The sequence below is a fragment of the Mytilus edulis genome, chromosome 4 (genome assembly GCF_963676685.1).
Source record: "Mytilus edulis chromosome 4, xbMytEdul2.2, whole genome shotgun sequence".
Lineage (NCBI taxonomy): Eukaryota > Metazoa > Mollusca > Bivalvia > Mytilida > Mytilidae > Mytilus > Mytilus edulis.
Window position 1 is genome coordinate 10,693,614 of NC_092347.1, and position 72,089 is coordinate 10,765,702.

General features: G+C 34.4%; 4 protein-coding genes across 4 annotated transcripts; all 4 read right to left on the minus strand.

Annotated features, from left to right (window-relative positions):
* Positions 1–5,196: 5,196 nt before the first annotated feature.
* LOC139518928 (uncharacterized) lies at positions 5,197–11,722 on the minus strand. The gene is made up of 2 exons (XM_071310620.1): positions 10,304–11,722; positions 5,197–5,690 (listed from the first exon to the last, which is right to left on the minus strand). The coding sequence occupies exons 1-2, from the start codon at positions 10,912–10,914 to the stop codon at positions 5,303–5,305; spliced, it is 999 nt and encodes a 332-aa protein (XP_071166721.1). The 5' UTR covers positions 10,915–11,722; the 3' UTR covers positions 5,197–5,302.
* Positions 11,723–24,376: 12,654 nt separating this feature from the next.
* On the minus strand, positions 24,377–28,848 carry LOC139518930 (uncharacterized). The gene is made up of 3 exons (XM_071310623.1): positions 27,523–28,848; positions 25,696–25,896; positions 24,377–25,315 (listed from the first exon to the last, which is right to left on the minus strand). Exons 1-3 carry the CDS (start codon positions 28,101–28,103, stop codon positions 24,604–24,606), a joined length of 1,494 nt encoding a protein of 497 aa, XP_071166724.1. The 5' UTR covers positions 28,104–28,848; the 3' UTR covers positions 24,377–24,603.
* Positions 28,849–46,573: 17,725 nt separating this feature from the next.
* On the minus strand, positions 46,574–48,998 carry LOC139518665 (uncharacterized). The gene is made up of 2 exons (XM_071310137.1): positions 47,568–48,998; positions 46,574–46,631 (listed from the first exon to the last, which is right to left on the minus strand). The coding sequence occupies exons 1-2, from the start codon at positions 48,869–48,871 to the stop codon at positions 46,574–46,576; spliced, it is 1,362 nt and encodes a 453-aa protein (XP_071166238.1). The 5' UTR covers positions 48,872–48,998.
* A 10,099-nt stretch (positions 48,999–59,097) lies between these two features.
* LOC139518931 (uncharacterized) lies at positions 59,098–61,542 on the minus strand. The gene is made up of 2 exons (XM_071310624.1): positions 60,250–61,542; positions 59,098–59,573 (listed from the first exon to the last, which is right to left on the minus strand). The coding sequence occupies exons 1-2, from the start codon at positions 61,476–61,478 to the stop codon at positions 59,165–59,167; spliced, it is 1,638 nt and encodes a 545-aa protein (XP_071166725.1). The 5' UTR covers positions 61,479–61,542; the 3' UTR covers positions 59,098–59,164.
* Between the last annotated feature and the right edge of the window lie 10,547 nt (positions 61,543–72,089).

Genomic DNA, 72,089 nt, shown 5'->3' on the forward strand with positions numbered 1-72,089 from the left:
GGATTACAAGCGTGACTATGACGTGACAGATTCTGCTGTATCGGATCAAAATCCTAACATTGTTCTGTGTTTTTCTGGATGGTGTTCTGTGGAACGGGAATGATCTGGAGAAATTTTTCATTGCTGTTTTTCTACCGATTGAGTCCAGATTGTATCCAGATCTTGTCGATTGCGAATTGTTCCGGAACAGTCCCGTTATTAATACGAAATTCGTCAATGATACCCACGTCAGAGTCCCGACAATCACAGAATACAATACGACTGAGACCAGACAAAGCCGTTTGCAATGCGATAGAGCAGACCGTGATAGGATTACGTTCCGACAGTACCTCATCATCACGAGTATGTCGACAGTTTTTGAACGGATAACTTCCGTCAGCGTCGGTTCACTGTCTGGTCACTGTCTGATCTCTGTCGGATTACATTCGGTAGAATCGGAACGCAGTCGTGACAGAATCGGTCGAATTTAACCATGCGAAAGATACAAATCGGATAGGAAACGGATTGAGAACGGGATTATCGGGACAAATTCGCTTGGAAACGGTTGTCGTGATTAATTTACAAATTTTAATTAAAGTTTGAATTTCAATCAACGATTTACAGGATCTTGATCAGACTTTTGACAAATTTTAATCGGGAATGGTCCTGTCAAGGACGGCAGTAAAAATCGTGAATGTGTGACCCCAGCTTAAACCACGTTATCACCAATCTTTTTCTACGATAATCATGATCCTAATACGCTCATCACGTTCTCCCTACGACCATACCATTAGTTATCCGATTGCAACACGATCTTACCAAGCTTCTACTGCGATTATAGCACGTTCTTACTACGAATATACAACGTTCAGACCGCGATCTCACTACGTTCTTAGCAATAAAGGCAACATCGTGTTCCGTATAAATACTGTTCCATTCCTTATTTTTCTGATTAATACGTAGATTTCTCGGAAACAACACAGTAATGCAACCAAAATCTACAAGAACACTTGGGCGTGGTGGTAGGGGTAGATGTTGAGGCTGAGGGAGCTCTGATAGTAACGAATCCTGATCCAGCAGATATGTCGGACCGACCAATCCAACCTGATTCACAACCTATTGCTGGTCCATCAAGCTAAAATGACGATTTTTTAGTAAACGATAACAGGGATGACACATATGTGCCAAGCATGGTTGTGGCGCCGTTAGAGAAAAAGGACAAGATGTCCAAATTACAAACAAACAAACTAAACCTTGAGAGCTTTCATATATTTTATGTGAAAATGACAATATGCATGATGGTCGTAGTATGAACGTAGTCAGGTCGTAGCCAGAGCGTAATAAGGACGGCATGGGCGTCCTAGAATCGTACTATGGTCTTGAACGACGTGGTGTAAACGTGATAAAGTCGTAGTGGAAGCGTAGTTGGATCGCGGTGAGAACGTGATTGTCGTAGTGAGGTCGTAATTACGTCGCTGTGAGATCGTAGCGTAGTCTCTGCGAATATAATCACGCTTTTTCTACGCTCTCGCTACGATGGTATTGCGACCCTTGCGATCTTACCACGACCTTCCTGCGCTCTAACTACGCGTATACTACTACCTGATTTCGCCACGACCACACCACCATTGTTTTGAACATGTTCAAAGTTAGCCAAGCTCAACACGATCTTGAAGACCTCATCACGACCGTGATACGACCTTACTGCGATCTGCACGATCGCACTACGATCGTCAAAATTTTCATTTGTTGTTCACAGGTCGTAGTGCGATCGTTGCCTAGTGGGACTGCGGTAGTAGCGAAGTTTCCGCGACTAGAATCGCGCTGTAGCTACGATGGTACTTCGACCTATGCGATCTTACCACGATCTAACTGCGCTCTCACTACGCTTCTACTACGACCTGATTTTGCCGCAAACGAACTACGATTGTTTTGAACATGTTCAAAGTTGATCCACGATCATGAAAGACCTCACCACGACCTAACTGCGATATACACGATCAGACTACGCTTTTCAAAATTTGCATTTTTTTCAGAGATCGTAGTGCGATACTAGTGTGACGGAGGTACTTTATTGACATAAACAAATATTTTAAAAATGAATGTTTTTCTGACAAAAACGCAGTTTTATATATATACTATATATATGTAATAAAATATGTGGTGTGATTGCCAATGAAACAACTCTTCACAATAGACAAAATGACCCAGCAACATCCATCGTACGGCCTTCAACAACGAGCAAGGCCTATACCGCATAGTCAGCTTAAAAATGCACCGAAATGACAAATGTAAAACAATTCAAACAAGAATGTATATATAAAAAGAAGATATGGTATGATTGCCAATGAGACAACTGTCCACAATAAGAGACCAAAATGACACAGACATTAACAACTATAGGTCACCATACGGCCTTCAACAATGAACAAAGCCCATACCGCATAGTCAGCTATAAAAGGCCCCAATATGACAATGTAAAACAATTCAAACGGGAAAACTAACGGCCTTATTTGTATAAAAAAATTAACGAAGAACAAATATGTAACACAAAAACAAACGACAACCACTGAATTACAGGCTCCTGACTTGGGAAAGGCACATACATAAATAATGTGGCGGGGTTAAACATGTTAGCGGGATCCCAACCCTCCCTCTAACATGGGACAGTGGTATAACCGTACAACATAAGAACGAACTATAAAAATCAGTTGAAAAAGGCTTAACTCATCAGATGGACAAAAATACAAGTAGACGTGGCCGAGTACTTGTACATCCTGACAACAAAAAGACACTAGGAACAGATCTGAGAGTACTCGCAGTTATCTGACAGCTAGTTCAAAGCCACTAACAACTAATAAAAAAAAGCATGCATCTAAGACTAAACTATCAACCTGTACACATCCAACAACCAATGGATTTAGTGTAAAGACGTCATAAACAGTCAGAGAAAAATATGACCTTGTGCAATGCCAATTTACAGGTATCGACAGATTGTAGATCCATGAATGTGTATATGTATATAGCATACCAGTAATATTTAGTTAGTTTTTAATTTACTGATAACAAAATCAATATTTATACTAATAAAAACAATATTCAATGATCTTATTACAGTGTTGAATTGGTAACCTTTTAGAATAAGTTTATTTAAAGGAGCGATAAGTTTACAAGGATCATTTCTAAATTTCCGGGCACGGTTAACAACATTTCCGTAATAATGAGGATGTGCTATCCAGTTTGAAATAAGTTTTATGTTTTACTACCCTTATGTGTCTTTGAACCCAGCACAACCCCACTGTTTTCAGTTGAGTCCCAACGAATTCCTGATGTAACAGAAGACATATAAGCGTCATTTTTAGTCCTCAATGCTCGTCAACTTCGTGCCTGACTTAGCCCTTCTAAAAGTAAAATAATTTCGAGCTTTTCTGATGAGACGTTTGTAGAAAACACGCACGTCCTAGGTACACAATTGATATGATGAGTTTCATATCTTATTGATTCATCTAGACTTCACAGATAATAACTATACCACTTTCAAAAGTCAAATGTTATCAGTGTCAGTGTTATACAAATTGTCAATATTTACATTGTAAAACTGCATGTTTATGAATTGGACTGAAAGCACATTTTAAATAGATTAACTATAGCCTGAACTCATATTGTCTCTTATAATATATATATATACATGAACTAGGTAAAATTATAGCACCTCACTGAGTAGATGAGTATCTCTGAACTATAAAAATTAACGACAATCGTCTCCTAACAAAGTAAAATTGATTTGTGTTGATATACGAATTGTACACCGAATGTCAATTTCCCTGTTCTTGATGTCGTTGTTTCATTGGTTTCTTTTTAATGATTGTGCTTTTCTCAGACGGTTTGATATTTTCGTGAGTGCAGCGATTTCTTGGGTTTCGTCACCGATGATGCTTTTGTAAACGAAACGAAGTCTAATGCTCACAATCTAAATCCTTGTATTTATGATGAGTTTGTGCGGGGGGAAATATTAACTCATTCATCGAACACCAATGTAAATTAAAAAAAAAGTCTATTAAATTGACAAAATCTTACATTAGATCTTATTAACCAACGTAAGATGGAAAACAAATGTAATATTTCCGTGTTTTCATATACATAATTAATGTGAGTTTGATAAAGCTTAAACAGGGTTAAGTCAGAGATATGGAAGTGTGGTTTAAAAATGGGATACTGGTGTGCTGTCATAAATTCATAGGAAATGTCCGTTGTGATTCTGCAGTTTACATGTTGTAATATAGTATTATATTATTTATTTATGTATTTCTCTGTGCTGAGTTTTGTTGATTGTACTGTATTCCTATGACGCATTGTTGTTATTTTATCGGTATTTGTAACATTAGCATATAAGTGGGAGGTTTGGGAAGCCATTAAACACTGTTAAACCCATTATTTTTCTTAAAATGTACTGTACCAAGTTAGTAATATGGCAGTTTCTACGTATGTATGCGTTTGCTTTGTTCCGTTGTTTTTCTTTTATAGTTGGTGTGCTTTCTTCGGGTTAAGTATGTTTCCCGGATTTGTTTGCTTCATCGAATAATGACCATTGAACAGCACTGTACTACTGTTGCCTTTATATACAAACTGCAAGACTTGGATAAAAGTTCTGTTTTCATCAAGAATTTTACAATGATACTGTTTATAAAGATGCACTTTTCTTTTGCTCGATAGACGTATTTATAATAATGATGACTAAATTGTTGTTCCTGTGTCTGGTATCTAAAAGAATAAACATGGATGTGTTTATTAACAATTTTGTTAAAACCTGCCTCATATTCATATGCATATCTCTAGTCAGGAACAATATCCGTAGTTATATTCTTATGTTATACTGGGATAACATCTGTATAATGCTGTCCTTTTCATTATACCCCAAGTATCGTTTTGTGACGTTTGTTTGATGAATTTGCATCTGAGGTTATATATAATTAAAAAATGTAGTTCTGTTTAACAAAAGACTCAATATCAGGGCAAATGCTTATACAGAAAGGTGAGTATGGTTTTCTTGTGTCCAATCTATTTCACTTTGAGTAAATAAAATATGTTTAAACTAAACAGAAAGATGATACGTAATTTAATAATTTACTTATGTTCAAAGTTTTAACTACCTTGTTTATTTCTGAAAAGTTTTCAAATATACAAATTTCTACTTTTAAAAGATAAACATATGCTATATTCTGATTATAATAGGGAATTAATACAGTGTACTGTTTTGTCAGTTATCACATATTTACAAATACTGACGCCATAAACATCTTTAGTTTTTCGCCACATATTTTCATTAAAATAGTGTGGTGGCCACGGTGGACACGGCGGACAGTATCACACTGATAATATTTTCAATGATTGGATAATCAAACTCAAGACAAAACATGCTGCATATGTTCCCGAAATACACGAACACATACAGAACATTAAAAACTGTAGCAAGGGAAGTGTTAAATACAAGTGGTTCATAATCAAAAAGATCAGAACAGTTACAACACTCGCTTGTCACATCGCAACATTTTTGAGCTCCCATTGGTTTTTCAGGGTCCACAAGTGGACAGTAGTGAAAAGTACAAATTCCACAAAAAACCTTACAAAACCACGGTTCAGTATAGCATTGACACATATCGCAGATGCATTTCTTTCCACAAATCCAACAGCCACACATAAGGCATTCGTATCTACAAAAAAGAATATTTGTTAACACAAATCCAACAGCTAAACATAAGGCATTCGTATCTACAAAAAAGAATATTTGTTAACACAAATCCAACAGCTAAACATAAGGCATTCGTATCTACAAAAAAGAATATTTGTTAACACAAATCCAACAGCTAAACATAAGGCATTCGTATCTACAAAAAAGAATATTTGTTTACACAAATCCAACAGCTATAAAACATAAGGCATTCGTATCTACAAAAAAGATCATTTGTTTACACAAATCCAACAGCCACACATAAGGCATTCGTATCTACAAAAAGAACATTTGTTTACACAAATCCAACAGCTAAACATAAGGCATTCGTATCTACAAAAAAGAATATTTGTTAACACAAATCCAACAGCCACACATAAGGCATTCGTATCTACAAAAAAGAATATTTGTTAACACAAATCCAACAGCTAAACATAAGGCATTCGTATCTACAAAAAAGAATATTTGTTAACACAAATCCAACAGCCACACATAAGGCATTCGTATCTACAAAAAAGAATATTTGTTAACACAAATCCAACAGCTAAACATAAGGCATTCGTATTTACAAAAAAGTACACTTGTTTACCCAAATCTTATACATTGTACTGTTAATAGAAGGTCATACTATTATCAGGCACCAACATTAAGCTATTGTGGTTGTATGGTATTGATAAAGTAATGTTACTACCTATTTTCATTTAAACTTTTCTTTTGAATTAAACAATTGAAATGAATTTTTAACTATTACTTAAATTTTTCGAAGCTGCAATTTCTTGCGAAGTATATTCAACTACAAGGCAGAAGGTTAAAAATATAAAGTCGCGACGACTGTTATATGGTTTGATTTTAAGAACGTAGAAATCAAACACGTCAACTAAAAACGTTTACCTTCTCTCGAAAAATGTGCAATATCTTTTATATAATCATTTGACAGAGGTAAATACGTTAATAAAATGAAAGCATATTCAATTTTTAAATAACTTCAATAGACAGGAAACGGATGTTTGTTTTATTTTGTTTTATTTTGTTCAACTGACATTCCTGATGGCGAGGTACATTGCAACAAACATATCATTTATTTTATGATTTGGTGCGTACGGCGCGATTTTTTAATGTTGTACGCGTAAGATAAAAACAAACAAAAAAGAAAAAAAAAGATATGTCAGGGATGTATAAACACTTCAAAAGATATATTAGAGCTTTCTTACAAATTGACGGAAGGTACGAACGAACGTAAAGGGAGCACGTATTTCATTTCCACAGTAACAATTTAGAGTCTTTGTTTTATCCGCTTTTCTAGATCAAATTTATCTTTTAAAAATAACCATATCGTTAAAAATACACGCTTTTAATATAAGAAAACAAAGAAAAATAGTGTCAAATACACTTACGTCCGATACGTTACTTACGTAAACCACAAGTACACACATTTCCGCGGGAATAGTTTAAGCACGAGTTTCACGATTAAAATGTTAATGGCATTATTGAAGTACATTAATCAAAAAAATTAACGACAAGATTCACATTTGTTATTATTTTTTAAAGTACACTATCAGCAAATTGTCAACGTGGAATATCGAGATTTTCAAAACAATGCTGTTGCATTGTTTTGAAAAAGTAATGTGAAATAAATCTAGAAAAAAACAGATTTTGTGATCATTTTTTTTCTATTAATGTTATGTTAAATGTTAAAAAGGGTAATGTAACTCTTGTGATCGCAGGTGACAAATGTGAAACTCTAACTTTAATTGCAACTTCTGTTTAATATGAACGTTACAAAGTTCACACTGTTAAACAAGTATTAAATGGGGGGGGGGGGGGGGGGGGGGGGGGAAAGAATAAAAACAAACAAGTTATGGGGAGCAACCATTGAACTTCAAAAGAGAAGGGGTTATGTTTTTTTTCTTTTCTTAGTTTTTCGACGTTATCAATCAAATCTTTTTTTCAAAATTTTTACACTATAGGGTAAAGGTAAAATCTGGATTCAGAATTTTTTGTTTGTAATCCGCAAGACCGTAAAACCACATTATTTTTTTTGGGGAAAGGGAATCAAAATATTTTTTAAAGGAAAAATCATCCCTCTTCGGAAGTGAATTGTTCCCTTACACTCAAATCAAAAAAGAGAAACTTGGTTGTTTAGGAAATTAAACCGTCTCTCTATCTGACTTAATTGTATATAATAAATTTAGAAAAAAATTAATTAGAATTGTAGGCTTGGAATGTGTCTGTTGAGTAGAGGTACTTTTGTGCGAATCCCCCCTAAATCTGCCCTTGAGTTTTGGTTCATTTACATACACATTTAAACACCTAAATATATATCAATAAAATAAATCTACAAATTTGCATCATTTATGTTGTGGATTTTATAATGACGATTTAACAGTACACATGCTTGGAAGATAGACTCGAAGATATCACTCAACGTCCAGTGGCATATATTTCATGAAGGTTCAGTACTGTAGGCAAAACGCAATTACACGCTAAAAAACGGTTCCATAGGAGAGAGCCTAACTCCGGTGTATCATATAGCAGCATACGGTATAGTATGAATATCATCTTTTTTCTTCATTTTATTATTTTGGCGTTGCAAATATTGAATCAAGGAAGTATTTGGTTTTTTTTATTTTCTTATTTTTCTGTATAAAGAGAAGAAGACAATGTATTTCCTTTGATATTTATTTCTTAAGTTAAACAATGTAATATTGTAATTTTGAAGAGCGGGGAGGGGGTTTCTGACTACCCTATATTTAAAATATTTTGTATAGTTATCTCCTTCCACCTGGTGGTTTTATATTTTAATCTATCGTACCTTCCGAAATCCTATATCTAAAAAAACAAATCTAATTAAATAACTGTCGTTACATGTAGGGTAATGGTCCGAGGTTCCATGACTATATATATATTATTTAAATATGTCCGGCCTGGCAAATTTGGTCAGTCAGATTATTTATTTCAGAAAAAAAATTTCAACTGCTACATGCAAGATTATTTATTACACATGTATCATTTCACTGTATAATAGAATTCAATTTGTAGGCCAGGTTTTTTTTTAGGTGGAAGCCATCACATTTACTACTATTTTATTCCTGGCCAATAAATTTATTTACAAAATCTGCCAGCTCCGATCCTAGAGTCAAAGGGTGTCCTCTAACCCCAATTTAGTATGCGGTATTGCTGTTATTATTATAGTACGCAGAAAAAAATGGAACTAAATACGCTGGAATTATAAAATTATATTATTATATCTTTATTAGTTTTCTGTTAAAGTATTCGGTACAAGGAATTCCCCCCCCCCCTTTTTTTTTGTTATTTAGCTCATTGTACATTAAATAATGATCCGGATTAATACAAATGTTCATGTCTTGGAAGCCGCCCTTTTCAAGACAGCCCATGCAACTTGTTTCGAACGAAAAAGATGACAAGCAATTCTTATATACATAAATAACAAACTTTATGATGGTCAATTATGGACCATTGGCTTATTTGGAAAAGGGGCTATGATTTTCATGCGGGCCACAATTTTTTTAGCCCGCTATATGTTCTATTCTGCTTTTTTTTTTAAATGGGTGCTGCCTTTTTTTTTCTTAGGCGCTTAGCGTCGATTTAAAAAAATAGGTAACACACAGTCACCGGCAGCTTGAGCCTAGGTGGTCGAGTGGTCTAGATCGTCGGACATCTAACATTGTTGTGCTGTTATTTAAAGTAGTTATGTATATAATATGTGTTTTCAGCCATGTATCGCCTTCACTGGTGATCCAATGTATCGATCTATCCTAGAGGGTTGTCACTTGTTCAGATGTATAATATATATATATATATATATATATATATATTAAAAATTAAATACACAAAAAGAGTTTTAAAAGCAGCATTGTCTAGCGCTTTCATCCATCTTGGGACTTATATATATATATAATCAAGTCTAAATTGAAAACTACGTTCAAATCTATGATTGCGTTGGATAGAAACCGCAATTTTTATACGTGTGCAGTTAAAACAAATCGTTGAAGAAGGATCTAAATACAGCACAAACAGCATATTCCAAAAGACCAAAAAAGTGAAAAAGTATACTTTAGCAAAACGCATTTGACGAACAACTGATGTTCTTAACCCTTGGTGACTGCCATGAGCGATTGCCAAATAAATTGATCACCATATGTTACAAAATGGATCTTAATATTAATTTAATTTTAAACAGAAAAAATCAATCAATAAAAAATGCACTTGTAATCAAAGCGAGATAAACATGAACACTTATGCATCCTGCTTCGTGTCATAGGTGATACGTTCGTGATTCGTGATCTCACCAGTTACCTCTAATAGAACAATAAACCGCTTTTTTGCATTTAACTTCATCCGAAACGCTTAAAACAATAAAATAAAAGCCATGGAAGTGAAAATACTAGCGGAGCTCGATTATCACGAGAAAGTTAGACTCAAATCAAGTGTTAACCATTTTTTAATTCAAATCAAATGTTAACCTTTTTTTTTTTTAACTCAAATTAATTGTTAACCATTTTTGAACTCAAATCAATTGTTAACCATTTTTTTCCAATACTCTTTTACTTGCTAAATGTAAAACAATTAACATACCGATGGAAGCAGCATAAACAGGGACAAAGGCATTTGAAGAGACATCTTATACAGCCAACACACTTTCCTCCACCACCGCTGCAACAACCGGGTTTGTCATCTTCCTCATTTTCTTCTTCGCACATTAGAGAGCATGTAAGATAACGAAAAGCATTGTTCAAAAGTGCAATACCTCCATTAGCGGCAGACCAAATACGTCTAGACAGATGTTTACCCTTTAAATCCTTGCCACAAAGAGATACACACGCATCTTGGTAACGGAGGAGAAGAAGTCCTTGTGGAATTTCTATGAATAAAACAGAATAAAGAGTTTCTGTCCTACCATCCAGTAATTTTTTAGGATATTTCAAAATCATATCCCTCATTTTCTTCTGAGTGCTATCATTGCCTTCAACCGCTTGCTTTTTCTCCCTCATGAACTTAACTTCACTGTAAATCTGAAATATGATATTAGCCAGTTGGATTACTGACAGAACTGTTCCCGCAATGGTAAAATACTTATACTTCTCTGCGATATCCTCTATACTTGTACATTCTTTTTTCGGTTGTCGTTCAACACCAGAAAGATCTGAGATAATGTCTGAGGGTGTTGTCATATCATTAGACTGCATCCAGTCAAAGACACAGTCTGTGATAACCAATATAGCTGAGCAAACCCTGGTAAGGATAACACGAATTGAATCTCGTCTTGTCTTTCGATGCTTATTATTTTTCCCCTCTCGTCAACCGTCCATTGTAGGAGATGAAGGTGGCATAACAATTATTCCATGATTGCATGGGTTAGCCATTCCTGGTTGTTCCATTGCTTGGGAGCTGTTATAGTGATAAGAATGGTCCATTCTGTTAGTAGGATATTGTTCAATGGATTGGATTGATGGTGGTCTATGCATACATATATCCTTCATTTACATAAGCCCTTTCCATCATTTCACTGGATGTTGTTTGCACTTGGGTTTCGTCCATTGAGGAAGATGACGGTGACTCGACAAACGGTCCTCCAGTAGATGGGTTACCCATACCTGGTAGTTCTATTGCCTGGGTGTTGTCACGGTTATAAGAATGGTCCAATCTGTCATTGGGATATTGGTCGATTGATTGGATTGATGGTGGATTGTGCCTATATCCCCCATTTACAAAAGATGTTTCCCTCATTTCTGTGGACATTCCATACTGTGCTGAACCGCCATAACCATGTCCTGTTGCAGAATACTGGGCTGGAGCATGTCCCCTATAAACAACAGAACGTTGTTCACTTCTGGTGTGTGCTTCAAACGATGAATTAGGATAACTATGCATATTACAATTAATTTGAACAAGACACAAAACTATCCTGTGCTTTCTGTGTGAACTGTCGGTATTTGCTTTATCTGAACGTCTTTATTATCTACCTTGTGCTTTCTGTGTGTACGGAGTTAGTCTCATCGAAACGTCTTTGTTATTTGCGTTTAAGGTATTGAACTTTAGTTATGAGAATATTATGTAATCATGTCAAGTTGTGTAATTTTTTATCTTTTTATTTGTACTTGCTTAGGTACATGAGTGTAAAATTTGTATTGGTTTTAAGATATTGTAAAGAGAGCTGAGCAAACTATTTATTTCAACAAACTTTATAATTTAAAAAGAATAATGTTTGGTAAAATCCAGATCTTGTGATGTATGCTTTACCACAACGCTTTGACCTCACGATACGAGAGCGATTTGATTGAAAATTGGTATTATGAAACTAAAAGTAAGAAGTGTAATGTTAAAGATTATAAAACAGTAAAATTAGTTTGTTATTTCGATAGTACCCTTTTAGATATACTTTTTTTTATGTTTATACACGTACTTTTAAAGAATAATGTGGGGGAAAATTATAAATGAGAAGAACATCGACTTTGTCATATCTGTACACTGCAGCAAACTGTAGTTCACATTTGTATCCGCTTCTGCACCTCATTCACTATTCATACTGTCTATTTAACTTTTCTGAATCTTCAACATAAACTGTTTGTTTTATGATTTTTTTTAGGAATGGGGGTGGGGGTGTTCGGGGGTCATATAGAAAAAAAATCAGGAACCAGGTATTTTTGTGTGAGTTTTTCTTGCAGTACTTCTATTTTATAATAACTTCTAAGGAAACATTTTTATATTTTTTGTATCTGTTGTTGTGACGAATACTGTATACATAAGAAAGTATTCTTCATATATGAATACCTTCTTTCTGAACAAGTTACATCATATTATCAAATTTGAAACTGACCACAGGAATATTGTAACAGAAAGTTAAGTTTTCTAGTCTAGTACATGCATTAAAATTTTCTAAATAGAAATATCAAAATTTGCTTTACTTCTAGAATGTAATAATTTTACAGGAACATAAGATAAAACAAATAAAAAATCAACTCTTTGGATGCAGAATTATTAGTTTTATAAAATTTCTATGATATATTTCAAATGTTTTTAAAATCATAAAGAGCATTCAGTTATCTGTCGCTTTTCCCTCAAACAGACATTTTCGAAACACACGTATGTAAGTTAATGAAGCTTAACAGTATGTAGAATTTTATTCAATATACCTTGTACATTCAATGATTAAGTGGTAAACATTTAGTGTGTCTTTAGTTAGTTTGATATCACTAAATTACAATTACAATACAATCACTTCAGTAGGTAACACTGAATACGTAATTGTTATGATTAACAGTATCAGGACTTGAAAACAAAGGAGTAGGTCCGGTAAGGACCGATTTTGGCCTCAAATTCAGGTTGATCAGACGAAAGATTTTGACCACTTTTTTAACACTTAAGTGTCTATTTCATTTGAATCAATTAGTTTATGTGAAAGATATTAACTGATTTAGACATTAAAAACGACCCGATTCAAGCTCAAATATGAAAAATCTACAAAATATGCCGAAAAATGTCACTTTTCAGATGGTTTTTGTCTAATATGAAAGTGGCCGCATTCGTGTTCATCCTCAACCTTTATATAGGTTATGTATTATCATAAATACAACTTACATTTCAATATTAAGGATGAACACGAATGCGGCCACTTTCGTTTTACACGAACACTGTCTAAAATTTAACTAAAATGCTAGAATTGTGAAGATTTCAGTAATTTAGCATGACTTAATGGTGCTAGTACCCTATATATGTGCATTGTATTGTCAAAAACAGTGCATATTTATGTAGCAGAAGCATTCTACTGTCCGATAAATAACTAAAAGTTTACATTTTAACAATTTGTAAAACTGTTTTATTTTGGGGCCAAAAAGGGGTCTTATTGGACCTACTCCTTTAAATATCACAAGAAGCGTTGGTATTGCTACCATCAGACAAAGTATCATAAATATGTATGGTCATTGTTCTACATAAAAATGATATTGCTATACTGAAAAGTGAGTTTAAATAATTTAAAACCATCGATCCTATTGATACAAAAGTGTATATGAACTTATTTAACAACGACTGAACTCGAAACTGCTACCGAACATCACAAGATCCAAACTCTGTTCGTCTGTCTGAATTACTCAGGAAACTTTGGAAATATTTTATATCCGCATTTTGTGAATATTCACAATTTTGCGTTGCTGACTAGTGTTCTCGTATATAAGCACGTAAAAATTCAACTCAAAGAATTTCTGAAGAACCTTATATGATCTATGAGTTTGAATGTCCCTATAGTATCTTTCGCCCCTCTTTCATGATAATAGCGGTCAAGAATTGTCCAGATTTCTTATGTAAGTTGAAACAATTAGGTGAGCTGTGAGCTGCAGCTTACTTATGATACCCCACCTTTAAAAAAAATTGAAAAAAATAACTTAAAGTGCGACAAAAAACATGAAGTATGATACGAATTAAATCGGGAAACTCTGATTAGAAATTCAAAAGAAAAACACAATTTAAATTTCATACTTGATATGTGTTCAAAAATTGAAGAATTCAGTAAACAATAAGTTGATTGATGATGAATCTAAATATATATTGCACGTTAAAGCATGTCCACACGAAGCATAATAAAATAATTTAATTCAAGAACTCAATCTAACCATAAGGGAACTTTTGTCACCAGAGATTACACATGTTTCTTATATACATTAAGAACATTGCACATTACCTTCTCCCAAGGAAAAAAAGAACAGATTGAAAGGTAAATACTTAACTATGCGCGACAGGAGAAAAGCGGACACAGTGGTGATACAGCAAAATTTATTGTAAGGTTGTACGGTAGTATTTTAATTCGGAATTGAGGTTTTTCATTTTTGTACCCTTAAGTCTTTGTGTCTAAACAATGCAACTAAAAAGAAAAAAAAACACCAATATTTTCAAAACTTAAGAAGAATCAAGTGTAGAAATATATGAAATAATTTACAAACAGGTGAAATTTTTTTTTAAAGATTTTTCAAAATTTTGCATTCAATGAATGATAAAAGACATACAACACCAGTTGCCTTAGCTTTAAAAAGATATCTTTACATAGAAAAATGATATTTAACAATATAGTATGGCATGGTATTGGTTGCAAAAATTTGATATTTTTTTATTTAAATACAATATTTCAAATTTAGTATAATTCTTCATTTTTAAAAATGCAATATTTTTTATTTGAATAGTATATTTTTTAATTTCAATGCAATATTTTTTATTCCAGTGGTATAATTTGTCTTTTAAATGCAATTCTTTTTTTATTGAAATTGGATATATTTTTTTATTTAAATGCAATATTTGGTATAATTTGTCATTTTTTGGGGTCATGTTTAGGAAGAAAGGGGCGAAATCCAAACAATTACCGACCAATCACAAACGTTGTTGCAAATTTGACCTTTTGACGACAAAGAATTTCCCATAGTGCAATTATTATATATATGTCGTGTACAAGTTGCGATTTTGTACAGGTTATAACATGTACAAAAATATTGTACATGTTATAACTTGTATAATGCAAAAATACAAGTTATAACATGTACAAAAGTACCTCATACATGTTATAACCTGTACAAAATATTGATTAAAAATGGTTTTAACTTGTACAAAATCGAAAAATTAGGATATTTTTCTATTATCGCAACAGATTATATTGACCTCAATAACATTTTCATAACTTTTGTATTATTCCTTCGTGTTAGTGTGTTTTGTCCTTTTTTGATACAGTTAATGTCTAGGGGTATTACGAAGCATTCCTAAGACTTGTCATAAGATATATCTTAGGACATGTCGTATGATACTCTTATGACTATCTATGGACATATCTTTATTTGATGAATTATAATTGTGAGTGTCCACTTTGAAGGCAATAGTAAAATACTTTCTTTCTAGTTGACACTAAAAGACATAAGAGGATAGCCAGGATAGATGTGTCTACAAATAAAATTGGGAATAGAAATGGGGTGTGTGTCTAAAAGACAACAACCAGCCCATGGAGCAGACAACATCCAAAGGCCACAAATACATGCTTTCAAAGTAGAGGATATATATTTAAAACATCAAAATGACATTCGCCTCATGCATTGATCTTAATAGTTTATAAACAAAAATTGAGTTATAAATTTACATAAGTCGTGTTGAAGGCCAAAAATGTTGAAGAGTAGATCCAAAGATATTGATAATGAAGCGTGGTCCAATGAAAACTGTTTCAGCTCTCTCTTGCTTTTACAGAGTAAGCATATAAGATATTGTTTTAGTCTTTGCATGCTATAAAAACGAGAGGGAGGAGTATTACCCAAAATTATTAGGAATCGTTCTTAAATGTTTTGGAAGAATTTAGCTACTAGTATCTAATGTAATTGTCATTGAGGAATGCAAGCTTTTAGTAAATAGTTTCACACTTAGTTAAGCCATGATGGACTGCATAAAACATACAATTACATGAAAACACATTTTGCCAACATAAGTCATGAAACATATATTTCTGAAACTTTGTGATCATTGTCCTCTACAGAAAAAGACACGTTCTGGCCTATTTATTGTTGTTCTTGATGCATTGGTGAATTTAAATGTATATTTTACTTCATTAAGATTTATTTTAAATTTTGTACAAGTTAAAACCATTTTTTAAGCAATATTTTGTACAGGTTATAACATGTATGAGGTACTTTTGTACATGTTATAACTTGTATTTTTGCATTATACAAGTTATAACATGTACAATACTTTTGTACATGTTATAACCTGTACAAAATCGCAACTTGTACACGACATATACATATACTACTATACCAATTGAATGAAAAATATTGTATTTGAATGACAAAGTATACCATTTGATTAAAAAATAATGCATTTAAATGAAAAAATATACAATTCAAATAAAAAATATTGCATTTGAATAAAAATGTTGCATTTAAATGAAAAAATATACCATTCAAATAAAAAAAAATATTGCATTTAAATGAAGAAATATGCCAATAAAATTTAAATTATTGCATTTAAATGAAGAAATATACCAATTAAATTAAAATCATTGCATATAAATGAAAAATATCAAATTTTTGCAACCAATACCATGCCATAATAGGGTCCAAAATCCCTTCATTTGCAGTAATTTGATATCAAATATGTTAATAGTAAATGTAAGTATTTTAAAATTTGTTCTTTCTCAGAACATGAAGAATAATTTAAACTACCGGATTTATTTCCACAAAATCTTCCTATGCACTTATTTCCACTTCCTTAAACAGATAGAGGAATGTTTAATTATGATTATATAAAAAGATTATTACAGCGAATTGTTGATAAGTGTAATCTCAAAATGTTTATTTATTTGTTGAGATGATTGTCTTTCGCCGAAATGATGATCATATTCTAAGTATTGCATCTATCAGGTATATTTGTATCTAGTCTTATGTGTACTTTCGGTCATAATGTATGCATGTTACTAGTACCTAATACGATATATATATGGGTTAAGTAAATTCTACATAGGATAAACTCATCATAGATACGCCAGACGCACGTTTCGTCTATAAAAGACTCATCAGTGACGCTCGAATTGTTAAAAAGGCCAAATAAAGTACGAAGTTGAAGAGCAATGAGGACCCAAAATTCCTAAAAGTTTTGCCAAATACAGCTAAGGTAATCTATGAAAGTTCAAATATGAATTTACTGATCCCATGTTTATCGTATTAGGTCATTAGTGCACTGTGTAACGTATTTATTACATTCCAGCTCCTTTGTTCTAACATGGGTGATCTGAGCCGGATCACCCCTACCAGATAACCCCAGTTTGAGTTTCTTTGTTATTCATGCTTTCCTTTGTTCTGTAACATTTTGGCGGGAATGTCAAATCCACTATAAAACTTATAGTTAAATATACAATTATACGGAAAAGACTATCTATCAAAATTCACGTAGAAAAAATCCAGTGTATATGCTGGGATTCGAGCTCAAGACCTTTAGCATATCAAGCCACGACACAACCACTACACTAGGATGACTGGATACAAACTATCAGTAATTTAACATACCTAAAGGAAGCAAGATATTTTTATAAGTGGGGAGAGTTGACAGACCTTTATGCAGTGGGGTTTAAACCCTTTTCGTTAATAAGTAAGTTGTCAGTGATTTTTCAGTTTGATTTTACGCTTTTTCAAAAGTGGGGCGAGTCGGTAAACAAGAGTGGGGCGATTTTGTTTCATAAAGTGGCGATATAGGTTGGGCCGATTGGCCAGTGGGGCGAGTTTACATTGTTTGATATCTACTCATCGTGTTTGGGGTCAAAAAGGGTATAAATCATATAGTAATGTATAAAAGAGGGACGAAAGATACCAAAGGGACAGTCAAACTCATAAATCTAAAACAAACTGACAACGCCATGGCTAAAAATGAAAAAGACAAACAGAAAAACAATAGTACACATGACACAACATAGAAAACTAAAGAATAAACAACACGAACCCCACCAAAAACTAGGGGTGATATCAGATGCTCCGGAATGGTAAGCAGATCCTGCTCCACATGTGGCACCCGTCGTGTTGCTTATGTGATTACAAATCCGGTAAATAGTCTAATTCGGTAGGTCACATTCATGAAAGGGAAGGGTATTGTAGTTACGACGTAAAGAACATATCCGATATCATTAAGTATATTATAATGGTTGTGTGGCGTTCTAAACTAGATTTTATGAATTGTAAATGGTTTTTCGTCTAATCTAAAACAGCTGGTATGTAAAATAGTTATCCCACTCGGACTTAGTGTGTCAGTATTTGATCACCCTCTGGCCTCCGGCCATCGGGGTGATCTTATACAGACACACCGAGTCATCGTGGGATAACTATTAATTACCGACTATTTTAACATCTGACATTAAGATAAGTGGCATATCAAATTGACAAAATCTTCAGTATACAGAACCTACTCCTATAAGTCTTTACAAAAACAAATGCCAACAATGTTTTCTGCATTTATTTCAATCGTTCTTTTTTCAAATGTTTCCTCAACTACCACTACCAACCATGTATTAGAATAAGCCACGCCTACTTACCCCTTACAAAATATAAACGTCTCCACGCGGTCGCTTTTAACCAATTATATTCAAATATGTTTAGGGTAATATTGATATGTTGTACTAACATGGTTGCATGTCGTATACTTGCCGGTAGTCTGGGACAAATTTTTGTTCTCCATGTCAATCTCGATATTTTGAATTTAGATGCCATTTTGAGTAGCCGAATTTAACTTCCTTCTACCTTTTCATTCAAAAACACCAAAAAATAAAATGTGATGAATTATTGATCATAACGTGGCATTTTGTATATACGCCCTGTTATTCGCAATTGGTCTCTCCTGGCTTGATATGGGAAATTGGGGCTGATAACAGGGTCAATATTGAAAATGACATGTAATAATCTACAGTTAATGTATGAATGCTTAATAAACAGTTATAACAATACCATATAAATGGTATTAACAGACCTGATTTCGCCACGACCGCACCTCGATTGTTTTGAATATGTTCAAAGTTGGCCACGCTCTCCACGATCTTGAAGACCTCACCACGACCGTTATACGACCTTACTGCGATCTACATGTTCGTACTACGATCATGAAAATTTGCATTTTTTTCACAGATCGTAGTGCGATCGTGGCCTAGTGGGACTGCGGTATTAGGTTGAAGGAACAGCGTGAAGAGGACGAGTTGGGTGTGCATAAATCGTACTATGGTCTTTAACAGCGTGGTATAAACGTGGTATAGTTGTAGAAGCGTGGTTTGGTCGCGGTAAGAACGTGATGGTCGCAATGATGTCGTTGTAAAGTCGCTGTGACATTTCAAGCCCCAGTCCAACTAGATCACTTAGTCTATCGCACCACGCTCATCACATTCTTAAATTTATTGAGATCGTGGTGAAGTCGCGGTATCAGCTGCATGAAATAACGTCGTTTTCACGATGATACTTCGTCCTTATTACGCTTCTAAAACGATCCCGCTACGATTAAACCACGTTATCACCAATCTTTTTCTACGATAATCATGATCCTACTACGCTCATCACGTTCTCCCTATGACCATACCAAGAGTTATCCGATTGCAACACGATCTTACCACGCTTCTAAGCAAATTCGCCAACATCGAAACCCAGTTCGTCAACATAGTCACAAAGAAAAAATACAACATATTTATAACATCAAATTGCAAAACGCAAACTTGCATTTATGTTCTAACGTGTGGAACTTGCAAAATACAATATGTTGGTGAAACAGAAACACCATCTAACATCCGACTAAATAACCATCGGTCATTTTATACAAAAAAAAGGAACTGCCCAATTACAAAACACCTTTTAAGAGCAGGACATGATTTTGAAAACATCATATTTCAAATCATTGAAAAAAATCAAAATTGGAATACACAAGGAAGACAAAAAAGAGAGATACTTTGGATGCACAAGTTACGAACTCTTGAATCTAATGGACTCAATGGGAGAGACGAAAAAGATTTAAAAGCAAATCAAAACCATAATTATTTTGAAATCATACAAATTAAGTTATTGAAATTCATACAATTAATCGAACATCTATAAATGTGTTAAACTTTTATTCCAACTTCATGTAGTTGTAGCTACAAACATATTTTATGCAACATCAATCAATATGTAACACTTTTTCTCAACTCTTGTATAAATTAAGCTACACAAATATTTTTTTGTCATGCATCCGATTTCACCTTGAGAGATGCACAAGCCTGATGAAGCTAATTTGTTTAGCGAAATATTGCGTATTTCAATTTAAAATCTTATAGAACTTTTAATGTATAACTTAGCGTGTTTAAGTCATATTCTTAGACATAAAATTTATCCTATATATATAAATTTGAGAATGGAAATGGGGAATGTATCAAAGAGACAAAAACCCGACCATAGAAAAACCAACAGCAGAAGATCACCAACAGGAGATAATATGTGGTGTGATTGCCAATGAGACAACTCTTCACAATAGACAAAATGGCACAGCAATTAGAACAACTTTAGGTTACCGTACGGCCTTCAACAACAAACAAGGTCTTTATCGCATAGTCAGCTTAAAAATGACCCGAAATGACAAATGTGAAACAATTCAAACAAGAATGTATGTATGTATTACTACCCTTATTTGTCTTTGAACCCAGCACAACCCTATTGGAATCAGTTCCAACGAATTCCTGATGTAACAGAAGATATAAAAGTGCAATTTTAGTCCTCAATGCTCGTCAACTTCGTACCTGACTTAACCCTTCTAAAAGTAAAAAGAATTTCGAGCTTCTCTGATGAGACGTTTGTAGAAAAAAGGGACGAAAGATACCAAAGGGACAGTCAAACTCATAAATCTAAAATAAAGTGACAACGCCATGGTTGAAAATGAAAAAGACAAACAATAGTACACATGACATAACATAGAAAACTTGGAATAAGAATAAACAACACAAACCCCACCAAAAACTAGGGGTGATCTCATGTGCTCCGGTAGGGTAAGCAGATCCTGCTCCACATGTGGCACCCGTCGTGTTGCTTATGTAGAACACACGCACGTCCTAGGTACACAATTGATATGGTGAATTTCATATCTTAATGGTTCATCTAGACTTCACAGATAACAACTATACCACTTTAAAAAGTCAAATGTTATCAGTGTCGAAACATTGAAATATCTGTATTATACAAATTTTCAATATTACATTGTAAAACTGCAAGTTTATGAATTGGACTGAAAGCACATTTTAATTAAATTCACTATAGCCTGAACTAGGTAAAATTATAGTACCTTACTGAGTAGAAGAGTATCTCTGAACTATAGCAATTAACGGTAATCGTCTCCTAACAAAGTAATATCGATTTGTGTTGATATACGAATTGTACAACGATAGCAATTGATAGTGCAACTTTGTCGTTCTTGCTGTCAATGATTGATGGCTACCAAACCTCCTTAAGGAAAGACTGTATTATTTTGTCTGTGTACGAAGAAATAGCAGAACATATGGCAAAATTAAGGGTACTTAATTCAAATGATTTGCACCACGTGACTGTGTCCCATTTGATCAAAATACCTCCCTAAGCGTACGATTGAAAATATAATTTATTCTAGATTTGCGGATAATCCAGTCCGTTTCCGTCATGTATCTAAAACTAATGTATCTTTAAAAATCATTTGGCGAATATTTACTGTGTAATTCTAAGGGAAAAAGCTTTAAATTGTTTTACTTTTTACGAAATAGGAAAGTTGAAATAATTATGTTTTTGAAATAATTTGGCCGAAAACTTAAGAAAGCAGGCAAGTTAAAAGTTATTTAACTTTAAAATTCAACCTACAAGGTGTTTCCCTGTATGCGAACAAATCATCTTCTTGCATATGTATTTTTGTTTTGAATCTTGCTATTTTACGATTTTCCGTCATTTTATATGATCTTATATAGCAATTATACTATGGTTACGCTTCCGACTTTTAACTTAAAAGGCCGAAAGATTTCTGAGTAGACAATATCCATGCATGCATGTGTACATGGAGAGAAGCCTTAAAACATGCACAATTCACCAATATGCGAACAAATTGTTCATTCGACATAAGAGTACTAGATCGATAATTTATAAGATCCGTATGTTCTGTTTTTTGTTATGTTTGTTTTGAAATAGCCCCCTGAACGGCTGCAAGCTTCCAGATAGATGGTTAATCACAATATTCAAAATGTCATTCATGAGCTATTAACGAGCTTGTATTTTTTTAGATTGTAATTGTCAGATTTCGAAAATCTTTTACCTGGTATGTTGGTGATTTATATTTTTCATATGTTAAGAAAGTATTGCCTTTCTTTAAATGTTTGAATGTTGATTTTGAATTTATACTTTTGACCTTTAAATCATGTTCTTTACGTTTTTCATTGAAATGTTGTTTTTCAGAAACATACTTATGCACAGAGGAATAGTTTAATATTTCAGCTATTGAGGCTTAAAGTGTTTTAAAAGATAAGATTTAATGTTAAACAGATTAAGGCCGTACATTGACCTATAATGATTTACATTTTTTATTAAATTTACAAATAGTTATTTGGATGGAGAGTTGTCTCATTGGCACTCACACCACATCTTCCTATATCTGTAACCACCTTCCACAGTGATTTATCTCCACACAGAGTCTCTAACAAAGGCCAATAAACCTTGACCAGTTTACAACGAAGAACTCTCTGTTGTACAAAAGTCAAAAGATGCTCAAGTATGATCACTTATTGAGCAGGATCTGCTTACCCTTCTAGCACCTGAGATCACCCCTAGTTTTTGGTGGGGTTCGTTTTGTTTATTCTTTGGTTTTATATGTTGTCTCATGCGTACTATTGTTTGTCTGTTTGTATTTTTCATTTTGAGCCATGGCGTTGTCAGTTTGTTTGAGATTTATGAGTTTGACTGTCCCTTTGGTATCTTTCGTCCCTCTTTCCCCCCCACAAAGATAGACACCACGAAGAATCATACAGAAGAGAAGAGTCACATAAAATTTTATCAATTAAAGTATAGGCATAGATAAGTATCAGATCTATCAATGCATAAGCCTGCTTACAACACAACTTCCTCTATAATTTTGCCCTGGTCATTAAAAAATCTGCTTCTCCTTGAATGATGGACATTGAAATCGTTCATTAGAATATAAGATGAGGGTAACTGGTCAGTTAAAATGTTTAGATTTGCTTTATCTATTTTAGAACTAGAATCCTTTAACTAACTTACACCTTCGTTGAAAGTTCATCTTTTGTTTCTTCCACAGAAAGGTCAGTCAGATATTTTTTTAGTTTAAACAATATTTTATTCAAATAAATTGAATTGGATTGGGCAACAGGCATAGCCTATGTAAATCTAAAAAAGATGTGGTATGATTGCCAATGAGACAACTATCCTCAAAAGACCAAAATGACACACACATTAACAACTATAGGTCACCGTACGGCCTTCAACAATGAGCAAAGCCGTAAGCCCTCTCCACAAGTCAGTCAGATATTGACTTCTTCCTCAAATGATTTCTTTACTACTGTTTATACTGTTGTGATGAGAGGCAAAACAAGGAAGTTTGTAATGGTTTTTGTTAGAAAATTTGTTAATTGGATCTTTACCTAAAGTTGCAATAAATCAGGGTCAACAGTCATCTTCCTGAAAGGACGCTGAGTCATTACATTTTCTTTACTTATATATTAAACCTGATTGAGATGGTTTTTTGATTTGCCATGACATTGAGAAAAGAACACCATTTTTTCTTGCCATCCATCCACCTCTAAGTGCTTACCAGGGCGATGCTGCAGTTAATTCTGCCACATATTGATGTGACTGTCCTATAAGTTAAAGATTTCACTTATGATTTTAGCAATATCATGATTCTTGAAAAATAGACAAACTTTAAACACAAAATATTGGTAAAATTAATCGTCTTTCAGGGTAATAACTCCTTTAAGAAGTCGTCTCAAAACCATAGATAAAACAAGTTTTTTACCCTTATGTTCTATTGTTATTTGTGGAAGATCTTTTCAAACGTTAACATATGGATGTTTAGGGATAATGTCGAAGACAGATGACAAGTGATGGCAGAAAACTAATAATGGCCTGTGGGCTAAAAATATTTTTTTCTAAACAAGAACACAATATCGCTGTAGATGTTTATACAGAAACAAAAATACATAGAAATACATATTGTAACTACCAGGTATATTTTTGAAATGTTTATATATGCCCTATTTCCATTTTTTTCTAAAAGATAAATATTTGTTTAGTTATGATTATGAAGGAATATAGATAAAAAAAAATGTAGTCAGTAATCACATATTTAAAAATACTGATACGATATATTTTGTCAAACTTTCACAAAATTGATTATCAAAATCCATTTGCAGAATACCAATCAGGCAAACTACTTGTTTTCTCTGGCAAAGGAACCTTCTGCAGAATACATAACATTCTAAGCACGATATAAAAGAACAATACCAAATAACCAATATTAACAATAAGTGCAAGTCGGACGTTGCATGCGAGAGGTTCATAATCAAAAGGATTAGAACATGCGTTTGAACATTTCATTAAATCGTCTGAACCACCGCAACATTTTCCATATGCAGATTTAAAACACTCGCTTGGGTCATCGCATTTGCATTCATCGCAGCCTTTTCCGTCAAAACATTTGCATCCATTGCTGGGTTCTCTGGGTTTTCTTTCTGGACACTTCAAACAAGTCCCTTGTCCTGCACAGCAATTTCCGGTGGACCATTCGCAACATCCGATTGTCACAGCGCATTTTCCGTCTGAACTGTTGCAACTCACGCCTGTCGCATCGCAGCATTTTCCAATTGAACACTCACAACATCCAATTGTCCCATCGAAGCAAGTTCCGTCTGAACATTTACAAAGTCCACTGGTCACATCGCAGCATTTTTGTCCTCCTCCCTCGGCATCAGGGTCCATAAGGGGGCAGAGGTGGAAATTGCAGAGTCCACACAAAGAAAGCTTGTAAGACCATGGTTCGGTAGAGCATTTGCACTTATCAATGACGCATTTGTTTCCACAAAGACAACACAGCATGGGGCATTCGTATCTAAAAAAGAAAATGTAGACTGTTTTACACAAATCCGAAGTGTTGCCTTGTCATCAATAGGACATACCATTTCTTAATGTTATCACTAAAAATCAAACTTGCATATTGTTTACTAATTTATTAAATATATGGAAACATGGTTTATTTATTAGTTATACCTAGTTCCGAAAGGAAGTTCTTTATTATTTCAGTTGTTCACATTTTGTCCATTATTCTGTATTTTGTAAACCCCATCAAGATTCTAATATAAAAATTGATTTATTATCATTCAAATATTCTATATTTTTATAAATAACTTATTTTCAGAAAATTGGATACACATTCAAAATTTCCCTTATGAGATGACTTTCTAGTAAAATTATGGTCATTTTCTAGTGTACCTTTTAAACAAACTTCCACCTGTGACATCGCAGCATTTTTGTCCACCACCTTCGGGATCATCTGGGTCAACAAGTGGGCAGTAGTGGCAAAAACAGAATCCACATACGGAAAGCTTGTAGGACCACGGTTCAGTAGAGCATTTACACTTATCAATGATACATTTCTTTCCACAAATGCCACACAACATGAGGGATTCGTATCTGCAAAAACAAATCTTAAACTGCATCACCCAAATCAGAACCTTGCATTGTTATACAAAGAATATTATATGTCTATACTTCAGTACGAGTTTATTTCTATATGAAAATAACGATATATTTGTGCTATTTCATTCATTAGATCATTTGCAAGTCAAAGACTATTACCCGCACTTTTTTATATTAATTTTTCATTTGACAATTATCACATCATTTACTTTTTCGCTTTATTTGTGTGCTTGAACAAATTTGAGAATTTTCATTGATCAAATATGTTATGTTTTTTATAATTTAGTCACTTTGAGAAGAGTTTGATATTATGCAAGCCCAGAGAGGACCTACAAAAAATAATAGTATATCGTTATCTCAATATAAATATTGTTATTTCGATATAATTATATCGTTATCTCGATATATTTATATTGTTATATCGATGTTTATATCGTTATATCGATATATGTATTTCTTTATCTCGATATTATTATATAGTTATATCGATATATTTATTCCGTTATCTCTATAGAATTATATCGGTATCTCGATATAATCAGGTCGTTATCTCGATATAATTATATAGTCAAGGTGGGGCTAAGCTACCTTTTTGCAAATAACTCAAAAACTTTAACAGATATCAAAGCTAACAGAGAGTTGATTTAAATCTACTTCTGCCGAAATTAAAGTTCAGGTTGATAGGAAAATTCTTTTCAGATCTAGAGCTACGGCCCTTTCTTTTTGCATTTTTTTCATAATTCTAACAATATTTTGAAAGTCGTAAAAGCTGAAGCCTTTCTTCTTATTAAATTCCAAAATAATCCCTGTTAACAATTATCTTAGTCGTCCAGGTAATAGATTAAGATTCCCTGTTCACAGAAATGCCATCTTTTCAGAGACAATATAAAGCTAGCAAAGTCTATTTTAACCTTTATTTAACATAATGTTTCAAATGTCCCTTACCAGCTTTAACTAACATGAATATCTGTAATATACTAGAGGTGGTAATAAATAATATATAGTAAGAGAGTTAACAAGAATACTCTAACCTGGGACAAATTGCCGTTAAATAAAAAAAAATAACACAGGAAAATATAAATGGAATGATTTATATCGAAAGGAGATACTGGAACTGTCAATTTATCCTCTCGTTTGTTAGCAAGCGCTCATCTACAGTTGGATGCCGACATCACACATTGGCGTATAAACCGAAGTGCACCAGAAATACAGAAAAAATTGACTAAGACCGTTATATACACGCATGAGGAACACTCAGTTATCATTAGACGTTCGTTGCATAAGTTTGAAGTACGTCGAAAGGCAAATGTATACGATTGGTTAACGCTTTTGTATGCCGCATAAAATAGTAATCTAGTTCTAGCGAAATAAATATGTCTATATAACGATATAAATATATCGAGATAACGGTTAACTGATATCAAAATAAATATATATAAATTGAGATAACGATATAATATCATTTTTATAAAGGTTCCGTATGGGCTTCTTTGTGGTTACAATTATATGTGTATAGATATGAAAATTTACGCGGCAAAGATATACAAGTTAGAATGAGTAAATCGTTAAGAACAATCTTTCTGTTCCTCTCATCTCCCAGAATACAAAAGATAAACTTACCGGGAAAAAAAGCACAAACACGGAAAGAAGCATGTAAGGAGACTCCAAAAAGAACCGCCACACTTTCCTTCGGCGCCGCTAAAACAATCAAAGGACTTTTTTGGCTTTTTGGACTTTGGTTTACATCTGCCAGAACAAACAACACATTTTTCTCTAGCGCTGCTAAAACAATCAATATACTTTCCATAAGCGACACGGCACCATCCGCATGTTGAGTCTTCAATGTCTTCTTCGCAACATTTAGAGCATGTTATATAACGAAAAGCATTGTTCAAAAGTGCAATACCACCATTAACGACAGCCCAAATACGCTGTTTGAGACGTTTACACTTTAAAGTCTTGCCAACACTCGGTAGGCATGCATCTTGGTACATAAGGAGAAGAATTCCTTGCGGTATTTCTATGAATAGTACGGAATAAAGAGTTTCTGTCCTACCATCTAGTATTTTTTTAGGAGTTTCGTCGTTATCTTCACTAAATTGCTTTTTCTTTTTAAGATACTCAACTTCGCTGTAAATTTGAAAGATAATATTTGCCAGTTGGATTAACGATAGAACTGTACCTGAAAATCTCACCAACATCACTTATGCAAAACAAAGTGCTGTTCGATGCTGGTGGTTCAGTTGTTTGTTGTAAAGCATTTCCTCGCTGGAAACCTTGGTAGTTGTAGTTTGGGAAGTTGCGGTATGGGTAGTTGCGGCGGTATGGGTAGTTGCGGCGGAATGGGTAGTTGCGGTATGGGTAGTTGTTGTATGGGTAGTTGTCATTTGAATAAGCGTTGTTTTGCGAATCTTCGTCATCAGCTATAATTTCGGTTATAATATCTAACGGCGTTGTAATAATTTGGTAATACTGCAACCAGTCAAAAACACAGTCTGCAATAATTAATATTGCTGAGAAGATCCTGGTAATGATAATACGAATCGAATTGCGTTTTGTTTTTATTTTTTTCTGATCACTAGATCCTTCTTGGTCCTCGTCTATCGAATGTTCCAATCTGTCCATTACTTGGATTGATGGTTGTTTTTCCTCCTCAAACGATGTTTCCATCTGTGCCCTTCTCTCTCCGGTTCCAACCAAGGCAGGAGATGATGGTTGCCTGACAATTGGTCCAGGAATAGATGGGCTAGCCATACTTAGTCGTGATTTTAACTTGGGGCTGGCACAGCTGTGAGATTGATCCTTTTTGTTCAAGGTGTATCAGTCAACTGATAGGTTTGATGTCCGTTTGTTTAATGATCCATCATTTACAAGTAATTCCGGGAAGAAGAAACCGGAAAGTCCTTGTCTATGAAACAAACTCCATACAGCGTTATCGTTAGGATCATACTTCCCTTTTATACAAATAACATGAGTGCCCACGCTGAAATGTATCGCCGTCTTTACTAATCATTGATATTATGTTGATAGTCCTAAGTATAAAGCTTTATTAAAAACTGTCACATAAACTTAACATTAACCAAGATAACTAAACAAAGACCAATGAACCATGAAAATGAGGCCAAGGTCAGATGAACCATCCCAGGCAGACATGTACAGCTGACAATGCTTCTATACAACACATATAGTTGACCTATTACTTATAGTTTAAGAAAAATAGACCAAAACACAAAAACTTAACACTGAGCAATGAACCATGAAAATGAGGTTGAGGTCAAATAAAACCTGCGCGACTGACATATAGATCATAAAATATTTCCATACACCAAATATAGTTGACATATGGCATATAGTATTAGATAAAAAGATCAAAACTAAAAAACTTAAACTTTGACCACTCAACCATGAAAATGAGGTCAAGGTCAGATGACATCTGCCCGCTAGACATGTACATCTTACAATCATTCCATAGAACAAATATAGTAAATCTATTGCATAAAGTATGAGAAAAACAGACCAAAACACAAAACTTAACTATGACCACTGAACCATGAAAATGAGGTCAAGGTCAGATGACACCTGCCAGTTAGACATGCACACCTTACAGTCATTCCATACACCGAATATTCTAGCCCTATTGCTTATAGTATCTGAGATATGGACTTGACCACCCAAAACTTAACCTTGTTCACTGATCCATGAAATGCGGTCGAGGTCAAGTGAAAAGTGTCTGAGGGGCATGAGGACCTTACAAGGTACGCACATATCAAATATAATTATCCTATTACTTATAATAAGAGAGAATTCAACAGTACAAAAAATCTGATTATTTTTCTCAAGTGGTCACTGAACCATGAAAATGAGGTCAATGACATTTGACATGTGACTGACAGAAACTTCGTAAATGAGGCATCTATATACAAAGTATGAAGCATCCAGGTCTTCCACCTTTTAAAATATAAAGCTTTTCAAAAGTTAGCTAACCGCCGCCGGATCACTATCCCTATGTCGAGCTTTCTGCAAAAAAAAAGTTGCAGGCTCGACAATAAAATTGACATTTTTATGAGTATCTTTAATCATTTTTTAATAATCAAGCGGGATCACAAGAATCTTGTGATTTTGAAAAGGGTTGATGGTAGTGGTGTAAAGATGCGTAGTCCGATGTCACCACTGTTTTGGAGTTTGTCTATGATACACACATATTTTTTTACTTTTCTTTATTTTATAATTTATCTATATATCTATTTATGGGTCTATATAGATAAATTTAACACTTGTAAACATGTTGAAATTTGATATTCTGAGTTAAATAATTAAATAAACAAAATGTGTAGAAACGTTTATATCTTCTACAGCATACCGTAGTACTAAACGAGCCTGAACGACAACGGATGAGAGGCTAAACGCTTGCAATGGACTAATTTCAAACAGAAATTGAAATACTACAAATGCGAGATGGGAGGATGGGCAATGATCAGAAATGTAGCTCTATTGGTAAGAAAATGGAACTTTTTTAATTTTTTAATCTAAATGCCAAGGTAATATGCTACACAAGAGTATCTAAAGAAATGAGTTGCATACCAACATCCTAAACAATTGCTGTCTTTTTAGTAGAAATCATCCTTAAACGGTAATATCTCTTTTATAAGATAACTGAAAATGTCCGTCATGTTAACGTTTTTTGTAGATCTTACACTGATGGTCATTTGCCTTTAAAGCTTCTATTTATCTATAATAATAGTTTTCAAGATAATATGCATATTAATGCCCATCAATGATAAAATTGTCATTAAAGAACAAACACTACAATATCGAGTTATGATTTCTGTGAATATCTTGTCTTGTCTTTTAAAAAGTTTCTTTCTTTCTATTAGTTTTCAAGATATTAGTCAAAAATGCAAAAATTGAGAAAAAAATCGTCATTAAAGGGCAATAATTCAACAAAGAATTAACTGACCATTTCAAGCATGTTGATTTAATTTGTAGATCATGTCTGTTTAGTCTACATGTACTGATTATAAGTTTTGAGATAATGACCAAAAACGATTTTTTTTTAATTAATGTTAAGGGCTATAACTCCATTAAAAAGTCGTCTTAACGTTTTGATGTCAATAGCACATCATTTTGAACATTTTTGCTACGGTTACATTTTCTATAACTATGGCGATTTTTAAAATAATAGGTTTTTACCATATTTTAAACATGTCGAGCAGGCTTGTCATCGGATACTCTTTTAAAACTAACTAAATATAGGAAGATGTGGTGTGAGTGCCAATGAGACAACTCTCCATCCAAATAACAATTTAAAAAGTAAACCATTATAGGTTAAAGTACGGCCTTCAACACGGAGCCTTGACTCACACCGAACAACAAGCTATAAAGGGCCCCAAAATTACTAGTGTAAAACCATTCAAACGGGAAAACCAACGGTCTAATCTATATAAACAAAACGAGAAACGAGAAACACGTATATATTACATAAACAAACCCTATTTATGATTGTTGCTAATTCTAATCTGGCACAGCAGTATCAGAGACAATCTTTTTTTTAAATACAACGGACAACGATCGACAACGACGACGACGGCGGTCCAAATGAGGGAAAATCATAACTTGCGATTTAGTGAGGTCAGCATTATGCGGTGAACAACATTCTCAGTGTAAAAGTTTCGAACATAATGTATGAAGGGAGAACGTTCACAAGGTGTAGTTATGCTTGGATAGACAAAATTCAATAACAAAGTTGCAGTATACAGTATTAGGTATCTACACATGATGACAAACGAACTGTTTAAATATGGACTTTTTTTAACATACTGCTTCAGAGAAGTAACGTTCACAAAGTTTCATTAATATACTACAACGGGCTCAAAATGAACAAATCAAAATATCAAACTTATGCAAAACATTTCCATATGAAAAGGAATAATAGTACAGTTCTCGGTCTAAAAACATACACTCTTAGCAAATATTAAGTTTTCGAGCAAACGGTCTCAAAGAAACACTGTACTACGTATTAATGGTCTTTTCACTTATTAGTTCGGTACGTCCGAAGCGATTTTTCAATTTACATTCTGCAGGAACTCTGAAAAACGAAAGTAAGGAATGTTTTAACAATTGAGGATCTATATGATTAATATGAACCTTAACAGAACATACAGCCAGATCTATTAGAGGTTTTATATTCACTGCGGTATATGACTAATACGAACCTTAACAGAACATGCAGCCAGAACTATTAGAGGTTTCATATTCACTGCGGTAATCCCGATTGTCATTGGATAACGACACCAAAAGTATGAGAATAAAAGAAACTATGGGCATTTTAATAAAGGGGTAATATAAATTAAGACACCTTAACAGAACATATGGTGGATTATTATTAATTACAAGTTAGGTCGTCGGATTCAAATGCATTGCAAGAACAGCCATGACAATAATGTTGGTTTTTTTTCAAACAAAACAGATCTAGATATTAAATAAAACTAATGAGAACAGAACCGATAAATGTTGTCTTTATTCTCGGTTTGCCAAGAGCATGGATGTTGTTTAACACACACTGGATCCATTAATCTGTTGAATTGACATTGAAACTGAGACAATTGTAATCAATAACAATATCCTACCTCAAGACGAATTAATTTTCAAAATTTAAATCTGACCTTAATGACATAGTACGTGTTAAAAAGTAACGAAATATTCAATTATGGATAATGGAATGGATATTTTGAATAATGGAAATTGACTGCTGCGACCCGTCAGCCCCTAATTACAGAAACCTGTTTTTTTCACGCGTATTTTGGCATTTAGGTCCTCTGTAACCCCTCTAATGGACATTGCGACACAGATTGTTTATAATAGTTTGATTCGTCTATCAATAAGCTTTCACGTAATGTATGAAATTTTCTGTAATAAGGAGCTGACGGGTCGCAGCGGTCCATTACATAATTCAAAATAAACTATTTCTTAATATTCACGCGTATTTCGACATTCAGGTCCTCCGTAACCTCTCCAATAGGCTTATTTTTATGTATTTACGTTTATTTCTTGAACCTAGGGAATACCATGATAGCACCACGTTCACCAGATCAAAAATAAATTCAGTTCGTGGTGAGCTCGCAGTATGAGCGGTACGAAAATGTAGATTTTAGTTTCTTTCACGTTGCTACTACGTCCTCATTACGCTTCTACAGCAATCTCGCTACGAAAATACCACGTTCTCACCACGCTTATTCTGCTAGCTCACCACAATTATCACGATCTTTCTACCCTCATCACGTCCTCACTATTACCATACCAAGATTTATCCGATTGCAACACGATCTTACCACGCTTCTACTACGATTATAGCACGCTCTTACTGCTGCCATACTACGATCATATCAGGTTCATACTTGTCTAGTGAGACTGGGGCTTTAGATCTCAAAGGGACTTTACAACGACCTCATTACGACCATCACGTTCTTAACGCGACCCAACCTCGCTTTCACTACAACTATACCACATTTGTACCACACTGTCAAAGACCATAGTACGATTTAAGCACGCCCAAGTCGCCCTCATCACGCTGTTCTGACAACCTTACTACGTTCATACTACGATCATCATGATCATTGTCATTATATTGTCATATTAAACCTCTCCAGCTTTTGTTTGTCTGTATGTAATTTGGACCTCTTATCCTTTTTCCTCAACAGCTCAACTTTGTTTGACACATCTGTGTCATCCCTACTATCGTTCACTTAAGCATCGTCATTTGATATTGATCGACCAGCAATAAGTTGTGATTCAAGTTGGATTGGTCGGTCCGACATATCTCTACTTGATCATGATTCGTTACTATCAGACTGACTCTACCTCATCTACCCCTACCACCAAGCCCACGAGTTCTTGTAGATTTTGGTTGTTGTTTCTGGGAAACTCTACGTATCAATGTGAAACAGAATGAATGATACTTTATATGAAACAAGATGTTGGCGATATATTGCTGGGATCGTAGTAAGATCGCAGAATGAACCTGTCTAGAAGTCTGTTGTTATTTATATATTATTGTCATTTTGTTTATTTTCTTTGGTTACATCTTCTGACATCAGACTCGGACTTCTCTTGAATTGAATTTTATATGTGCGTATTGTTATGCATTTACTTTTCTACATTGGCTAGAGGTATAGGGGGAGGGTTGAGATCTCATAAACATGTTTAACCCCGCCGCATTTTTGCGCCTGTCCCAAGTCAGCATCCTTTGGCCTTTGTTTAGTCTTGAATTTTTTTAATTTTAGTTCCTTGTGTACAATTTGGAAATTAGTATGGCGTTCAGTATCACTGAACTAGTATATATTTGTTTAGGAGTCAGCTGAAGGACGCCTCCGGGTGCGGGAATTTCTCGCTACATTGAAGACCTGTTAGTGACCTTCTCCTGTTGATTTTTCTATGGTCGGGTTGTTGTCTCTTTGATACATTCGTCATTTCCATTTTCAATTTTACTAGAGAGCTTTTATATATATTTTATGTGAAATGACAATATGCATGATGGTCGAAGTATGAACGTAGTCAGGTCGTAGTATGAACGTAGTCAGGTCGTAGTATGGACGTAGTCAGGTCGTAAGAAGAACGTGATAAGGACGGTATGGGCGTGCTAGAACCGTAATATGGTCTTGAATGACGTGGTGTAAACGTGATATAGTCGCAGTGGAAGCGTAGTTGGATCGCGGTGAGAACATGATGGTCGCAGTGAGGTCGTAATAACGTCGCTGTGAGATCGTAGCGCAGTCTCTGCAAATATAATCCCGATTTTTCTACGCTCTCGCTACGATGGTCTTGCGACCCTTGCGATCGTACCACGACCTTACTGCGTTATAACTACGCTTCTACTACGACCTGATTTCGCCACGACCACACCACGATTGTTTTGAACATGTTCAAAGCTAGCCACGCTCATCACGATCTTGAAGACCTCATCCCGACCGTGATACGACCTTACTAGATCTAAACGATCGTACTACGATCGTCAAAATTTTCAATGTTTACAGATCGTAGTGCAATCGTGGCCTAGTGGGACTGCGGGTCGCTACAATGGTACAACGACCTTTGCGATCGTACCATGATCTTAGTGCGCACTACGATTGTTTGAACATGTTCAAAGTTGACCCACGCTCATTTCGATCATGAAAGCCCTCACCACGACCTTACTGCGATATACACGATCGCACTACGCTTTTCAAAATTAGCATTTTTATCAGAGATCGTTGTGCGATATTAGTGGGACGGAGGCATTATATTGATATAAACAGTATTTTAAAATGATTTTTTTTTCTGACAAACACGCAGTTTTATATGTATACTATAGAATATGTGGTGTGATTTCCAATAAGACAACTCTTCACAAAAGACAAAATGGCATAGCATTTAAAACAACTTTTAAATTAGATCACCTTACGGCCTTCAACAACGAGCAAGGCCTATACCATATAGTCAGCTTTAAAATGCCCCGAAATGACAAATGTAAAACAATTCAAACAAGAATGTATGTATGTTTTACTACCCTTGTGTGACTTTGAACCCTGCACAACCCTACTGTTTTCAGTTGAGTCCCAACGAATTCCTGATGTTAAAGAAGACATATAAGCGCCATTTTTAGTCTTCAATGCTCGTCAACTTCTTGCCTGACATGGCCCTTTTAAAAGTAAAAGAATTTCGAGCTTCTCTGATGAGACGTTTGTAGAAAACACGCACGTCCTATGCACACAATTGATATGATGAGTTTATAATCATTATTCTTTGTTCATATCTCATTGATTCATCTCGATTTAACAGATAATAACTATACCACTTTCCAAAGTCAGATGATATCAATGTCGAAACATTCGAATATATGTATTATATAAATTGTCAATATTTACATTGTAAAGCTGTAAAGTTTATAAATTGGACAGAAAGCACATTTTGATAAAATTCATTAAAGCCTGAACTACTATTGTCTCTTGTAAAAGAGGGACGAAAGATACCAAAGGGACAGTCAAACTCATAAATCTGAAACAAACTGAAAACGCCATGGCTCAAAACGAAACAGACAAACAGACAAACAATAGAATATATAGTAGTGAAACAACATAGAAAACTAAAGAATAAACATCACGAACCTTTATCAAAAACTAGGGGTGATCTCATGTGCTCCGGAAGGGTAAGCAGATCCTGCTCCACATGTGGCACCCGTCGTGTTGCTTATGTGATAACAAATCCGGTAAATAGTCAAGTAATATAAACACATGAACTTGGCAAAATTATAACGCGCTTCTGAGTAGATGGTTATCTCTGAACTATAGCAATTAACGATAATCGTCTCCTAACAAAGTAATATCGATTTGTGTTGATATAAGAATTGTACACCGATTGTCAATTTCCCTGTTCTTGATGGTGTTGTTTCATTGGTTTCTTTTTAATGATTGTGCTTTTATCAGACGGTGAGTGTCTTGGGTTTTGTCACCGTAGGCGAAACGACCGTCTCGTGCTCACAATCTAAATCCTTGTATTTATGATGAGTTTGTGCGGATGGCAATATTTACTCATTCATCGAACACCAAGGTAAATTAAAAAAGAAGTCAATTTAATTGACAAAATCGAACATTACTGTAGATCTTACCAACCAACGTAAAATCGAAAACAAATGTAATATTTCCGTGTTTTCATATACATACTTAATGGGTGTTTGAAAAAAAGAAGCTTAAACAGGGTTAGGTCACAGATATGGAAGTGTGGTTTAAAAATGGGATAGTGGTGTGCTGTCATAAATTCATAGAAAATGTCCGTTGTGACTCTGCAGTTTACATGTTGTTATATAATATTAATTATTTATTTATTTCTCTGTGCTGAGTTTTGTCGATTGTAATGTATTCCTGTGACAAATTGTTGTCATTTAATCGGTATTTGTAGCATTAACAGTATAAGTGGGAGGTTTGGGAAGCTATTAATGTTAAACCCATTATTTTTCTTAAAATGTACTGTACCAAGTTAGTGATATGGCAGTTTCTACGTATGTTTGCGTTTGCTTTGTTCCATTGGTTTTCTTTTATAGTTGGTGTGCTGTTTTCGGGTTAAGTTTGTTTCCTGGATGTGTTTGCTTTATCGAATTATGACAATTGAACAGCACTGTACTGCTATTGCCTTTATATACAAACTGCAAAACTTGGTTAAAAGTTCTGTTTTCATCAAGATTTTTACAATGATACTGTTTATACAAATGTACTTTCCTTCAGCTCGATACACGTATCTATAATACTAAAATTACGAGGTCTAATTTGTCACCCGTCATTGCGTAAAAACGACGAATCACAGAATTCAACTTTATATATAACTAATATAGTACAAAGGTGTAGATTAAAAATTACACCACTCCAGGCCCTTTTGTTTTCCACGTAATTGATATTGCCAATAGTTAAGAAGTTCCGGGTCGAGTCCGATACCGATACCAATAGTATATTCACCTGTTACCTATTAGGTGGCACGGAAGTATTTCCTGGCCATAAGGGATAATGATAGCCTTTTTAGAATTTTCACCACTTTGTAACACTGCAAAAAAATCTACATTCACAGTTAACTGAAGTACTTTCATTTTACCATTCAGAAATGAATTTGGATATGTACCATGATCGTTTACTTTTTTTGCTATTTTTAAAATCCTAAGGCCACTAGTACTTTTAGGTCTTTTATGGTGCAGTGAATGCAAAATTAAAAATAAATCTCAAAAATTCATTTTCATCTGTATATAAAATTAATTCATATTTTTCTACACCTGACTCATCACTCAGTTTGGGAAAGTATGTTCAGTTGATAGTGTAGTATCCGGGGGGTAGTTTTAGGTCATCAGACAGACCATCTACAATGTCCGAAGAACTTCCCAGAAACCATCCTCTTCCGGTTGAAACTATTAATGGCTATACAGCAGACGAATTCACTAGAAGAGCAATCGGCCGTTCCTGACTGCAGGAACGACCATCTAAGGTATATATTGATCTTAGTATTTACTCGGGATCACAACATTGGCGCTGCGAGCAATAAGCGGGTAGTGTTATTGCTTTCAGGGATATTTTTTTATGTTTTTGCCGTGCCGGTAGTGTACGGCAAAAAATAGTAAGGCAGGAGGGGAAAGGTGATTTGGTTTATTCCAGCGCGGGAATAAGTCATTTCAGGCAGGAGGGGAAAGGTGATTTGGTTTATTCCAGCACGGGAATAAGTCATTTCAGGCACTCGTGGAGTATTTTGGAGGAATACTTCACGGTTGTTTAGGATTGTGCAAGTAGACGTCAGGTTACCTTGCTGACCCTGAAGGGACAGCTGGGTACCAATCACCGGTAACTGCAGACCAGAACGGGTTACCAGTCGACAAGTTATTGTTTTGTTTACTTCTGATAACCGCAGACCAGAAGGACGGGTTACCAGTCGTATTGTTATTGTTTTTTTCACTTCGATAACCGCAGACCAGAAGGACGGGTTACCCGAAGCAGAAGTATTTGTGTTAGTAAATATATAAATTGTGGTTTAAGTGTGTTGTTTATTGTTGGTTATTCTTTAAATAAATAAACTGTGTTACAAATTGTTGTTGAGTTATTTACAGATACAAATGTCGGTTGTAAACCTAACCACTTGTAGCTTTCAAGAGTTACTCCAGCTCCCAGGTATAGGCATAAAAACTGGGGAGCAAATAATGGACATTAGGGAGAGCAAGGGCTTTGTAACCGAGTCAGACTTGGCCACAATCTCCCACCTACGAGTAACAAGGGGCCTCTTATCCAGGCTGGACTTTAGCCCAAGTGGAGGTGGCCAAAATATTGGGCCACCACCTCAGGCCCAAGGCAGGCAGATGGACTCTACCTTCCTTGAAAATAGTCCGAATCCTGGGGATGCTAATGCTAGATCTGAACCCACAGGGAATTTGGATGGGGGCTACAGGGAACAGTTACAGAAAAAAGAGTGGAGTCACCATGATATTGGTGACCCAAACCAAGGTAGTCCCCCTCATCACATGTACAGGGGTAGTATTGTGAACAAGCCGTATTGGCCTGCAGGTAAAGACAGTGCATGGGACAAACTTACCCCAAACTATTGGGGCACACCTTCACATCCAATGGGCCATGCATGCAACTATGCAGGTCAGGGGTCAGCACCCTGTACCCAACCAGCTTACACTGGTGGGGGACAGTATGAGATGGCCTGTAGTAAGTATGGCAAGAGACAAGACAATAGGGGTGCAGACACAAGGCAGACCCCATCTCATGACTATGGGGAAAGGCAACCCAATAACCAGTATAATCAATGGTATACAGTGGTGCCCCCACAAGGGGTCACCGCAGGGGTGAGCTATGGACAACAGGCCTACCCAGTACCAGATAATGAGGACAGGCCTATAAAAAACCCAAGGGCACCTGACAACAGAGATGGGACACAAGGAACTTTAGGTGGCGTCTCTAAAGTTACCAGTGCCCCAAAAAATATTAAGTATGACGGAAAGGGTAACTGGCAGGCCTTTTTCACAAAATTTGCAAGGTACGCAGAGGTTTGTGAATGGGGTCCTCAGGAATGCAAGGACCAACTTTGCTGGTGCCTTGAGGGAAAGGCCAGCGGATATTTTGCCCTTATAACAGAAAGAGACAGGGAGGTGAGTTATAAGGAGCTTGTGGAGAAGCTTCACAAGCGCTTTGGTTTCAAGTTACTCCCTGAGACTGCCCAGGTCCAGTTTAACAATGCCCGGCAAGCCCCTGAGGAGTCTCTTGATGACTTGTCTGATCGGGTGTTGTCCTTGGCCACCAGGGCATTTAGAAACCTCCCTGAAGAATATATGTATGAGCAAGCCGTAATGCGGCTGTGCCAGGGTATTGAAAACAAACAGTTGGGAGTGCAAGTCTCCAACCTTCAGCCCCAAAGCATAGAGGAGGCCGTAGATAAAATACGGCTATTCCAACATAATACCCAGACAATATATGGGAAGCCAAATAGGCGTGAGGTTAGGCAGGTAACTGATGGGCAGTATGGAGACCACCATGAGGCCATCTGTGAGTATCGGGGGCCCCTTGGAAAGTGGAGTTAGAAAAGTCTAATAAGAAGTTTGAAAACAAACTAAATTCTGGAAAGCAAATACTACCGTGCCACCTTAACCTTATCTGTACGTTCCGCAGCTGACAGGCGCACCACCAAACGGTGTATTCAGGATTAATATGCTATATACACGGGTCATAATCACACTACTAAATTGTCAAATTGTTACCTATTGTAGTATTTTAATCAGTAAGACTTTCTAAGATAACAATACGAATACTACTGGTGGGGGACAGTATGAGATGGCCTGTAGTAAGTATGGCAAGAGACAAGACAATAGGGGTGCAGACACAAGGCAGACCCCATCTCATGACTATGGGGATAGGCAACCCAATAACCAGTATAATCAATGGTATACAGTGGTGCCCCCACAAGGGGTCACCGCAGGGGTGAGCTATGGACAACAGGCCTACCCAGTACCAGATAATGAGGACAGGCCTATAAAAAACCCAAGGGCACCTGACAACAGAGATGGGACACAAGGAACTTTAGGTGGCGTCTCTAAAGTTACCAGTGCCCCAAAAAATATTAAGTATGACGGAAAGGGTAACTGGCAGGCCTTTTTCACAAAATTTGCAAGGTACGCAGAGGTTTGTGAATGGGGTCCTCAGGAATGCAAGGACCAACTTTGCTGGTGCCTTGAGGGAAAGGCCAGCGGATATTTTGCCCTTATAACAGAAAGAGACAGGGAGGTGAGTTATAAGGAGCTTGTGGAGAAGCTTCACAAGCGCTTTGGTTTCAAGTTACTCCCTGAGACTGCCCAGGTCCAGTTTAACAATGCCCGGCAAGCCCCTGAGGAGTCTCTTGATGACTTGTCTGATCGGGTGTTGTCCTTGGCCACCAGGGCATTTAGAAACCTCCCTGAAGAATATATGTATGAGCAAGCCGTAATGCGGCTGTGCCAGGGTATTGAAAACAAACAGTTGGGAGTGCAAGTCTCCAACCTTCAGCCCCAAAGCATAGAGGAGGCCGTAGATAAAATACGGCTATTCCAACATAATACCCAGACAATATATGGGAAGCCAAATAGGCGTGAGGTTAGGCAGGTAACTGATGGGCAGTATGGAGACCACCATGAGGCCATCTGTGAGTATCGGGGGCCCCTTTAGAGGGCCCCAGCCAGTACATGGAAAGTGGAGTTAGAAAAGTCTAATAAGAAGTTTGAAAACAAACTTGGTAAAGTCAACGAAAAATTAGACGACATGATGGACCAATTCAAACAACTCCTCACAAGCCCCATAACAGGAAGCTGCTCACCTGGCAGACAAACAGGGACAGAAAGTTGCCACCACTGTGGGGAGAGGGGCCATTCCAAAATGGAATGCCAAAACTATGGAGGTAAGTCTGTCTCAGGGAGTCCCTCCACTGATAGAGGGCCTCCATGGGAGGGAGTGTGCTACCATTGTTTTAAGCCTGGACATGTTAAGAAGGACTGTCTGGATTTACAGGGGAGGGATAGAACTGTTACCTCCACAATTCAGTCAAGCAGAACGGCAACAGTACCATTAAACTTAAACGGGACTACTCAGGAGGCCGGAGTGAGTCCCCGCAAATAAAGTTAGGCCTCTCAGTAGTAGAGTCTGTACCCCAAGGAAGAGTAGCGGAGATAGCTATAATTGGCCCAGGGGTATGTGCAAGGGACAGAGAGGGGAACAGAGAACCCAGTGTGTCAGTACAGGTCAAAGCAGAGATCGAGTCAGAGCAATGCTCTGTTTCTGACAAAGAGGCAACTCCTTCAGGCGGATTGGACTGCTACTTATTAAAATGTCTCGCGAACATATTGAGGCATGGTGCACCGGGGTTGGACCACAGCCTTCTCCCAGGTGGGTATTTATTAGTTGAGGAAGTCCTTAAAAGGGACCCAGGCTTTGCCAGGTACTCCTTACCTGATATTCATAAACTGGTCACGGTTGATGTGGACAGGAGGTTCACTTTAATAAAGGACTCGGACAGTGGTTGTTGGAAAATAAGGGCCAACCAGGGGTATTCCTTCATTGTGGATACCCCAGCCTTACCATTAGTAGAGAAATGTGAGGTGCCCCAAGGCAACTTGGATACTTTAGCATTGCTCACAGGAGACCAGGAGGGTCCAGTAGCCAATATTGTGAGGGGACCCAACGGAGCTATCTTGGCAATTGAGAATAACAGTAGCATTCAAAAGGTTGCTGCCCCAACAGAGACAACTTCGGCAAGTGATGAGGAGGCCCAAGAAAGTTGGGACTCCACCTCAGACAGTGAGGCACATACCACCTTGGTAGAAGGGGCCAATGATGAGAAGATAGTCACAGTTTTCCCTACTCCTGTTGTTGACGGAGGAATGACCGACAATACTGAAAACAGTCATTCACCTCCAATTGAGGACCCTTCCTCAACGGGAGAAACTGACAGAAAAGCCGCAACAGAAAGTAACAATCCGGTCAACCAGGAATCTGTATACATTAATCCAGAAAGCCCCGATTTGGGATTGGGGCTACTTTTCAAAACAGGTAATGTTGGCACTAGGTATTTTAATCAGCAGAAGCCGCCACCAGTAGACAGTGGGGCGTCAGTCTTTTGTGTGAGCACAGTTAGATCGGGTCCCAACAGAAGACAGTGGGACCCTGGAATTCCCTACCCAAACAAAGGCATAAAGACAGTGCAAGTGAGGAAAAATGAAACCAAACTCTTCACGATGGAGAATGGATCAGCACAACTTCCTGGGTCCAACTATATAGTGGACATACAGCCACTAAATGGCCCGGTTCTAGTTTGTATAAAGACAGGGAAGAGTTGGTATACGATCCAGACAAGAACAATTCACAGTTGTCTGGGTTCCCAATTGGTTGGGAACCCATTGTACTAGCTTTTAGTTAATCAGTAGACCCATGGATACAAAGGGTCCGTTTGGGGGATAGGTTTTATTCTTTTAAAAATTATTAGGGGGATAGGGTATATACTTTTTTAAATTGATGCATATTTTCTCTAAATTTGGTATTATTTCAGTATTTTATTGATTTTGGGCGAAAATCACAGGGCCCCCATCAGTAGAGGGGGCCTTATTTATAAAACGGGGGGGGAGTGTAGTATCCGGGGGGTAGTTTTAGGTCATCAGACAGACCATCTACAATGTCCGAAGAACTTCCCAGAAACCATCCTCTTCCGGTTGAAACTATTAATGGCTATACAGCAGACGAATTCACTAGAAGAGCAATCGGCCGTTCCTGACTGCAGGAACGACCATCTAAGGTATATATTGATCTTAGTATTTACTCGGGATCACAACAATACTGTATTTTTTGTCCAATCACACTGTTTAGATACATTTACCTAAGTAGGGTACACAAAAGAGCAACCTAAATTCTGGAAAGCAAATACTACCGTGCCACCTTAACCAAGACATAACAAACTTGAAACCAGTCATGACACCTATGATGCAGAGACTTCTTATTTTGGAACATATTACAATAAAGAATACTTGTCTGCACTCATTTCTTACCCAAAAAAAATGAAACATTACATCCCTACCCCATCTGGCAGATTTTCACTTTTTTTTCATCTTACCATTTTTACTTAAGGAGTGAACAAAACCCAAATATATGATGTTTCAAATCAACACAGAAGTCAAACATGATGATTCAGGAGGAATTAGTGGATTGCCAACTCTGTTTATGGTTAATCTGACTGAAAGAAACAGTTTTAGCACCAAATCATGAAAACTGGTATTACAGTCCATTCCACATTTTACAGCATGCCTTATAGTACTTTAAACATTTTCAGATTATGAGAATAGTACAACAAGAGTCTTTAGATTGCAGTTAACTATTATTCCAAAATCTGTTTGACAATACATGTACTAGAACACATCTCTAAGTTGACTGTTTGTCTATTTCTCATGTATGCATTAAGTTAAATTATGTCCCCTTACACAATCAATTTGCCTTTATTGTGCTTTTCACTGTCATAAAATCTTAACAACTAATGGTATTTGCATGGAAAATGAATAAACCATTTAATCTTGCTGATATAACATCATAAATACATTCTTTGTCAAAAATAAGGTCTATTCAATGTAAAGAAACACCTATTTCTATCTCTATTTCAGATCAGTATGAGAGCTTAATGAATAAGGAAGGACCCCTTAACCACTTACTAGTTCCCCAAAAGCTCCAACTGGTGTCATGTTACATCAAAACTGCAAATTAAACCTCACGAAAACTAGTATAGCTGTAATTGTGTTGAAAAAAATAAGAAATTATGCAATTTATTTATTTCGGTCAAAATAATAGGATGTACATGCAACCGAAGAATGTCGCGTCTCAAATTTCAGTGGTTGCACATGTGTCAGACACTGCGAAAAGTCAAACGAGCATTTATAATTAAAAATGTAGTGCAAGTTACATAAAAATAATGAATTTCTACTTTCTAGGTAAATTTTTACATTATTACCAACAGATCAGGCAAAATTTGCTGAATCAGCAATTTTTACTCTCAGGGGTGGAATTTAAGGCTTGTTTTTATTATAGTTGCCCTTAATCAACTTTGTATTGATAAACTTACAAATTGCATAGGTAAAAAAAGTTCCTTTATTGATTTAGTGTAAAAATAAATATCCCCCTTAAGGTGGCACGGTAGTATTTCCTGGCCATAAGGGATAATGATAGCCTTTTTAGAATTTTCACCACTTTATAACACTGCAAAAAAATCTACATTCACAGTTAACTGAAGTACTTTCATTTTACCATTCAGAAATGAATTTGGATATGTACCATGACCGTTTACTTTTTTTGCTATTTTTAAAATCCTAAGGCCACTAGTACTTTTAGGTCTTTTATGGTGCAGTGAATGCAAAATTAAAAAAAAATCTCAAAAATTCATTTTCATCTGTATATAAAATTAATTCATATTTTTCTACACCTGACTCATCACTCAGTTTGGGAAAGTATGTTCAGTTGATACTGTATTTTTTGTCCAATCACACTGTTTAGATACATTTACCTAAGTACAAAGCAACCTAAATTCTGGAAAGCAAATACTACCGTGCCACCTTAACCTTATCTGTACGTTCCGCAGCTGACAGGCGCACCACCAAACGGTGTATTCAGGATTAATATGCTATATACACGGGTCATAATCACACTACTAAATTGTCAAATTGTTACCTATTGTAGTATTTTAATCAGTAAGACTTTCTAAGATAACAATACGAATACTAAAAATCAGTTTTCAATTTGTTAGTGGGCATGACGTAAAACAGCGAAACAAAGAATTCAACTTTATTTATAACTAATATAGGACAATGACTCCATTCCAGGACCTATTGTTTTCCAAATAATAAATATTACCAATAATTGATAAGTTCCAGTTCGACGGGTTCAAACAGAAAGATTTGAAAGCAGAGAAAACTGTGTATCTTATAATCGGCATGACTTTATCAGATGACAATACTAATACTAAAATAAGGCTTGCGCATAGTTATATACTTTAATTCAGTCAAGGACCCGTGAGATCACGGGTGTGTTCTAGTTTATAATAATGATGACTAAAGTGTTATTCCTATGTCTGGTATCTAAATGAATAAACATGGATGTGTTTATTAAAATTTTTGTTAAAACCTGCCTCATATTCATATGCATATCTCCAGTTAGGAACAATACTTGTAGATTAGGTTATGCTGTCTTTTCATTATACCCGAAGTATCGTTTTGTGACGTTTATTTGATGAATTCGTATTTGAGGTTATATATGATTAAACAAATGTAGTTCTGTTAACAAAAGACTCAATATCAGGGCAAATGTTTATACAGAAAGATGAGTATGGTTTTCTTGTGTCGAATCTATTTCACTTTGAGTAAATAAAATATGCTTAAACTAAAAAGAAAATTTATTATTTTACTTGTGTTCAAAGTTTTAACTATCTTATTTATTTCTGAAAAGTTTTCAAATATACAAATTTCTACTTTTAAAAGATAAACATATGCTACGGTCTGGTTATAATAGAGGAAAAATACAGTGTACTGTTTTGTCAGTTATCACACATTTACAAATACTGACACCACAAACATCTTTAGTTTTTCGTCACATGTTTTCTTTAAAATATTGTGGTGGCCAAGGTGGACACGGCGGACAGTATCCAATCGATAATAACTTTAATGATTGGATAATCCAACTCAAGACAAAATGTGCTGCATATGTTCCCAAAATACACAAACACATACACGACATTGAATAGCGTAGCAAGAGAGGTGTTAAATACGAGTGGTTCATAATCAAAGAGATCAGAACATCCATTTGAACAGTTAAAACACTCGCTTGTCACATCGCAACATTTTTGAGCTCCCATTGGTTTTTCAGGGTCCACAAGTGGACAGTAGTGAAAAGTACAAATTCCACAAAATACCTTACAAAACCACGGTTCAGTATAGCATTGACACATATCGCAGATGCATTTCTTTCCACAAATCCAACAGCCACAAATAAGGCATTCGTATCTACAAAAAAAGAATATTTGTTTACACAAATTCAACAGCTAAACATAAGGCATTCGTATCTACAAAAAAGAATATTTGTTTACACAAATTCAACAGCTAAACATAAGGCATTCGTATCTACAAAAAAGAATATTTGTTTACACAAATCCAACAGCTAAACATAAGGCATTCGTATCTACAAAAAAGAACATTCGTTTACACAAATCCAACAGCTAAACATAAAGCATTCATATTTACAAAAAAGTACAGTTGTTTACACAAATCTTATACCTTGTTCTGATATTTATTAGAAGGTCATAATATTATCAGGCACCAACATTAATCTATTATGGTTGTATGGTATTGATAAAGTAATCTTACAACCTATTTTCATTTAATCTTTTCTTTTGAATTAAACAATTGAATTAGATTTTTAACTCGTACTAAAATTTTGCGAAGCTGCAATTTCTTTCGAAGTATATATTTAAACAACACTGAAGAAGGTGAAAAATATAAAGTTGCGACGATTGTTATATTGTTTGATTTTAAGAACGTATAAATCCAACACGTCAACTAAAAAAAGTTTACCTTCTCTCTAAAATTGTGCAATATCTTTTATATAATCATTTAAGGTAAATACGTTAATAAAATGAAAGCATTTTCAATTTTTAAATAACTTCAATAGACAGGAAACGGTTATTTGTTTTATTTTGTTTTATTTTGTTCAACTGACATTCATGATGGCGAGGTACATGGCAACGAGCATATCATTTATGTTATGATTTGGTGCGTACGGTGCGATTTTTTAATGTTGTACGCGTAAGATAAAAACAAACAAAAAAGAGAAAAAAAAAAGATATGTCAGGGATGTATAAAGACTCCAAAAGATATATTAGAACAATAAACCGCTTTTCTGCATTTAACTTCGTCCTAAACGCTTAAAACAATAAAATAAAAGCCATGGATGTAAAAATACTACCGGACCTCGATTATCAGGAGAAAGTAAGACTCAAATCAAATGTTAACCATTTTTTGATTCAAATCAAATGTTAACCATTTTTTAATTCAAATCATATGTTAACCATATTTTCTTATATTCTTTTACTTGCTAAATGTAAAACAATTAACATACCGATGGAAGCAGCATAAACAGGGACAAAGGCATTTGAAGAGACATCTTATACAGCCAACACACTTTCCTCCTCCACCACCGCTGCAACATCCGGGTTTGTCATCTTCCTCAACTTCTTCTTCACACATTAGAGAACATGTAAGATAACGAAAAGCATTGTTCAAAAGTGCAATACCTCCATTAGCGGCAGACCAAATACGTTTAGATAGATGTTTACCCTTTAAATCCTTGCTACAAAGAGATACACACGCATCTTGGTAACGGAGGAGAAGAAGTCCTTGTGGAATTTCTATGAATAAAACAGAATAAAGAGTTTCTGTCCTACCATCCAGTAATTTTTTAGGATATTTCAAAATCTTATCCCTCATTTTCTTCTGAGTGCTATCATTGCCTTCAACCGCTTGCTTTTTCTCCCTCATGAACTGAACCTCGCTGTAAATTTGGAAGATGATATTAGCCAGCTGGATCACTGAGAGAACTGTCCCCGCAATGGTAAAATACTTATACTTCTCTGCGATATCTTCTCTACTTGTGCATTCTTTTATAGGTTGTGGTGTAAAACCGTTATAACCAGAAATATCTGAGATAATGTCGGAGGGTGTTGTCATATCATTAGACTGCATCCAGTCCAATACACAGTCTGTGATGACCAATATAGCTGAGCAAACTCTGGTAAGGATAACACGAATTGAATCTCGTTTTGTCTTTCGATGCTTTTTGTTTTCCCCCTCTCGTGCACCGTCCATTGTAGGAGAACAAGGTGGCATAACATATATTCCATGATTGCATGGATTAGCCATACCTGGTTGTTCCATTGCTTGGGGGTTGTTATAGTGATAACCATGGTCCATTCTGTTAGTAGGATATTGTTCGATTGATTGGATTGATGGGGGTCTATGTGTATATCCTTCATTTACATGAGCCCTTTCCATCATTTCACTGGATGTCGTTTGCACTTGGGTTTCGTCCATTGAAGAAATTGACGGTGACTCGACATACGGTCCTCCACTAGATGGGTTACCCATCCCTGATTGTTCTATTGCCTGGGTGTTGTCACTGTGATAAGAATGGTCCAATCTGTCATTGGGATATTGGTCGATTGATTGGATTGATGGTGGATTGTGCCTATATCCCCCATTTACAAAAGATGTTTCCCTCATTTCTGTGGACATTCCATACTGTGCTGAACCGCCATAACCATGTCCTGTTGCAGAATACTGGGCTGGAGCATGTCCCCTATAAACAACAGAACGTTGTTCACTTCTGGTGTGTGCTTCAAACGATGAATTAGGATAACTATGCATATTACAATTAATTTGAACAAGACACAAAACTATCCTGTGCTTTCTGTGTGAACTGTCGGTATTTGCCTTATCTGAACGTCTTTATTATCTACCTTGTGCTTTTTGTGTGTACGGAGTTAGTCTCATCGAAACGTCTTTGTTATCTGCGTTTAAGGTATTGAACTTTAGTTATGAGAATATTATGTAATCATGTCAAGTTGTGTAATTTTTTATCTTTTTATTTGTACTTGCTTAGGTACATGACTGTAAAATTTGTATTGGTTTTACGATATTGTAAAGAGAGCTGAGCAAACTATTTATTTCAACAAACTTTATAATTTAAAAAGAATAATGTTTGGTAAAATCCAGATCTTGTGATGTATGCTTTACCACAACGCTTTGACCTCACGATACGAGAGCGATTTGATTGAAAATTGGTATTATGAAACTAAAAGTAAGAAGTGTAATGTTAAAGATTATAAAACAGTAAAATTAGTTTGTTATTTCGATAGTACCCTTTTAGATATACTTTTTTTTATGTTTATACACGTACTTTTAAAGAATAATGTGGGGGAAAATTATAAATGAGAAGAACATCGACTTTGTCATATCTGTACACTGCAGCAAACTGTAGTTCACATTTGTATCCGCTTCTGCACCTCATTCACTATTCATACTGTCTATTTAACTTTTCTGAATCTTCAACATAAACTGTTTGTTTTATGATTTTTTTAGGAATGGGGGTGGGGGTGTTCGGGGTCATATAGAAAAAAAATCAGGAACCAGGTATTTTTGTGTGAGTTTTTCTTGCAGTACTTCTATTTTATAATAACTTCTAAGGAAACATTTTTATATTTTTTGTATCTGTTGTTGTGACGAATACTGTATACATAAGAAAGTATTCTTCATATATGAATACCTTCTTTCTGAACAAGTTACATCATATTATCAAATTTGAAACTGACCACAGGAATATTGTAACAGAAAGTTAAGTTTTCTAGTCTAGTACATGCATTAAAATTTTCTAAATAGAAATATCAAAATTTGCTTTACTTCTAGAATGTAATAATTTTACAGGAACATAAGATAAAACAAATAAAAAATCAACTCTTTGGATGCAGAATTATTAGTTTTATAAAATTTCTATGATATATTTCAAATGTTTTTAAAATCATAAAGAGCATTCAGTTATCTTTCGCTTTTCCCTCAAACAGACATTTTCGAAACACACGTATGTAAGTTAATGAAGCTTAACAGTATGTAGAATTTTATTCAATATACCTTGTACATTCAATGATTAAGTGGTAAACATTTAGTGTGTCTTTAGTTTGATATCACTAAATTACAATTACAATACAATCACTTCAGTAGGTAACACTGAATACGTAATTGTTATGATGAACAGTATCAGGACTTGAAAACAAAGGAGTAGGTCCGGTAAGGACCGATTTTGGCCTCAAATTTCAGGTTGATCAGACGAAAGATTTTGACCACTTTTTTAACACTTAAGTGTCTATTTCATTTGAATCAATTAGTTTATGTGAAAGATATTAACTGATTTAGACATTAAAAACGACCCGATTCAAGCTAAAATATGAAAAATCTACAAAATATGCCGAAAAATGTCACTTTTCAGATGGTTTTTGTCAAATATGAAAGTGGCCGCATTCGTGTTCATCCTCAACCTTTATATAGGTTATGTATTATCATAAATACAACTTACATTTTAATATTAAGGATGAACACGAATGCGGCCACTTTCGTTTTACACGAACACTGTCTAAAATTTAACTAAAATGCTAGAATTGTGAAGATTTCAGTAATTTAGCATGACTTAATGGTGCTAGTACCCTATATATGTGCATTGTATTGTCAAAAACAGTCCATATTTATGTAGCAGAAGCATTCTACTGTCCAATAAATAACTAAAAGTTTACATTTTAACAATTTGTAAAACTGTTTTATTTTGGGGCCAAAAAGGGGTCTTATTGGACTTACTCCTTTAAATATCACAAGAAGCGTTGGTATTGCTACCATCAGGCAAAGTTTCATAAATATGTATGGTCATTGTTCTACATAAGAATGATATTGCTATACTGAAAAGTGAGTTTAAATAATTTAAAACCATCGATCCTATTGATACAAAAGTGTATATGAACTTATTTAACAACGACTGAACTCGAAACTGCTACCGAACATCACAAGATCCAAACTCTGTTCGTCTGTCTGAATTACTCAGGAAACTTTGGAAATATTTTTATATCCGCATTCTGTGAATATTCACAATTTTGCGTTGCTGACTAGTGTTCTCGTATATAAGCACGTAAAAATTCAACTCAAAGAATTTCTGAAGAACCTTATTTGATCTATGAGTTTGAATGTCCCTATAGTATCTTTCGCCCCTCTTTCATGATAATAGCGGTCAAGAATTGTCCAGATTTCTTATGTAAGTTGAAACAATTAGGTGAACTGTGAGCTGCAGTTTTTTTATAATACCCCACCTTTAAAAAAAATTGAAAAAAATAACTTGAAGTGCGACAAAAAACGCTTCACATGAAGTATGATACGAATTAAATCGGGAAACTCTGATTAGAAATTCAAAAGAAAAACACAATTTAAATTTCATACTTGATATGTGTTCAAAAATTGAAGAATTCAGTAAACAATAAGTTGATTGATGATGAATCTAAATATATATTGCACGTTAAAGCATGTCCACACGAAGCATAATAAAATTATTATAATTAATAATTTGATTCAAGAACTCAATCTAACCATAAGGGAACTTTTGTCACCAGAGATTACACATGTTTCTTATATACATATAAGTACTGTCCTTTTGTATTCCATTATATATTAACTAGGATTTAAAAGAGATCGAGGTTTTAAAATGCTAAGGAACGTTATTGATTTAATATTTTATCACCTTTATCTCTTAATAATGAACTGACATGCATGTATGTTTGTACACCGCTTAATGTGGACGTTTTCAATCGCACAAAACTTTAAATCGTATTTATCATTAAGAACATTGCACATAACCTTCTCCCTAGGAAAAAGAAGAACAGATTGAAGGGTAAATACTTAACTATGTGCGACAGGAGAAAAGCGGACACAGTGGTGATACAGCAAAAATTATTGTAAGGTTGTTCGGTAGTATTTTAATCCGGAATTGAGGTTTTTCATTTTTGTACCCTTAAGTCTTTGTGTCTAAACAATGCAACTGAAAAGAAAAAAAACAGTATCTTCAAAACTTAAGAAGAATCAAGTGTAGAAATATATGAAATAATTTACAAACAGGTGGAAATTTTTTTTTAAAGATTTTTCAAAATTTTGCATTCAATGAATGATAAAAGACATACAACACCAGTTGCCTTAGATTTAAAAAGATATCTTTACATAGAAATATGATATTTAACAATATAGTATGGCATGGTATTGGTTGCAAAAATTTGATATTTTTCATTTAAATACAATATTTCAAATTTAGTATAATTCTTCATTTTTAAAAATGCAATATTTTTTATTTGAATAGTATATTTTTTAATTTCAATGCAATATTTTTTATTCCAGTGGTATAATTTGTCTTTTAAATGCAATACTTTTTTTTATTGAAATTGTATATATTTTTTTATTTAAATGCAATATTTGGTATAATTTGTCATTTTGTTTTGGTCATGTTTAGAAAGAAAGGGGCGAAATCCAAACAATTACCGACCAATCACAAACGTTGTTGCAAATTTAACCTTATGACGACAAAGAATTTTCCATAGTGCAATTATTATATATACATATACTACTATACCAATTGAATGAAAAATATTGCATTTGAATGACAAATTATACCATTTGATTAAAAAATATTGCATTTAAATGAAAAAATATACAATTCAAATAAAAAATATTGCATTTGAATAAAAATGTTGCATTTAAATGAAAAAATATACCATTCAAATAAAAAAAAATATTGCATTTACATGAAGAAATATACCAATAAAATTTAAATTATTGCATTTAAATGAAAAAATATACCAATTAAATTAAAATCATTGCATACAAATGAAAAATATCAAATTTTTGCAACCAATACCATGCCATAATAGGGTCCAAAATCCCTTCATTTGCAGTAATTTGATATCAAATATGTTAATAGTAAATGTGAGTATTTTAAAATTTGTTCTTTCTCAGAACATGAAGAATAATTTAAACTACCGGATTTATTTCCACAAAATCTTCCTATGCACTTATTTCCACTTCCTTAAACAGATAGAGGAATGTTTAATTATGATTATATAAAAAGATTAATACAGCGAATTGTTGATAAGTGTAATCTCAAAATGTTAAATTATTTGTTGAGATGATTGTCTTTCGCCGAAATGATGATCATATTCTAAGTATTGAATCTATCAGGTATATTTGTATCTAGTCTTATGTGTACTTTCGGTCATAATGTATGCATGTTACTAGTACCTAATACGATATATATATGGGTTAAGTAAATTCTACATAGGATAAACTCATCATAGATACGCCAGACGCACGTTTCGTCTATAAAAGACTCATCAGTGACGCTCGAATCAAAAAATGTAAAAAAGGCCAAATAAAGTACGAAGTTGAAGAGCAATGAGGACCCAAAATTCCTAAAAGTTTTGCCAAATACAGCTAAGGTAATCTATGAAAGTTTAAATATGAATTTACTGATCCCATGTTTATCGTATTAGGTCATTAGTGCACTGTGTAACGTATTTATTACATTCCAGCTCCTTTGTTCTAACATGGGTGATCTGAGCCGAATCACCCCTACCAGATAACTCCAGTTTGAGTATCTTTGTTATTGATGCTTTCCTTTGTTCTGTAACATTTTGGCGGGAATGTCAAATCCACTATAAAACTTATAATTAAATATACAATTATACGGAAAAGACTATCTATCAAAATTCACGTAGAAAAAATCCAGTGTATATGCTGGGATTCGAGCTCAAGACCTTTAGCATATCAAGCCACGACACAACCACTACACCAGGATGACTGGATACAAACTATCAGTAATTTAACATACCTAAAGGAAGCAAGATATTTTTATAAGTGGGGAGAGTTGACAGACCTTTATGCAGTGGGGTTTAAACCCTTTTCGTTAATAAGTAAGTTGTCAGTGATTTTTCAGTTTGATTTTACGCTTTTTCAAATGTGGGGCGAGTCGGTAAACAAGAGTGGGGCGATTTTGTTTCATAAAGTGGCGATATAGGTTGGACCGATTGGCCAGTGGGGCGAGTTTACATTGTTTGATATCTACTCATCGTGTTCGGGGTCAAAAAGGGTATAAATCATATAGTAATGTATAAAAGAGGGACGAAAGATACCAAAGGGACAGTCAAACTCATAAATCTAAAACAAACTGACAACGCCATGGCTAAAAATGAAAAAGACAAACAGAAAAACAATAGTACACATGACACAACATAGAAAACTAAAGAATAAACAACACGAACCCCACCAAAAACTAGGGGTGATCTCAGATGCTCCGGAAGGGTAAGCAGATCCTGCTCCACATGTGGCACCCGTCGTGTTGCTTATGTGATTACAAATCCGGTAAATTGTCTAAACTAGATTTTATGAATTGTAAATGGTTTTTCGTCTAATCTAAAACAGCTGGTATGTAAAATAGTTATCCCACTCGGACTTAGTGTGTCAGTATTTGATCACCCTCTGGCCTCCGGCCATCGGGGTGATCTTATACAGACACACCGCGTCATCGTGGGATAACTATTAATTACCGACCATTTTAACATCTGACATTAAGATAAGTGGCATATCAAATTGACAAAATCTTCAATATACAGAACCTACTCCTATAAGTCTTTACAAAAACAAATGCCAACAATGTTTTCTGCATTTATTTCAATCGTTCTTTTTTCAAATGTTTCCTCAACTACCACTACCAACCATGTATTAGAATAAGCCACGCCTACTTACCCCTTACAAAATATAAACGTCTCCACGCGGTCGCTTTTAACCAATTATATTCAAAGATGTTTAGGGTAATATTGATATGTTGTACTAACATGGTTGCATGTCGTATACTTGCCGGTAGTCTGGGACAAATTTTTGTTCTCCATGTCAATCTCGATATTTTGAATTTAGATGCCATTTTGAGTAGCCGAATTTAACTTCCTGCTACCTTTTCATTCAAAAACACCAAAAAATAAAATGTGATGAATTATTGATCATAACGTGGCATTTTGTATATACGCCCTGTTATTCGCAATTGGTCTCTCCTGGCTTGATATGAGAGATTGGGGCTGATAACAGGGTCAATATTGAAAACGACATGTAATAATCTACAGTTAATGTATGCATGCTTAATAAATAGTTATAACAATACCATATCAATGGTATTAACAGTTGTTGCAAGCAACGTGTTGAATAAAAATGAGTTTCAAAAATGAGTGAGGAATATACCTGAGAAAATTTACAACATCCACTTGCAATTGTCACTTTGCATATTTTTTTCCTCATTTAGGTTTATGGTCTTTACATTGACAGTAGTAACAAGTACACAATCAACAAAAGAAACATTGCAGCAATTACATATTCATTGTATAACAAACGCATTTCTGTTCACCGAGACAGGCAGGCACAGGAATCCTAATCCATAAAAATCTATTATGCGCATTCACAAAATTAATTCATTATAGCATGATAATCAGAAACGTGTAAGTGAAGTGTATCAAACAACTTTAAGGTAATATGTTCATATGTGCATTGCATGTCACGGTTGAAAGATCCTTCAAAACACTTTCAATATTTACTTGTAATATTGCAGCATTTTGTTCTCCTTAATGTTTTCAGGCTCCATAAGAGGACAGTAGCATAAAGTACATAATCCAGAAAAAAATTCGTATGAAACATGGTTTTGTTTACCAATTACACACAATACAAACTATTACTGCCTACAGAGACAGCAAGGTATGAGGAATTCGTATCTGGAAAACAATTGCATAAATAAAAGGGTTTGTGTATTAGTATACCAGTCCAACTAGAAACCTCTCAGAAAGTTATTTGTAGGTTTCATTATGGCTGCGTATTATACATCAACCAACCCTAATAGACACCCCAGTTTAGTAAGGGTATTAGTGCCTGACGAAGGAAGTCAAGAGATTACCATATTTGTATACCCAGTAAACCTTCAAAATAAAACAGTTGATAATAGATAACATTTGTGATATTATTATTTCTTTAAAATCCATGCATGGGACTACATGGATATCATGTATGAGTGTCAGTATCAAAGACGACATCGGATATGACATAGTCACAACCCGGTCCGCCGTTTTTGAATGTATCTAATTGCCAAAGTGGGACTTATTTAATAAATCATGAGTCAAAGTGTTGCAGAAAATTCTTTCTTTGCAAAAATTAAAGTTATAGTAAATACAGACAACTGTTACAATAAATTCTTATACGGAAGACTTTAAGCTTGAGCAACACGAACACAACTATTTTTATAAAAACGATAGTACCCTTAGGTAGGTACGCAGGTCCGGCTCACTAGTGAAACCTGTCACCGTTAAGTTGTAGTGGAGAAAAATTTCATACTGTAGCTCAAAGTGTATATCGCGTTTCAAATTATTTTAAAATACATTTGTATGGTGCAGGGCCGTAACTAGTCTCTTTTAATAGTGAGGCAAAATATATTCGCCGCCAGAAGCTCTGAGAAAAATAACGCAAAATCGCGCATTCTGAGCGTTTCCCGGACTCTTTCTTACATAGAAACGCAAATAATGTTTAGCTATTTTTTCGACAATATTCTGATCTCAAAGCAAAAACATAAATTCATTGTTATTTAAAACTTTAAGGTTTTAGGGAGAACATTAAAAGATCGATTTGTAGGATAAAACAAAAATCGTAATTTTCATCATCATTAATACTGGATCTGTCTATCTGTTCTTGTCTTGTATTGTGCTGACTTGTGATTTTTTTATAACTAGACTAAGATATAATGACAGTGCAGTCTGAGTAATATACTTTAAGTACTAGTACTGCTTAAGTCTACCCTATAGGGACCATATTGACTTTGTTTTACGGTATTTATGATTCTGTCATTATTGAAGACCCTCCAGCAACTATCAAGATGAAGAACAGGAATAAAAACTTTGACCATTGATCATTTTTTTTATACATTGTGTTCGATTAGCTCCCGTGCACGTGTACTTCATATTCCTTCACTCTCTGTTAAAGGGTCTGAACACGACTTAATGTAAATTTAACCCTTGAATGTAAAAGGTTATATGGCAATACATTGATGTTTTTTTTCTTCAAAAAATGATTTGATACCGGGAAATTGGTGGACGTACTTTAATTTAAACCATGTCAGCTATCTAGTTTTATCCACAGGCGCTTTGGTACTATATGATACAGATATTTTTTTCTGTATTATATACCCAAGCGCCTGTGGTTTCATATACAAAACAAGGCAGTTTTGTATTCTTTGATATCAAGTTAAATTCTCCATGAAGAAACAACCATTTTTTTCTGTGTTCAGTAGCATTGTATATTAAAATATTTTCTCGCATAATGCCTGGACATCGTTGGACATGCAATATTACACAGTGTGACACGTTTACAAATGAAAATTAACAATCAGACTAGTCATTATGTAGGACAATAAATGAACAAAAGACAAACCCGAGACACAGAAGTAAAAACAATAGACCATCAACTCTGAAAACCAAAAGTAAAATAGAAACATGGATTACGAAAAACATGCAGGGGAGACACCAGAGAGTGAAGAGAACTTGCTTCTTGCAAGACACTTTCCGTGGAAACAATTTGATATGAAAACAATCTTTTGTTTTAGTTTTTTTGAAATTTAAAACATGAGGCATTTGCCTCATTTGCCTCAATATAGTTACGGCCCTGTCAGGTGGAATGTAAAAGTTCGAAATGCATCAACTAAACAGTTCTTCGGGAAATAAGGTTGACATAACTAATCGAAAAACAACACAAACTTTACAAAAAGAAACAAAGACTGTGTAGAAAATTAAAACATAAGTGACCTGAATGCACTCTAAAAATGGTTAAGTGAACTATGGTGCAAACTAGCCAAATCTTTCTTGTAGCAAATGACATAGACAATACCGATGACAAATCTATAGCTTTCGATAAAGTTATGAACAAAGAAAGGACGTCAAAAATGTATACTGACGACAGTGAGTGACACAAATATTTTTAAAACGGTTGACTAAGTATGATCGTGTTCTTAAATTTGTCGAAAAATGACTCAAACTTTAAAATAAGAACACTTATATGAATAACATTTGTTAGACAGCAACATACCAATCAAGAAGGGGCTTCTGTGATCAGGTGGTCTAATTAGTCGATCTAATGTATCACTAGCATATTAACACTGAGGTTGGGAGATCCAATCCCGCACGTACAGATGCACATGAATCATTTTATTTATTCTTTCTATAGAATGGAGACGATGTAGAGCTTGACATATTTTATTATTATACATTATTCTTTTTCCTGTTTCCTTACCAATGTATTTTTTTTTTAAAGTTTGTGTCTTTAGAAGAAAGAATAATAATGAATTGTAAAATCACAAAATTACAAAACTCCGAAAAGTGTCATTAACCTGAATTGCACATCTCTTATTTATCTGTGTTAGCACGTTTTGCGAGTGAGCACAACGAACTACCCAAAGGCTTCACATTGTCACAAAAAAAACGTAACCATTGAGGTGTATTTTCAGGAATTTGCCGAATGACGTCGAAATTTCATGCAGTAATAACCGGAAGCAGTTGAAATAAAACGGACGCAGTTGATAACAAAAGTCATTTCACACATCGGGTTCAATCACCAACTTTCTACATAAGAAAATGCCTGTACCAAGTGAATATGACATTTGTTATCCATTTGTTTGATGTGTTTGAGCTTTTGCCAGTAGATTAAGGACTTTCCTTTTTGAATTTTCATCGGAGTTCAGTATTTTAGTGAATTTACTTTTTTTATAGTTTTTTCATATGGTTTGTCTTGTGTTTATGGATTTCATTTGTCTTTTTGCTATTTCTAATGGACATGATCCGAGTTATGGAGTTCAATAAATCTTTTTATATGTCATGACCATAAAAGTTGAGCTGTATTTTCAAGACTACATCATTATAATGAGCTAGGGTAACCATCGTCATCACAAAGATATGTTTTTGTCGATTATCTTTCAAGATAAGAATACATGAATATCAATACACTTTATAACAAAATAATCACAGCAAATCCATAAAAGTTAATTATGGGATTAAATATAACAGTTATTCATATTCCAAATCTATCGAATAATGTTTGCAAGATAAAAGATAAAATATCAAAAATGAAAGTGTTCAAAAGTACACAAAATGCACTGCAAACGTTAATGAAATATAATAATGGGTACACACTATTAACAAAAGCTCCTAAATAACGATGAAGGAAGAATGGTTCATTGTCGGTAGATGATAAGTAATTTTCGTCTTCCTCTTCCTCTTCGGACTCTACGCAACAGGTTCTCTTAAAATCACAACATTTTTGTCCACTGTTTTCATCATTTGGATCGTTCAAAGCCCAACAAGATAGTACACCGATACAACACAGGTTACAATCACATGACCAGAGCTTGCAAGAAGGTTTGCATTCATCAATTACAAGCTTCTTACCCCATAAACAGCATGGCTTTGAACATTCACATCTTAAATAGAACAAGAATAAATACAAATATCATCGATATTCACAATTGATGTTATAGAAACGTACACGCATGCACAGACGACGTATGACAGATGATAAATTTTATGTTTTCTGTCATTTTAATGGAATAGAGATAACAAATAAAGATAACAGTAGTATACCGCTGTTCGAAATTCATAAATCGATAGAGAAGAAAACATTCCGGCTTACATATTGTATTTGAAGCTACGCGACATCAATTGGTGATTTGATGGTTACAAATACCACTACTTAATTTGCGAGCATCAATTACCAATTGATGCCGTCGGAGCTTAATAAACATACTACAGTTTTCTCCGAAAACAAATACATTAACACCTGTCTTCTTTTAAAAGATGTGTTTACAACACAAAAAAGGACGAAAATAGCATTTAAGAATTTTTATTTCTGTCTTTAAAAAGAAAACTGAGTTTTTTCGTGCCACAATAATGGTCTACTCTTATAAATACCATCTTCAATTACATGGTATGTGTACATTTATACGACATATTCATGTTTGGTCTACACCACACTAATGGCGCTCGAATAGGGATAATTGTTTTGAAAAGGTATTTATAAAACACCTTTTATATTTCTTCATTACAGGGTCAAGTTGTACAATATCAGTGAAAGCATCATATACAAAGAATAATACTCACGTGTAGAAGCAACAACAACAAGGACACAAACATCTCATACATCCTTTCAAGGAACATTCAGTGGGACAGCAGCAGCTACAACAACTGCAACAACTACTTTTTTTCTTCTTTTGCACCGTTTGCGTCATGAGGGTACTTTCCTCACAACACGTTGCACTAGTTATATAACGCCATATATTACTAATCATTGCCATGCCACCATTAATTACAGCAGTTATCCTTCTTTTCAGATGTTTCTCATCGTGAAATACATCAGTGTTGCAGCTCGGTAAGCAAACATTTTGATAGCGTAAAAGGAGAATAGCTTGCGGGATTTCAATTAATATCAATTTATATAAAGTCTCTGTTCGACCGTCAAGGAATTTTTTCGGATAACTGAGGATACCTTTCCGTTTTTCCAAGTTTCTCAGCTTTTTCTTTTCCTGATTTTCTTTAAACACAATTTCGCCTCTTATCTGATAGATAATATTAGAAATTTGAATTAAAGCTATAGCTGTACCTGCAATGGTAAAATACATGTAGTTGTGGGCTATGTCCTCCATGTCTGTGCAATTTTTTCCGGAGTTGCCAAATTTGGAGGTTCCATTAACATACAAAGGCGGGTCTTTCATATCAAACCACTGCATCCAGTCAGAGACGCTATCCATCACGATAAACAACGCTGAAACTATTCTTGTCAGAATGACTCTCTGCGACTCTCGCTTCTTCTGCAATTTTGGAATTTCTTCATCATCACCTCTACCAATTGTTTGGTCCGGCGGAAAAGATGATGGTCGAGTCTTTCTTCTTCGCCTAGAATTGTTAGAAAATTCATCTTCGGGTAGTTCTACTGTTGAAACACTTGCACGATCGAAATGATCCATTCCATTCAACGGATGTTGGTTCATGGCTCTTGGTTGCTGGTTAATAGGTGCTGCCATTCGTGGAGGTTCTATGGCCAACCTTCTTCTAGAATATTCATGTGGTACCACTTCTGGATAACGGTCATCTATTGCAGGGAGGGATGTACTCGGAATGTATCCCCTATTAGTAAAGGATGTTTCTACACTCCTACTGCTCATTTCAAAAGAAGGAACGCTGGTGTTATGGGCAAATCCTTGTGGATGTTGGTACGTTGGTGGAATTGACGGGAAACTAGCCGAATTTCCCCGGTATCCGAAAGAACGTTCAACTGTTTTTTCGTGAGCTTCATATGATCCAAAGGAATTTCGATCAAAACGCCTATCCATTTTTGCTCCTTTCTTCTTTGAACTGAATTGAATTTATGTATCAAAGGGTCGTTTTATCTTTTTAAGATTTTGAACTTTGTCAAATAGAAGAGACATGATAGATAATTGTGATTTGAGTCAAAGGTAATATTTCTTATCGCTCGGTTTAAACTACATGTAGTATTATGACATGTACAAGATTCAACAATATTGCATAATAATGACAAGTGGTTAGTTTGAAATTCTTTTTATACTTTATGAGTTTTTATATTTTTTTAAGAACCTTTTTGTACTTTTAATAAACTTACTGGGTTAACGATTCCTCGTGTAAAGTTTGAATTTGACTGAAATGATATGATAAACTGTTTAAACAAAAGTATGGTTCTAAAAAACATCATATAAAAGCAATCTAAAAAAATTCACAATGAATCATAGCTAAACCAAAAGTTAGATAGAAAATATGTGAAATTTGAGACTCTTATAACTGGAAATATGCAGCGCACACATCGTAAAAATATATTTTGACATGATTGTTATAGCAAGTTACATATCAGACTTTAATATTTTGTTTGTCGAATCCTACATTCTACTGATATTTAAACTGAATTAATTTTTTTCAAGTCTTTTGCGATTTAGCCAATATTTACGACCAATTTGACAGCTGTTATTTCGAGTTATTTTCGGTCTAATACGAATTATTATGAGTTATTTCGGTGTATTTACGATACAATTCCACAATTTGTGAAGAGTTGTCAGAAAAAAGTATTAGCGACTTACAGACATTTTAAGGTTCATGTGGACCCTATGGCTGAAATGGCCGTATTTTCACCTCTAAATTTACTCTGAGCACAGGCAAACCTATGCATCTGGAAAAGTTTTAAGGCATAGCATGCTCTAGATAAATAGAATTCAAATGCATTGTATGATTTAGAAAATTCATAACTTAACTGGATTTTGCCGTACACTTTAATTTTTTCGTCCCTGCAGAAGATGATAAAATTAACAAACAGTTGAGTTTACCTTGATATGGTCCACTCAGGTACACAGTTTAATTAACCAATTATTGTCAGGTATCTATTGTCCATCTATTGTCCATGTCATTTAATACAGCTCACTTCAATTATTACCTGTGGGGAAGTTCTCAAACCTGTTTCCCAACTTAGTTTATTTTGGCACCTTCTGGAGGAATGAAAAAAAGTGCACGGCAAAATTCTGGTAAGTTTTTATTTTTCTAAAACATAAAACATGTTTGCAATTTATTTATCTAGGGCATGCTATGCTTTAAATTTTTTATAGATGCGCAGGTTTGTCTGTACTCAGAGTAAATTTTGAGGTGAAAATACAGCCATTTTAGCCATAGGGTCCACATGAACCTTAAGGGCTTTTACGGATTATTACAGGTACATTATGAAATGTTCCTATTCATCGAAGCTTTACGTGCTAATTACGGCCTGATAACGAGTCCTTACGACTTTTGAAGCTTTTATACAAAATAGTTATATATCTCATGTCTATCTGTAAGGTACTCTTAACTTCACGTAGGGAGAGATCGTAAAAACTCGTATAACAATCCATAAAGTCATTGTAACACTACCGAATGCAATCGGAAACAACACGTACAGTAAGCACATGTAATAATTCATAAAAAATCAGCAAACAAACTGAAACAAGTCGTGCTTACGTGTTGATTACGATTTTATTCAGTTCGTTTTACAATGACTTCACGGGTTGGTACGAGATATACGAGAATTTTAGTTTGTACAAAGTCAGGAATATGACAGTTGTTATCTGTTTGATGTGTTTTGAGCTTTTGATTGGGAACTCCATTTTGAATTTTCCTAGAAGATCGATATTGTTGTTACTTTACTTTTTACGTGTACATGCGAATACGGTACGAATATGTTTGTAATAAATCATGACAGTTCTGGAGTACTGACTACTGAGCTGATGAAAATCCCTGATTAATTGACAAAGGGCTTTTATCAAATGATTTAATCCTGTTTTTTGTGTGTTTTTTTTTAAAGATTTTTTTTATCTTAATGAAGTAAAGATTATCACCCTAAAAATTATAGTGATACAGCATGTTTTTGTCTGTCACGATTGATAACTAAATTTCGACAATAGGTATTCTTCTGACAATCGAAGTGCAATATTTCAAAAGAGAAAAAAAAATGGTATCAATGAATTTTACAATCCGTGTTTACCGACGTTTCAATTATGCGTAGAACTTCTTTTTTCCGTTCTTCATGAGCTACCCTACTAACAACAAAAGGACTACAAAATAAACAATTTAATTGCTTATCTAAGTGTTATTGAATTGCTTATCTAAGTGTTATTGTTTATGATTGATATCTAAACAAAACCATTTGAGTTGTCCTTCTTAGCATTGAAACTTGTGCAATCAGAAATCTTGTTTAAATACTATTCAGTAATAAAAGTTCTTCAAGTTTAACATTGCATTTCGTTTATCAGTGCAATAGTTATATTCTTCGTCATCTCAATATTCTGTCAATAAGCCTATGTTCCTCTTTGTATAATCGTCAGAGATTGTATGTAAAGACAGTCTTCCCTTCCCTTGTCTACAGATATAGGAAGATGTGGTGTGAGTGCCAATGAGACAACTCTCCATCCAAATAACAATTTAAAAAAAGTAAACCATTATAGGTCAATGTACGGCCTTCAACACGGAGCCTTGGCTCACACCGAACAACAAGCTATAAAGCGCCCCAAAATTACTTGTGTAAAACCATTCAAACGGGAAAGCCAACGGTCTAATCACTTCTCAGCTATTGCTGTAGTTTTTTGTGCGAAATGTTCAAAGAGAGATAAGATATAAAATGAAAAAAAACGAGCAGTGAAAAGAGAAAATAGAAAACACCACGACTTAAAGAAACCCGACGACCGCATAAACATTTGTAAAACACAAAACAATTATGTCTTTACATGAAAATCTTAAGTTTGGGAAATGTGAACAACACCAAAAAGACTTGGAGGGGATATCGGATCATGAAGCTCCTTTTATGAACTCGACTTCATGCGGAAACAGAAGAAAATATGACAACTATAATAGCAAGTGTTGTCAGTCCAATTGTGGATAAAAACTGGCGACGTATACAAACGCAGCCGTACATGTCCGGTCAGAATAGCAATCAGAGGATTTCATCAATCCGAGACATTTCAAATATGAATAAATTTCCTGATATATGTTAAACTCTTAGTCTACCTACCATTCCATGTCGCTTTTCAGAAGTAAGATTATTGACTTACGAGACTTACCAATAACGGAAGAATTGCTCCTGTACTGTTTTGAAAAAAAAGTAAAATCACAAAAATACTGAACTCCGAGGTACAGGCATTTTCTTAAGTAGAAAATGGCGGATTTTACCTGGTTTTATAGCTGGCTTAACCTCTCATTTGTATCACAGTTGCTTTAAATTCCATTATATTGAAAACAATGCGTGAACAAAACAAACAGACATAGTATGTTAAAAATGTCAAAAATATGGGTACAGCAGTCAACAATGTTTTATAATTTTAATCACTAAAACAAATGTAACAAAGAAGCACAAAATGGCATATAGACCAAGCATATTAACAAGCATTAAAGATAAGAATACTTATATTTACCATAGTACAATAACACAATGACGGGATGAATAATGACAGAGCCACGTCATATATGTATCAAAGAAACATAAGAAGACAAATAGACAAAGCATACAGCTAAAACGAAAGACAACTATTCAAACAATGTTTTACAATAACGGGATGTATATAAGTACAGAGACACGCTACATGAGTCACAGCTTATGGCCAAACTCAATGAAGACCCGTCTGAATTCCATTTAATGATATAATAAACAAATCATTATGTTATCTTGGTGATATTTTGTCGTGAAATGATGACTAAAATTGAGAATGGAAATAAGAATTCTCTTAATTTACAGGTACTTACGATATTATCCATAGGAATTTACTTTAAATATAAATATTAATATTAACAGCAATAACTATACTTTTCTAGATTTAGAAATTTCAGTTGTACAAGTCAGTGGAAAAAGACTTAACCCATTTGATTGAAACAAATTGAAATACACCTTGCAAAAACGGAGAGTGTACGTGGACGGGAACTAATACATCCACACAACAAAAAGTCACAGATCTAAGAGTATTTGTTGTTACTGACCAATAACAACTAATAAAAACAAGCATGCATCTAACATTAATTTATAAATGGTGTACATATCTAACATCCGATGTATTTAGTGTAATGACGTCATAAATCGTCAGAGAAAACGACCAAGATACTGCAAGGATCGCAAAGGTTGTGGAGATAAAAATGTGCTTATGAACATAACAATACTAAATACATTGTGTACTTCGATCATGAATTCGCATATAACAAAATCAATGTATTTTAAAATACTAGCAAAAACAATGTTTTTTTATACGAAGTTCTTCTTGCAGTGCTGAATTGGTTACCCTTTAGAATAAGCTTATCATGATCGTTTCTAAATTTCCGGGCTCGGTAAAGAAAACCTCCGTAAAAATAAAGATGTGCTATCACATTTTATAACTAAACTTCAAAACCAAATCTTTATATGTCGTATATATATTGAAGAAATGACTTGATAATTTACCAGTAATACATAGATCACATTCGGTGAAATTCAAAACGTCGCAACATGCATACACGGGCATAGAGAACGACTTGTGATTTATAAATACAATAAGATTAAGCATGTATGTGGACCCTTAACTATCCATAACCTGGTACATTGGTGCAACAACACAATATATGAATGTAAAAATAAGTTAGCTAGTGCATTCCTCATCAGATCGAAACTAAGCACAAAAAATATCAACAAGTGAAAGTATAGGGATATAAGACAAAACATAATCTTTTATGGATTTGGCTATTTAATTAGGTTGTGTTTGGTCGTATAGCTTTTTAATTGTTTCGGTTCTTATAGTCCTTGGCTTCCGAATATTTGGCTTTGAGCGTACCCAAAGAAGATCAACCCAGAAAAGAGCTTCGGACGACTGAAACTTATATCATTAATGTATCTAGAAACCAAATACTTATCAAAGGTACCAGGATTATAATTTAATACGTCAGACGCGCGTTTCGTTAACATAAGACTCATCAGTGATGCTCACATCAAAACAGTTAACAAGCCAAACAAATACAAAGTTCAAGAGCATTGAGGGCCAAAATCTTTTACAAATACTTTTACCAGTTACCTTCTTTAAAAAAACTTTTCGGGACATATCTCCACAAAATTTATTTAGATACCTAGAATGTGTACCTATTGAATCCATATATTCCGTATCCTTAATTCTTCCATCGATTTAAGTTCTGTTCACTTTATGCAAAGCAATGTCATGTTACTATCAAATTTTGTTTAGAAACAGTGACCTTTAACTTCGACTACTTGAATGTCAAAGCAATTTTAAAATTGGTTTCAGCACGTTTGATAAAATTGAGAATAGGAATCGGGAATGATTCAAATAGACAACAACCCGACCAAAGAGCAGAAAGCAGCCAACGGGTCTTCAACACAGAAAATCTCACAAACGGAGTCCAGCTTCAGCTGGCCTCTAAACAAGAACGGGGCTGAATAGCATAAAAGATTTGAATGAATATTCCTAAAGTTAAGAACATATGGAAGCTCCCACTCAGACACACACTCAATTATCTTGTATATCATAGGACCATAATCCTGAAGCACGAGGTTACACTCTACTGTCTCTCTTAACAGTACTAAAGACAAACTTTGTAAAATAAATAGTAAGATGCAGATGCGAAATTAAAAGTCTCTTTTGTGATTTTCGAGGGCAAACTATTTGAAAATCAAAATCTTATTTAAAAACGAATATGATAGCTTGTGTGTCAATTAATCTATATATTCACTTAATGAAGTTTTGTGAATCTGTGTTGGCAATTGAGGGCGAAATTAATTGTCAAGGAAATAAAAATTGGCATGCCACTGGATAATTTCCAAGTGCTACAATCTGTGAAAATAGAAAAAAAAAAATCTCAAACGATACTATAATATCGGATTCACAACAAATTTCTCACAAAAGTTATTTCTTCAAAACCGATGAATGGAGAACGAGGTAAATACTGATCAAATTGAATCGAAAAGCTAAAATCCTAAATGATATATTTTTCGAATAGGGTTATAATACATATACGAGAAAAACACATTGACAGGCTATTGAACCAACACCAAAATGCGTAAATAATTAAAAACAAATTGGAATACTTGTAACAATTCATTTAAATAACTATGACACCGAATAAATATCCAAATCATTTCAAAATTACAGAAACACACAAGAGAGTTTATTCAGTTACCAACAATCAAATAAATATTAGGAATATTTGATATTCTTTATAGGACATATTAAAAATTAAGATTATTCATTGACTGGAATGATGTCAATAACACTTTACAAAACTCGTATAATGTCGAGTCCCATTACGTGTGGAAATTCAATTTTAAATTAATTTTCTGCTCAAATGATGACAGTGTAAAATAAACACAATGCCCATTCGTGTAATTTACACCAAATCAAAAGAGAAGATATTTGTTAATTCCTACAACAAATAAAGAAATTGTAATATTTAAACTTGATGTGAAAACGCTCTCGATGATTATTACAACTGCTTTATGAGACAATTTGTGAATTGATTTTTGCTTCACTGCTGGACTGAAATGAATGTCAGTGGGTCTATTTGTGGTCAGTTTAGCGATTAAGGCGATAAATCACCCTGATTTAACAGAGTATTAATGTAATTTCTAATGTGGATAAATGTTCCTCACTTTACAAATGTCATCACATTAATGCTTTAAAAAGTCTCTAATGGCTAAAGTGATATTCTTCTGTGTTGACATTATTTAAAGTTACTATGCTAGAAAGAAGCTGATTCTGGTGCAACCTTGTCAATCAAACAAAATCATTAGTTATACGCAATTTTTAATTTACATAATTGTTTTATTGCACTGCATAATGTGTCTCAGCTATCCCCGATGAAACCATGTACCTGGACTCTAGACCTAGTGAGATATGTTTTCCGCTTTGGTATTATTATTTTTTTTAAAGGTGGAACTTATCTCACTGTTTAAATCATTTTAATTCTGATCCTTGTTCCAATCTTTTGTAACTAGTACATATAAAATTTTACTGTTTTCTAGTTATAAATTGTCTATTAAGGCTGAAATCTCTTTTCGGGTAGAAGAAGTCTTCATTCTCCTGTTCGCATCTTTCAAAAAATCTAATTTAAAAAAACACAAAGTTTTGAATACAAAAGAGCTCCTTTAAAAGAAGAGTAGTTTTTGTATTACTATATTTGAAATAAATAGGTGGTTTCTGCATGATCAGCTAAATGGTTTGTCTATTATAGACCGACAGGTATGTCGTCAAAACCATGATAACGATGAAAAATGAAGTAAGCCTACAAGTTCACAAACATTTGATAATGATAAACTTCGATAAAAAAAAATCTGCAAAAAATGACGATATTATAACATGTTTATTTACTTTTTTTTTTTTTTTTTTTTAAATATAACGTTAAGATTTTATTCTCTTCTGTGTGATACTTATATTGGAAGTCAAGATTTACATTTATGTTGAATTTGGAAAATATATATTTCTTAATGTTTTCACTTGTGTCTAGCTGGATCTACATTGTTGGTATCTTTCGTTAATTCTAATTCTTCAACGTTATATTTGGCTATTAATTTTATATGAAGAATAATGCTATGGTACACGAAATTAAATATCTGATTAAGAAAATAAAAAAATAAAAATAATTCAAGGTAACTAACGGAAAAATCTTTCCATATACGTTAACCAATAAAAGTAAGGCGACACAAACAGAAGTTATTGTATATACTACATAACTAAACTGCAGAGTTTTAAATTATATCATGGATAGGGGAGATTCGTGTATATTAAGTCGGTTATAAAGTTTGAAAGGAAAAAATGCATAAGTATACAGCTTTCCTTATTGAAATTTTTCAAGGTGATGCTTTGTTTTTGTTTATCGCAAGCTTGATATTTAATCCAAGAATAATTCATTAATTCTAAAAAAAAAAAAAAAAAAAAAAAAAAATCCAACCACTCACTATAATACCTTATTTAGTAAGTTCTGAGACTTAGTTAGTTGCTTCCAACATCACGGTCATATTGAGAGAACAAGACATTTATGAAGATACATAATTATTTGTAGAGAATTCAAATATTAATATTTAGTCAGTAACTGTGATGATCATTTCTTTATACTTGCGTTTGATTTTGATTTTTTATCTTAAGAATCGTGAATTATAGATGCATTGTGTTCATATTTATCTTAATTCAACACTTGTCAACATACATGTATTCTAAGTTTCCAAATACTTTCTTTTTTTATTTGTGATACGACTTGTCCGTATTGTGGTTTGTATAACAGTATACTTCATTTTATAGTTGTCTTAATTTTATCACCATCACAATGAAGAATATTTGAATAAACGGTGCAAATTGTTAACAAAAAAATATTTAATTCATCAAAATGTCGCAAATATATACAAATAAAGTTAAATTAGCAAGCGTCATAAACAGTTATAAGATCATAGATATTGACAAAATCATCATGATTAACAATATCAATATTAATGTAGATTTCTGTAGACTGTAGTAATTTCATTATCCGAAGCTGCAACAGTCTGAGAACAATCTTTTTTGTGGTATCGCTCAAAACAACATTGATATAAATTTCAGTTTATAGGACTCAGTTTTTACATATTTGCACGAACCATCAAATAATAAAAAAGAGAAATACAAACATAACGTGTACTATTTGTTTCTGTTATTTCGTCCTAAGAGCGACATTTCATTTCCACCTTTGTATCCCGTTATTGAACCCGGACAATAAAACCTTCAGACATTTCTCGTAAATAGAAAATAAAACAACAAAAGCATGGTGGAATGTCACATTTTATTAAAATATACATCTGAATAAACAAAGTGAGAACAGCAAACAGACTTCTAATTAGTTAACATTTCAGTTACTTAACTCTGTGATTGGACTTCCGGTTGCTGTCAACTTACCAATTCACAGTCACGAACCACTGAAGAAATGCCGTGTACTACCGGAAGTGCTTTAATACACTCACATCCGGTGCATTACGTCGGCCAATCAACTAGAAATCAAAATGTTTACTTGAGAAAGCCTTTTTGCGTTTAAATTAGACAAACATTAGCGCAACTTGACAGTGTCTTCCCAAATCACTCAATCTTAATGGTTTTGTCATTATTTTTGGCATTCCACCATCCCTTAAACGTTTTTCTTCCATGAAGCTGTCAATATCTCTTATTAAATGAAGAAAAAAAGTTGACAATGAAAAAAAAATAAAATTAAAAATCGTATGTCCAAGACTGCAAAATATCATTAATATTAATTATGATATTTTATGTTTTCAAAGTACGAAAAGAAGTTAAGAATCTTTTTACATCTTGATGCTGCCGTCTGGTGCCAATCATGAATATCCCTCCTTTTTGAGTCAAGCCACCTTAAACCTTGTAAAATTGATAATTAGTAGTCTCTCAATTACAAGATAACAGTGTTCGCATGGTTATTTCAAGTAAATCCCCTTCATTTTCTACTGCTTCGTCAATTTGCTAAGAGATGCAAACAAATTGAATTCGTGTTAAATTTTGGTCTACTGGTATTATTGACTCTAAGGTTTAATGGTTTTCAGATAACGTATTGGTATCTTAAGCTGAACAAAAAACACATGTTTCTTAACCACACTCGCAATTGTTCTTGCTAAATTAATTTCTTTTCTTGTATCAGATATATGCATTAAACCGCATTAGTGCCTACAACGAACTTTCAGATTGCATTCAATAGATGTGGATTTTTACAATGAAAGCAGCCATGTCGGATTCTTCAAATAACAAAGTGTTCTTAGCATTGAATTAAAAAACTGTGATTATGAAAAATAACAGGATTTGAAAATGTATTGTAAACAGCGATAAGAAAACATATTGAGATGAACGCGTGCAAAGAATAAAGTAAAGATTCTTTGTGTTCAATACTTATCTATAATTCTTAAACACGGTGTGTCTTGGTCATCATGGAAGTGTTATTCTATGAATATTAACACGTTTTAAGCCGCGCCAGTAGATGCTATCTGTGTTTTTAAAACTTAAAAATTCCGACATATGTTGAAGTTTTTATTTTATTATTGGATGTAATGGCGAATTGTAAAAAAAGAAATAAGAACTGCATTTTATCAACCGATTTTTAATTATTTCCATAATACTTTATTAATCGTAACACACTGGAAACAAAACCAGCAAAAAAAGGTGTTAGAATTATAACAAAATCCCTCTATTAGTTCTACGTAACCTTTGCAGCCGGTCTATTTTAATATTCGTATTAAATAGAAATTTAATACCGCCATATGCTCACGTACATGCCCGCTTGGTCAGGTATTGCTAGCAGTTGTTATGACTTTTGTTTTGCTTTTGCGTGTAGCTGGGTTGCAGTCGCATTGACATTCCTGTTCTTTTTTCTTTTATCGGTATTCATTCGATTCAAACGTATATTCATAATTTATATATTACCGTTTGAGTTGA

Coding starts and splice junctions, on each gene's coding strand:
- LOC139518928 (XM_071310620.1), bottom strand. CDS start 10,914: ATGCAGTCTAATGATATGACAACACCCTCAGACATTATCTCAGATCTT. Junction 5,691..10,303: donor TGTTTATGCTGCTTCCATCG/GTATGTTAATTG, acceptor TCTTTTTTGTAG/ATACGAATGCCTTATGTGTG.
- LOC139518930 (XM_071310623.1), bottom strand. CDS start 28,103: ATGTTGGTGAGATTTTCAGGTACAGTTCTATCGTTAATCCAACTGGCA. Junction 25,897..27,522: donor TGTTTGTGCTTTTTTTCCCG/GTAAGTTTATCT, acceptor TTGTTTTTGCAG/ATACGAATCCCTCATGTTGT. Junction 25,316..25,695: donor GGTGGAAGTTTGTTTAAAAG/GTACACTAGAAA, acceptor TTTCTTTTTTAG/ATACGAATGCCCCATGCTGT.
- LOC139518665 (XM_071310137.1), bottom strand. CDS start 48,871: ATGCATAGTTATCCTAATTCATCGTTTGAAGCACACACCAGAAGTGAA. Junction 46,632..47,567: donor TGTTTATGCTGCTTCCATCG/GTATGTTAATTG, acceptor TCTTTTTTGTAG/ATACGAATGCCTTATGTTTA.
- LOC139518931 (XM_071310624.1), bottom strand. CDS start 61,478: ATGGATAGGCGTTTTGATCGAAATTCCTTTGGATCATATGAAGCTCAC. Junction 59,574..60,249: donor TGTTGTTGTTGCTTCTACAC/GTGAGTATTATT, acceptor GTTCTATTTAAG/ATGTGAATGTTCAAAGCCAT.